Below are 60,948 nucleotides of genomic sequence, written 5' to 3'. Positions count from 1 at the left end.
AGTGCGTGTTTGTGTTATGTGCATGCATGTTTTATCCTTTTTAGTTTTTACTGTTTCTTTTTTGTTTCTCTGACAGCCTGCTTATAATCAATAATCAAGACTAGCAAGTACAACCCCCCCACCCCCAGCTTCACAAAACAACCCCCCAATATTCAAACCAAATCTACGCCCTTGGTTGGTGGTTGTGGGATGTAGAAAATTAATGTGTGTAAACAAGCAATAGATGTATGAGATGTATGCATATATTTTATATTATAATATAGTAATATTGCAACTTTAGTCGATAGAAGAATCTCCATCTGCTCCTGCAGAACAAAGATTTCCCCTCAGATAATTGAAGCAAAAGAAATTAATCAAAAGGCGCTGGTATATTTTCTGGATTTTATGTAATTTTTTCTAGAATAAGATATGATGCAAAGAAAAATATGCTATATTGATAACAGCATTTGAAGGTAAACCCTTAAACGCCTACCTCTGGTCTTAAGTGACCCGGGACCTCATTCCACCCCCTGTACCTCATCCATTTTTTGGAGATGTGCCCAAACCTCTTTAGTATTCCTCAATCTCTCTCTTATAAATAGTGTAACACAAAGAAATGCCAAAATTGCAAAAAGAAATATTTTTTTATATGGTTTAAGTACCAAAAGTGCATAGGGTCATTAGAGACCCGAGCTATGTAAGAGTGTCGTTTTTTTGTTTAGTTTTTTTGCACTTCCATAAATTATATTTTTATGATTATTTCATATCCATATAAATTTACTATCTATTTCTTTGTTTATTACAATAGAAATAAGTAGGATACTCAGACAGTACTCAAACACTATAACACATTGATTTTCTATGCAACAATGAATTCTCAACAATGGTGAATTATCATTACTCCATATGTGTGTACACATAAATAATATACATGCTATTTCTTAATCAAGGTGGTGCTGTTGTTTCAGTGATTGACTTGATTTACATTTGACATTGCTACTTGAAACAACATAGCAAGTACAACACATGGACAGTATGATATGACTAATTGTGCGACTATTTAGACTCAATAAGTGCCTGAGAAAATACTTATGTGTATCTTATGTGTTATGTGTAGCTCAATATATGTTTTACAGCCAGTTGCGCCTCATGAAATTTCAGTATGAAAATAATGAATCCTGTTCTGGATTTGTCCTGATTTGTTGCATTATCTCTTTGCTCTATAAAAAAAATAAAACATAAAAATATATTTTATTCTATTATTTGCTAATTGTCTTTTACACTATCTTTGCATTTTGTAGATCCATTTGTGATAGATATACGTGCCGGTGTCATGATGAAATGAGTCTGCCCATGAAATTGAATTACCAGGGGATAACCGTTTGTAATGCCTGACCAAAAACATCACAATCATGTTATTGCGACGGCTTTGAAACTTTGAAAAGCACTATACATATGGAAATAACTTGACTGGCTTCACATAAACAATAAACATATTTATAAAAAATAAAATAAAAATCGCATTTAAGACATGTTTTAGGAAAGTTGGTTTTAAATGTACACAAATCTGCTCAGCACATATTTATTTTTGGGGAGTATACTGTATATATATTGTATATATATATATATATATATATTCAGAGTGCACAGAAATGCTCCCTAATAATTGCTGGTGTGCATATAAGATTGTAAGGTGTGTAAATATGCAATATATTTTCAAATATTGTGGTTTAGTAATTCTGTAGCACAGGGGTCCTCAATTAAAATTCCAAGAGGTCCGGTCTCTACATTTGCTTCCCAGCAAAGGTCTGGATAGTATGTAGCTTACATGGTGTCAGTAGTTAAATGGCTAGGAAATTATGTATCTTTTTTTAAATAGTTTATATAACTTGCCATGTTGACAGCAATAGTACTTTGTAAAAAAAGAAGAAATAGCTGGCCCAGAGACAGCTAGTGGTGTCTGAGAGATCTTTCCTACCAAAATATCAAAATATTTCATCAAGACTTCATCAGTCGAGGGCACTTGGATGTGAATGTTAAAAGATTTGTTTTGAAGCTGAATGACAGCAGTCCAGTTTTGTTGAAATATTTTTACATTCAGAATCTATACCTATGTATGGGACATGGGAGGCCTTTTGACAGATAAAATACTGTGGGTTCAGGGGTGTCCCCTGAGAGAAAATGTATAAAAACGTAAAAGCCTGAATGGACCATTTTTATATTTTCCTTAAAGTGAGAATCTACTAACAACAAACAAACAATTTACATAACAGTGAAGCATTAAATATCTGTTTGATTAATTTAAGGATAAATAGGCTTTCCTTGCCATGATGACATCTCTGCTTAATTTTCACAAAATTAGAACAAAAATCTGTTTATTATGAAAGGCTCGTAACATCCTGATTAATGAAGCTAAATGTAGATGGAAAAAAACCTTATAGTCTTAAGGCGGCACGTTAACTTGTCCTGACACAAACCTGGCTTAGCTGAACCATCTGAATCACATAGATGAAGTTAGTTTCACTTAATTTTTGTTTTCTGCAGTGTGTTTAAGCGAAAGATGCCAGTATCTGTAGCGGTGTCTTCACTACTGTTGTTAAAATAACCGCAGCTGTAACTCGTACGTACAGTAAATTAGGCTTTATGCTGCGCCTCATGTCTATAGAGGGGAGAGAGGCAACGCACGCGGAACGTGAATAAATTGAGAAGGGCTGAACATGCTTTATTCCTGCTGTAGAGAGAAATATTTCTCTCTAGCGCTAAATGCTATTTATTTCCGCTCCACGGGCGAATACATGTATGCTTACATAATCACTTAGCCAGGTGTCAGATAACTAGCACAAAGCTACAGAGCTCGGTCCGGATTGAATTGTCCTTCGGTCCGGATCTGGACCGGAATCCGCCTATTGAGTACCCCTGCTGTAGCGGATATCTTGCAAAATGTAAGCTAACTGAAAAGCACACAGAATAAGAAATGTTTAATTTCATGATCTTTAGCTTTGGTTGTATGCTACTATTATTTGTAACATATGATTTAAAAGTCATGAAATGTCATATTTACAAAGATATATCGATATACATTGTGAAGGATTTCTACTCAGGCAGTGAATAAAGTACCCATTAAAAGTTCTATGAGCCAATGGAATCACTATGAGGTCAGATGGGGACTTGACGTAAGAGTGTTTGGTGAAATTTCCATGCATTTGAGTGTTAAAAACCTTTGTCAGTTCAAACATGAAACAGTTTAACCTAAATTACATTATTTTAAATCATTCTCTGAAAACATAATATTAGAGACGTGCACATGTCTGTTAGTACTACCTTGAATCTTTTCCATTTCTTTCCTGATTCTTTCTCAGGAAAATGGGCGGTAACGCGCCATGACCCGATTTTAACGAACAGAACTTCTATCCAATCAGAACGCGCGTTTTGCACACAGTCATGGCAGCACGCCACTAATGCGGAAGAGGATGCGCTTGAATCCTGCACGCCCAGACCGACTGATAGCGTGTAGCACCGCAGCTATCTAGCTCTATTTGTATCAAATACCGTGTGGAAGCTGTCATACATAAAAGTTACTCGCTGTAGACACTTCGGGACATTGCTACTGTTATCATGGAGACATTGCACGAGCTGCTATATTGGATAGGTGCTGTCACTGTCGCCTGGGTGTCGGTATGCACGCTGTTTTATCTGTTCAACGGGCTTCGTGTGTGGATTTTGGGGAATGGAAATTTGATCCAGGCATCCAAACTCGGGAAATGGGCAGGTAGGTAACACGGTACTGACAGATGCTTCACGGTACATACAAGCCACTCCAGCAACCAGCCATCGGTTACTGTGTAATGATTATGCTCGATTACTCCTATCAGTAGAAGTCACGTTGAAAGAGTAAACATTAAATACATGTTGAGCTAAGCTCAAACCCTCATCTCCAAACAGACAAACACATGGTATATAAACCATGACAGTTAACACAATTTATTTATTAAAACACTGTAGGGTTTTCTCTGATCAGTATAAACTGCTAAACTGCTCAGTTAGTTTAGAAGGTCATGTTTGACGTGTTCTGTTAGACTAAGGGATGAAATTAATGGTGATCTGGAGTTATCTTAACCAGTGGGCTCAGTTAGGATCAACCTTCACACCTTATGCTTTCGTTGTAGACCTGTGCAGACTTTTGACCATGGGCTTATCATACGTGGAGTTACAAAAGTCCATCATACTGTCACCTCTCAACAACGTGTGTTGCTCTGATTTTGATCTCAGCTGACATCTAATAAAGTGGCTTCATACATCCAAGCTGTAACATTTACACAAATGTTAAATGGCAGGATTAGATACCCTCCCTCGATATATATTGTAGATATACAGTGGCAGGAAAAAGTATGTGAATCCTTTGGAATTAGCTGCATTTATGTATATACACTGGTGGCCAAAAGTTTGGAATAATGTACAGATTTTTTGGAAGGAAATTGGTACTTTAATTCACCAAAGTGGCATTCAACTGATCACAAAGTATAGTCGGGACATTACTGATGTGAAAAACAGCACCATCACTATTTGAAAAAACTCATTTTTGATCAAATCTAGACAGGCCCCATTTCCAGCAGCCATCACTCCAACACCTTATCCTTGAGTAATCATGCTAAATTGATACTTTGGTACTAGAAAATCACTTGCCATTATATCAAACACAGTTGAAAGCTATTTGGTTTGTTAAATGAAGCTTAACATTATCTTTGTGTTTGTTTTTGAGTTGCCACAGTATGCAATAGACTGGCATGTCTTAAGGTCAATATTAGGTCAAAAATGGCAAAAAAGAAACAGCTTTCTCTAGAAACTCACCAGTCAATCATTGTTTTGAGGAATGAAGGCTATACAATGCTTGAAATTGCCAAAAAACTGAAGATTTCATACAAAGGTGTACACTACAGTCTTCAAAGACAAAGGACAACTGTCTCTAACAAGGACAGAAAGAGATGTAGAAGGCCAGATGTACAACTAAACAAGAGGATAAGTACATCAGAGTATCTAGTTTGAGAAATAGATGCCTCACATGTCCTCAGCTGACAGCTTCATTGAATTCTACCCGCTCAACACCAGTTTCATGTACAACAGTAAAGAGAGGACTCAGGGGTGCAGGTCTTATGGGAAGAATTGCAAAGAACAAGCCACTTTTGAAACAGAAAGAAAAGGTTAGAGTGGGCAAAGAAACACAGACACTGGACAACAGATAATTGGAAAAGAGTGTTATGGATCTTAACCCCAGTGAGCTTTTGTGGGATCAGCTAGACTGTAAGGTGCATGAGAAGTGCCCGACAAAGCTGTCATTGCTGCATGTGGAGGATTTTTTTGATGAGAACTCTAAGTAGTTTAAGAAGTTCTGGACATTTTTTTCACATTATTAATGTCCTGTCTATACATTGTGATCATCTGAATGCCACTTTGGTGAATAAAAGTACCAATTTCTTTCCATAAGAGTCAAATCTGTACATTATTCCAAATTTTTAGTCGCCAGTGTATTTGTCTGAAAATATGGTTTGATCTTCATCCAAGTTATAAAAATGAGCAAACACTATCTGGTTTAATCTCTAACACACAAATGATTGCATTGTTCCTGTACAAACTGAATACATCATTCAAACATTCACAGTGTATGTGTGTATGTATGTAAAACCCTTTACTTGTTCAGTAAAGACATAATAGGTTATAATTGTGTGTGTGTTGTTAGCTTAAGCACATTGTGTTTGTCTATACTTGTGACTTTGATGAAGATGAGATCATATTTTATGACCAATTAATGCAGAAAACCAGCTAATTCCAAAGGGTTCACATACTTTTTCTTGTCACTGTATGCAGTGCTGTACCGGTACTAACTAGGTATGTGGAAAAACTCTAAATTTTCATAATCAACTAGTCAGTCTGTTTTTGAAAGACTAGTCGACTAATCGGTGTTAAGGATGGTAATGTATAATTAGGCTCCGTTATGTTCAAGTGACCCCGATCAGACACCTTTTCGAGGGATATATGGACACCTAGTGCAGCCCTTCAATGTGGTAACTAACGGATATTCAACAAATAAATAGGCTAAATAACTACAATATCCTATTGCACAAAACGATCAAAGCAATAGGGATGGGTTCCCGAGTACTCAGAAGTGACAGCAGTGATCGATCATGAAAATGATGATCGTAATGAAAATGCTTGACATGACTTTTCACTGAATTCGAAATTCAGTGACATACCTGACAACTAGACACAAACATATCAAAGAGGGGCCTTTTTTAGTTTTTAGATTAATTACGTTGTCATTTTCAGCGGTACCTTGATTGTCAGCAGAGATGTCTCATAGCAACCAAACTGATAAACGATGCTGCAACGCTAGCGTTTGTTCTGCAGGTTTACGATAATAAAAAGAAAGTTTAATCCACCATGTTTTGAACATCTGTCTCTGCACAAGTTTGCTAAACAGGTTTTATTGTCATATAATGTAGAAACTTTGACTCATTAATGTGTAGTATTTAATAAAAGTTAAGGTTTATCATTGACTGTAAATCTCCCTGGGTACCGATATGTGTCACACACCTGCATTTCAGCGAAATTAGAGCTGAAGTATATTTGTTGACTTCCCAGATCCATGGTTTTGCCATTTCCCGATATTGTTGATCATCATCTGTTTGCAATCAGCATCAGGATCTTTGTAAGACATTGTTGATATCCGATTACATCGTCATATCGCCCAGCCCTAGACACTAATGCAATAAATATTAACTAAACAACATAAAATATAACACAGAACACCCCAATGTACATAATATTAAAAATAAGAAACAAAACAATTTCCATAAAATATAATGAAATGTGATTAGTCATGCAGGAACGTCTGGGAATGCCTGATTATACATTTGTTTCACCATAATTTAAGAATAGTTTACATGTATTGTCTTAAATGTTTTATGTTAAGAAAACGAACCGTTGTGGGGGCTTGGGTAGCTCAGTGAGTATTGACGCTAACTACCACCCCTGGAGTCACGAGTTCGAATCCAGGGTGTGCTGAGTGACTCCAGCCAGGTCTCCTAAGCAACCAAATTGGCCCGGTTGCTAGGGAGGGTAGAGTCACAAGATGTAACCTCCTCGTGGTCGTGATTAGTGGTTCTCGCTCTCAATGGGGCGCGTGGAAAGTTGTGCGTGGATTGTGGAGAGTAGCATGAGCCTCCACATGCTGTGAGTCTCCACGGTGTCATGCACAACGAGCCACGTGATAAGATGCGCGGATTGACGGTCTCAGAATTGGAGGCAACTGAGACTTGTCCTCCACCACCTGGATTGAGGCAAGTAACTGCGCCACCACGAGGACCTACTAAGTAGTGGGAATTGGGCACTCCAAATTGGTAGAAAAGGGGCTATATATATATATATATATATATAAGAAAACTAACCATTAACCAATTAACGTTTTTGTTACGGTACAATATTATTTTTATTTTAATCGACTGAGTACTAATAAAAATGCTTAAAAAAATTTAATATTCAGCTATGTTAACAGTTCATGAAAATGTTTAACCTTATTCCATCAAATCATTAATTGCACTGTACTGTACTTTAAAATACAGCATTACTTAAAACACGCATATTGACCACTTTAGAATTAGCTGGATAGATTGTGTAGTGAGTTTGTGGACCTAGTTTTGATTAAGTCTTTGTTCGGAACTGATTTTGCCTGAACCTTAAGAAGCTGTAAGGGATTTTTTTTTTTTTAAATTGAGTTAATTTTTAGCTACATTTCAGTACACCGTACCAGTGTAATGCTTCTCCAATGCTTGTAGAGTCTGCTGCCAAATGTTTCCTTTTAGCAGGTCTAAACTTTTTATTTATTTATTTATTTTTTTGTGTAACCAGTAGTGACATGTTAAAATGAGCCTAGATCTGGCAACATTTACATTTAAGTCATTAAAGCCCAAAGTATACTTCGGTTTTGACGTGAATGATTGCCGTCTGCGTACAGTCGAACGCGAGCATGTCGAAGTGTACTTACTGCGCTATTTCTCCTCAGGAGTTTAGACACAAAGATGTCTTTATAGTCCTTCAGACTCGAATTATACAAATGCAGGTCTCTCCTGACCTCCTTTAACACTACAAGATGCATCGGCAGTAAACAAAAGGAGATGATTGTGGAAATGACAACATTGGATGTGCACATCAAGAGCATGTGTGTGAAGAGGTGTGACTGTAAGCAGACGCTAAGTGGTCTCGCCAGATTCGAAGTATACTTTGGGCTTTGGCAGACACACTTATATAACTTAAGAACTAGTGTTTTTTTTTTTTAATGGCCGATATCCGGAGAGCAGGGTGGCCGATAGGCCGATATAATGCCGTTATATCACACAATTTAATATAGTAAATAACATAAACCTAAAAGTGTTAAAAAAAAACCCTCATTTAGCTCTATATTTTCTCAATTTCACACAAAACTTTAACTTTGTAAAAAAGAATCTAAAAAATATTGTTTTTTAAATGTAGAGATTTCTTTTTAGTCATCAAATTTTTGAAATTTATTTGCACATGAATGTCCACGTTAGCAATACATTTATTCAAAAAAATACTGAATCAAACCAATTGTACACACAGTGCATAGTGAATAAGACATTTACTTATAGCACATGTGAAGCGCATTTATCTTGAAGATGTACCAGAGATTATTTAGCAGAGACGGACCACTTCTGTTATAATTAATGGGAGAAATTAGAACGCCCAACTGCAGCCAACGATCAACAGATGTAGATAGGAAGTAGGGCTGGGAGATGTGTCTTAAATTATATCTCTATATTTTTCATCCTATTGACGATAGTTGATATATCTCGATAATTATGTATTTGCTCTAAAAAGGCTCAAAAGTTGTTTTTTTGTTTTGTTTTGTTTTTTGTGTTGGGTTTGAGTCCACCTTAGTAGAGTCCGAGTCTTTAAACAGTTGAGTCCGAGTTGAGACCAAGTCCAAAAAGGGCCGAGTCAGACTCAAGACCGAGTCCATAACAGGCCGAGTCCGAGTCAAGTCCGAATGAATCTGTTCATGAATCTGAATTAAAATTGTAACCGTAAACTCAGCATCAATATTTTAAGCTTATTTTAAACTTCACAACTAAGAAAAACAGTTTGTCAATATAAATGCAACAAAAACACCTCTGTTGACTTTCATATATATATAATATATTATGATTAGTATCCTGCTGAACAAACTTCAGAGTGGTTTCAGAATGAAAGCATATGCTTTAGGTGTATGAAGACAAAACTGTTCTTCAAAACACTTCTTCTTGTACTCTGTTGACATTTTCAATTATTTGTAGTTTTTTCCCCTCCACTCAGACATAGACTAAAGAAAGTGAAAGCTGCGTTAGTCATTACAACCAAGGTGTGATGAGGAGGGCGGGGCCGTGAGGACACACGGCTGGCCCTGAATCGGGCTGATCAGCCGGGAGGAGGGTAAAGACGAGCCGGAGGCGCCAGTTTGAGCGAGAGAGAGATGCATGCGGCTGCGTTATGTGTGTGTCCTTATCTTTTATGTTGGTTTATGTTTACTATTAAATTTATGTTGACTGTTCAGCCGGTACCCGCCGCCTCCTCGCCCATCCTTATACTGTTACAGTGGTGCCGTAACACGGGAGGGAGGAGGGATGTGCAATAGAGCAGCCGCGGCCGTCTGCCTGGGGACGGAGGGGGTCGCCGCCGAGAGCCGGAGGAACCACTGCCATCCGCCGAAGAAGGGGAGGAGCAGTTCCGTCCGCCAGGGGCCGGAGGTCTCGCTGCCTCCCGCGGTTGAGGACCGGGCGAGTTTTTCTCTCTCTCTCTGTCGCTCCTCCTCGCTCTTTCCCTCTCCCTTTTCCCTCCCCTCGTCTCTCCCAGGGCTCCAGAAAGGTGGGGAAGACCAGCCGGCAGGCATGGCTGGAAGGGCAACACCCCCCCTCCAGGGGTTTCCCTGGCCTGAGTCGGCGATGGAGGAGTGTGACGAGGAGGGCAAGGTGGGGCCAGGCCGTGAGGACACACGGCCGGCCCTGAATCAGGCTAGTCAGCCGGGAGGGGGATAAAGACAAACTGGAGGCGCCAGTTTGAGAGAGAGTCACATGCGGCCGCGCTGCATGCGTGTCTGTTCGTTTTTGTTTTATGTTGTTTAAGTTCATTTATATCATTACATTTTACATTGACTGTTCAGCCAGTTCCCGTCTCCTCCTTGCCCGTCCTTATACTGATACACAGGGTTATTTTGTTTCAAATTTTAATTTAGTTTTTATTTCAATTTGTCAATTTAATTTAGTTTTATTAAAAATTATCCCTATTTAAAGAAATAATAGTCTATACTGAGATTTCTTTCTGAAACTTTTTTTTCTTTATCTGCCGACTGATATGGGAAAATACAGTACATACAAATGAGCCAACACAGTAGTAATTAGCACTCGCTGAGAAGTTACGTCTCATGATTTGACTGCAAATGCTACATCCAAAAACACCGGAAAAGCCCACTGCTAATTTTAGGGCCATTTAACACAGACATGGTTTTCTAGTTAATTTGCGGGAAACCTGAATCCCTGATGCGTCCATGTGTGTCTCGTAGCAGCTGCCGCAGAAGTGCGAGTCCAAACTCGAGTACCCCAACTCTAATTTTTTTTTTTGTTTGCTTTATCAGAGAATCCATCATTTCATCCAAACAGCCATTGTAGCCAAGTAGATTAAATATTTTAAAGACATAAAATAAAAATCGAATAATTCGTTTTTCATTAAAGAAACACATTAAAAAGGGAGAATGAAATTCAATTATTTTCATCAATATGCACTTTATATTTATATTTCATACACAGTGATACATAGTAGCTTAATAAAAAGCATTATTTACCTTCAAATGTTTTTACTGTGCACAGCTACTTCACTGACTTATTTTTTTAAACCCCAGTTGATCATTGCATAATACAAAATTATTACTGGGACACATCAGGTTGATAGTGTAATATAATGCTGAATTATCATTATTATTCTGATTATTAGATTTGCGTTATACAAGAGTAATATATTTCTGTCCTGTTTACCTCATCTTCACCTGGGGGCTTTTATTTTGACACCGAAAGTGCAGCTTTTATTTCGACACAGGAACATTGTGTTTGACAGTTTACAATGTTCCGCAATTCCTGAAACGTTAAAATCTCTTCCTTTTCTGTTATTCTGTGCCACATTTGTAGATTTGTAAAATAACTTGTAACTGTTAATAATGTTTGGAATTGTGCGAATGCTTGAACCTGCATTACTTTGATTTCACAATGCACGTGAACTGATCTGAGAGCGCTGCCATGTGCGTGCACACAGATCAGCGCATCACTGGTTTGTTCTGAATTACACACAGACCATGTTTATCTGTCTTTAAATCACAGCCTTTTGTGGATTAATAATCACAAATGACCAACTTGCCATTTTGATGTTTTTTGTTTAATTGTGAAGCCCTGAAGGATCGTGAAATTATTCTGCTGATGTGCTCTTTATGAAACTTAATGGCCGAAAGAAAGCACATTAAAATCATTGTGATATTGACGATATTGGTGTATTTTACATCATCAGCTAAATTATCTCAATTATGTCGTTAATATTCGATATGTCGCCCAGCCCTAATAGGAAGTCCCACTTTACAGGTAAAAGAGCCAATCACCTTTTAAATACAGACATCGCCTGTCAATCAACTCGAGAACGTGCAGCTATAAAAGCTGGGAAATTTTTTTATTTTTTTTTTTTTTTTATGTGTGTGTAACCTGAGGTACAGAAGCACAATTTGTGATACCAGTGTTGTCAAATTTTACTGCTGATTTGAAATATGTTCTTTGATCATAATCTTGATCAACCATTTTGGAGATTCCGGTCTTTCCCCATTTAAGTAGATAAGGAGCTGCACTGTCATGACTGCAAATAGCCTCCTGAGAGCATTCCAAACATGGCTGACAGTGGACTGACTTGCTAGAAAGACTTTGGTTACACTCATGCGCTCGTGCGGATCCAGCACGAGCAGCAATCTCCTGACAGTTTAAACAGCCTGGATCGCCTGCTTGGATTGTCGTCATGATTTATGAATCAGAGGAACTTTTTAACCTGATCCTGAAGTTTTGATTCTAGCTGATATAATACGCGCTTCAGCGGAAGATATTAGATGAGCGTTCAACGGGAAGAAAATGCTGGATTTTCGTGAGGTTTGTGAATTACATCTGTTTAAACGGGATATCTGCATATTTGCCAACGGTATATAATACAAGTTTTATTGATTTTGTGCCTTTTTATCATTAGAAAGGTGTCAGGGAACTGTTAAGGACAGACCGTTAGAATATGTGCTTCAGAGGAAGATTTTTATGAGCGTTCCACAGGATGCAGTATCTGCTCAAGTTGTGAGGTTTGCGTATTACGTCTGTTATGTCTGTCAACGAGATATGAGCATATTAACAGACGGAAAATATGAAATTCGTTTTATTGATAATTGCCTTTTTATCATTAGACAAGACAGTTAAATGTTACAGGGAACTGTTGAGGAGAGAGATGGAGAATGAAACGGGCGAGCACTAACAATATGAGCTTAAATGCGTCTGCCACGGCTCTGATATGCAGACCGTTTAAATGAGACTGCGTTGCACACCGGTCTATTATTGTAGTAACACGATGGCACGTAACAACAAAATTAACTGTGACTGGTTGTTTACATGTCTCGGTCACTTCACATGCAAGCAGGCGATTCTCGGCGCCCTCAAGAAGCAAATCGGCCAAACAGGAAAATGTATCGGCTGATGCCGTTATATCGGCTAATGCCGATTTATCGGTCGACCATTAATAAGAACGAAAGTAATGTTGGAATATACGGACAGAATATTTTTTTGTTCTAGTGTAAAGTCATGTTCACATGGAACAATGTGCACAGTGCTTCCTCTTGTGTCCACTGTTTCTCATCCCCTGGTGTTTTTGAACTTCTTTATTCTTACAATTTGTTTATAATTAATTAATAAGCACAGACCTAGATTATGTCTATACTAGATACTTTATTTGTCAGTCAGTTGTTAATTATGCATGACCATGAAGTTTTATAGCATTATACAGCTTATGGCAGCTTTAGATTTCAGTGATCCATAATTACCATCCTTATTCCAAGGAATTCGCGTGATACGCTGGTTTGTCATTTACTCAGAAATTGAGTCAAAACTACTGGAACGTGCGCACGAAACATATACGCTTCATCACAAAGATGTAATATTATATATGCGGTATTTCAATGTGATTCGGGCATACATTCCTTTTGTACTCCCAAATATAAGACTTTCCCTTTTTGAAAAATTGTTATGAATCCTTCATTAATGAATATTTATGAATTGCTGTAACGTTACTGTACTGCACACTTGATCACAGAAGACATTCACATAGTTCTCTCCCCCTTTCTGAAAATATCTTGCCTCAGGGAAAAATAAATGCATCTAGCTCTATTTTTAGAGCAGCCAATTTTAAAACCGTCCTTTATAACAGTGCTGCTGATGTGAAGTGAATAAAGCCGTCGAGAGAGGCACGTGGCACCCCATGCTATTTAAAGAAGCATGTTTCTGGGAGTGGGGGCCCAGGAGACACTTTGAATCCTCTACTGCGGCATCCAATGAGGAGGGAGGATCCCGGTCTGCGGATGGAGATTGGTGTGCCATTGCATAACACTGCAAACATGGGAACATCCAAGGGCAGTAAGGGATGGCACTTTTGTTTTTCAGAGAGAGACTTGTGTTGGTGGAGACTGCCAGACAAGGGTATGCTTACCTGTTACACCCCTCTGAAAATAAAATGGACCTAGATCATTTATATATATATATATATATACGTATATATAGCAGGGTTATAACACCCTGTCTACACCAAGAGCAACCGATACGACGCACTAATAAGAACACTGATTACAATCAACAGAGATCTCTATGCAGTGAGCTGTGCGGACACTGTGTTACCCCCTATTGTCATATTTTCATCCTTGCAAGTTGTCCTTTATTCATTCACTAAACAGCTCAGCAGTGTGTGACATACAGCTGCAGTAAATGCTGCATCAGATGCATGGGGCTCTGTGTTGATGCGTGATTGCATGTACAGCCTGGCCTGTGAGCCCAGAGAGGAGGAGGAGGAGGAGGAGGAGGTGCAGTGCATGTGATGCCAGGGGAAGCTGAGGCTCGTTTGTATTCAAGTGCTGCAGCTGTTCCAGACGAGGCTGCAGTACCTGCCTGGTATTTTTAATCTGCTGTTCTTTTTTTAGCTCTCAGAATATTTAGCGGCAGCGCAAGCAGCGTCAGTGTGCGCTGTGAGGGGGCGTCTTCACTCTTATAAGCTCATTTCTCAGTTGACCAGACTCCAGCATTTAAAATGTTAATATGTATCTTGAGAAGGTAGAAGAAAAACGCCTTTTTTCATGCTTCTGATAGCCTCCTAGTTACTTACAAAAAATGTACAAAGGGTGTTTCCCAATTGTCACCAATTGTGCATACATTATTTGCAATAGTCGCATATGCTTCTCCAGATCATAAAACCTTTTGGTTTTAGTTAATACTTTTTTTTCTGCTTCACTCAGTTGGTTTTGTTGTATGAGAGAGAAGGTGCTAGTAAATTGAGGATGCTGAATATGGCTAGTGTACAGTTGGTGTGATAAATGATTGGGTGGTTCAATGTTTGGCAATATAATTTACAAATAACTTTGCTTCACGGCTCTTGAATTACACTGACCCAAATACTGTACCTCTTTGCCAGGAATTTAGGTGATGTTCAGGTTTACCATCAATCTATGAATGTTTCCACTCAGATAATTGAATGTAGATTAATTGTATGTTTCAGTTAAATGTTGTGCCAAAATTTTAGAAAGTAACCCACAACATGTTGGGAACTTTTATAAGATAAAGTCTTTTTTTGGCACCCTCAGTGAAATGCTGTAATGGGATTGGATGTTTTTTGCCACAGTGTCATTTATATACCTGGTTGTGATGCATTATGTATTGTGATTCTCGTTATGTATTAGTAGTGCGATACATTGTGATTTTTAAGTTGTTTTTTTTAAGGGATGCACTAGGGCTGGGCAGTATATCGACTTTTTAAGGTCTATCGATATATTGTCAAACGAGATATAAGATGAGACAATACCGTTTATACATAACCCTTTCTTCCGTAAAGCCGTGCCGTGTTTGCATCTCTCCTCTCTCACACTCTCCGCGCAACCCGTCCCCACTCGTTCACAAGTTCTCCTGCAAAATGGAGGGAGACACAGCGCTGGTTCACACTGCCGAAGAAGACCTGGTTAGTAAAAAGAAAAACAATGGTTCAATTATTTGGAGATGGTTTTGATTTAAAAGATCAGATGAGCAGCAAAAAAGCTGCACGCTGTTTGACTGACAGGCGGTTTGTGTGTGTGTGGCGCGCTTTACTTATTTGTGTGCTTCGAGAACGCTTGCGCCTAAACGGTCAAATACATTTTAAATTTCCACCAAAATGCCCGTCTTGGTGAGGTGTTCATGTAAAAACAGAGTTATGTTTAAAGTGAACATAAACATTGGGGGGAAAGCTGGTTTATATCAAAATGTACGACTTGCACGTTTAAATGTATCCTAATAGATCTGCCGCTGTCTAGTGTATCCTTAATATTAATCAAACTACTATAGCGGTTGTTATATAGATAACGATGGTGTTGATGTCAAAGTGTAATTGGCAGGCGAAGTCGATTTACAGGTTGCATACTTGCCAAAGGTTCATCATGGGTATTTTAAAGTGTTCAGGGGATGTCATAATAACTGGAAGTAGAGGGGGGAGATTTTAAAACGAGTGCTTCATTTATAAAAGATCCTGCCTTCACGCTGTGGATGTACTGATATGCCTCTGTATTATCTCTTGGAGTTTCATGAGCACAAAGTAATTAAAAATATCTCTGTACTTCACCTCTGGCCATCTTCTCGTGTCATTCACCCATCGCATTATAGTTTAGGTGAGTCTCAAACAGGGACAAGGTAGGGACATTGTCACTATATACATACATGCACATTGATATCAAGTATGTGAAAATGTATGCTTTATTTTGTATTTCATTTTCAACCACTTAAATCACATTTAAGCATTTAAAAAAAATTAGGGTGACAGATTAATTTTAAAATTACAAATGTATTTTTTTCCTTAATGTCATGAAATTGCATGCATAAATATTATGAGCTCACTTTTTGACATTTCATTTAAACTACACATTTTAAAATGATGAAATGGTGGAACCTAAAAATAAAACCAAATTCCCATATAACATGTAAGTGCTTGTATTGTGAAAAAAGTACAGTGTGTGTGATAGGGTTGCCACGGTGTTACCGGTTTTACTCAGTACAAGGGACAACACTGGTGTGAAATTTTTTACCGGGTAAAAGGGGGAAACATTATGAATGGAACTTCCAATATCAATACAATAGCCTAATGAATAGAATAGCCTTAAATAAAGAATAGTTGCCTAATGAAGAGTTTACGACCCATGATAAATGAACCTAAATAACGCATTAAAAAAGCCAGATGTTCTTTAACAACGTATCAAATTACACAGGCAGCAAAGTACGCGCACTGACGGAAGACGTTTAATTGCAGGTAGCGAATATAATGTGCATGGTGGGTAACTGAAAGACGTCTCCGATTCGGAATGACATAAGAAATGCTGTTAGACACTCTGACGTGCTTGAAGAAACACACTTTATTACATTTTTAAGAGCAGATGACAGAAAAGCCATCTATGCGCATGTTTGATGCGCTGTTTGTTTGGAGGCCTGCAGTCTCTTCGAACACGCGTATGTAAAGGGTTCTCACTCTTTCTGAATTTTTTTTTTGCAAGAATAGTATTGTCTATGAGAATCCTGCAAGTAGCTCAGGAGTTCAGTTCACTTTATTTCCACAGAGTAGTTCGTTGTGAGCGCAACTCTGCAGGGTCATTTATATATAGCCTATACATTTGTGAATAAAGCATAAGATAATATAAAAACATGTTCACCTCGAACCATGATTTATATTTCAGTGATTTATTATAATTAGTATGTTTACATTTATAATTGTTTTTAGATCTTAATTTGTATTAATAATTTTCCGCTTGTTGTCATAGACGGATACTTGCGTGACGGTAAATGGAAAGGTGGTTTTATATAATAATATATAATTTTTTTTTTTTGACCACTTCGTTATTTTAATTGCTTTTTCATTTCGTTTGAAAAGCAATTTGGATTTAGAAATGTCTTTTGGTTTAAGTTTTTCATATTTTAAATAAATGAATTTAATTTTCAATGCAAAATCACTAAAGCAAGAATATTCACTGTAATTGGATCTTGTGATTTAGTTGTATGTATGTATTTATTTATTTATTTATTTATTTTTTTTTATATAAAAATATCGTGAACATATTTCTTGCATATCGCCCAGCCCTAGGAGGGAACAAAACGAATTTATTCACACACATTCAAAGTTATTACCCTTCCGAAGCTGCTAAACTGGGTCCTGGGATGAAAGGTAATAAAACACCAACATTAAACCTGCAACAACCCACAATAATTAATGTATTTGCCCGGACAACGAAATACCTGACCGGTAGACCATAATGGAGAATGCACGGATGAAGTAGATTTGTTGCCAAAGAGATGTTGCCCTTCACAACTGTAAAAAGCCATTTGGCTGAATAAGGTCATTAGTCTGCATGTTCAGCGTGCTTCAGTGAATGAGCTTTGGCCTGTTGACACATACCGCACACGCAAGGCTCATGATGCACTGCTGTTTTTAGTGCTGCAGCTTGCAATATGTGCGCACTCCACATGAACTTCATCTCCCATGTAGATGGTTGAAAGTTCGGTTCTCTTTAAAAATTCATTGAGAATGGCACCGGAGGAGCATTTCGCCTGATGAGAAGCATATTAAAACTACTATTAAAATGAGATAAAGCAATATAATTTTCAGCAATACCAGGTAAATTACCATAGAAATATAGTATATATAACATTTCTGACAGTTATATCACCACCTGTTGTCCGATCTCCACAAAATTTTGCATGCTTCTTCGGAATCACGCTTTGCATATGTATTCTTTATTTAATGAAAATTTAGTTTAGTACTTAGACTTTTTGGTGAACGAGGCCACACCCATATTTATAAATTACCTTGTAATAGCCAGGCAAAATAAAATTTAAAAAAAAGTAACTTTTTTTTTTTTTTTTTTTTTTTTTTTTAGGAGTTATTGATCTAGACTGTCCACAGAATCTTCCTGTACAGGTTTTGTTGATGTCGGGTGAAAAACCTTGGACTAATTTGCAAAACTAGTTTTTTAAAATAATCTCAAATATTTAAAGAACAATTTATATGACCCCAACAATGGCTCTTGAGGCAAAGTTGTTCAGAATAAGGAGAAATATCATGTGATATGAATAACGTATGTCTGTGTAAAACATTGCAAAATACACAACCATTCACATGTATGTAAAACTTGATATCGCAAACATTCATAACTGTTACAGAGCCACCTTGTGTCCGATCTCCACCAAATTGTGCATGCCTCTTCAAAATGATATATCACCTATGCCTACTAAATTTAATGAAAATCTGACTATTTGTTTAGGATTAATAGGCTTTTGCGTAATCTAGGCCACACCTATATTTTGAAATTACCCTCTGATAGCCATGCCAAATAAAAAGTTCAACTTTTTTGATAATTATTGATAAAGGCTGTCCAAAGATTCATTCTGAACAGATTTTGTTGATGTCTCCTAAAACACCTAGGGCTAGTTCGCAAAAGTAGGTTTTTTTTAAATGATCTCAAATATTTATCAAACGATTAGATTCACACCAATGGTCCTTGAGGCAAATTTGTTCAGAAATGATATGTCTAACTTGTGAGTGTGTGACACACCGCATAATATTCAGCGATTTACCCATATGTGTAATAGCGCCTCCCTGTGGCCATTTTTTTTCTTCAAATTTTATGTATGACCCCATACATAAGTGTACCACATTTGGTGATAATATCTCATTCCGTTCAAGAGGTATAACTGTTTTCGTAAAATGGACACGCACGCTACGTACGTTTTGGCGTACCTTTGCTACGATGAATTGAATGTTCAAACCTTTTTTGATAATTATTAATATTGGGACTCCAGAGAATCTTTCTGCACAGGTTTGTTCCGATTGGATGAATCGCTTAGGACTAGTTTGACAATTTTATTTTGCAAACACTCCAAAATAGCGGGAAAATTAGTGGGCGGAGCTAAAATGTGAGTTTTAAGAATTTTCATATTCCAAGGAATTACAGGGAAAAATGTTGTTTCTAGCCTTTACGGTTAGAGCCCGACTGCTATGGGATTTGAGACCGATACCAATTTTAGATGGGGAAAATTCACAGATTACTGATATGGTGGCCGATATAGTTAATTATTGAGCTGGAATGAAAACAGACCTTTTCTATGTGGTCTGTGCACCGATATGACAATGCATAGGTACTCAGAAGGCTGCTTTCTTAAATATTTTTATCAAATAATATTTTATTATTATTATACATTGTCAACAAATTCTAGAAATGAACACTGAGAAAATAAAGAATAAATAAAAATACAATAAATAGCTAAATAAACATCAGTACTGTATGTTTAGTATCAGTCAGTTGCTGACCATTAAAATAAAGAATAAATAAAAATAAATAGCTAAATAAACATCAGTACTGTTTAGTATCAGTCAAATGCTGACCATTAAAATAAAGAATAAATAAAAATACAATAAATAGCTAAATAAACATCAGTACTGTTTAGTATCAGTCAAATGCTGACCATTAAAATAAAGAATAAATACAAATAAAATAAATAGCTTAATAAACATCAGTACTGTTTAGTATCAGTCAAATGCTGACTGTTTACATAAAGAATAAATAAAAATAAAAATAAATAGCTAAATAAACATCAGTACAGTTTGTTTAGAATCAGTCAAATGCTGACTATATTAATACTGCCGAGTCAAGATAAACAGCGGCAGTGGTGTTACACCGTATTCTGCTATACAAGTTCAGGGGAAACTTTCAACAGTGGAAAACCAGACTTTTAAATATTACATTTTAAAAATGCAGTGACTGGAATTGTTCAGGTGAAGGGGGTACCAAACTGTGAATCCTGAACAAAAGAGTTTTGTGAATACATGCTTCCACTCAGCTGACAAGCAATGAAAGTAGCTACGTGGTTAGATAGTTAGCTATAAGCTCATTGTCATGGAGAGTAAAGGATGGATTTTATTTACTTTCCAGCATTGCGTCTCACCACACACAATCCACCACCGCACCGTTGTCTGCTGAGCTGCAAAAAGATGCTCTGATGTTTGCCTTTCAATCTGCTACATTACTGACTGCACTGACAAACTATAGCTGGCTAACAGCAAACAGACATGAGTGACATGGTTGTCAGGGTCAAGGTTAATGTTATATTAGTTATATTGAAAAGGGAAAATGATGGGGTCATTGTTTATTAACTTTCCAATGTGTATTTCACAAACTAGTTAACAACTTACCGTGATGACACCGCTCAACTCCGCCCTGTCTGCAGAACCGCCATCAGTTCAGCTCTGCTGGACAAACTACATTATGACACCAATTCTAAAGCATTGTTTTCTGCATTATATGTTCTGAAAAAAGTTTTCATATCTGTGCATATCGGTAAACATATACGGCAATACGATATATCCGTGAAAGGCTAATATCGGCCAACTGATAAATCGGTCAGGCACTACTTAGTTCAAAAGTTATGACCCAAAATGTGTTGTTTTTTGTTTTGTTTTTTTTCTCTTTTTGTTTTGTTCACTATAGCGCCACCTACTGGCCAAACAGGTGGATTCCATGCATATGGCTAGTCCACCGGCAGTGTTGGGTGTAATGCATTAAGTAATTAATTACTGTAATTAAATTACTTTTTCATTGAAAAAAGGAAAGTAAGGGATTACTCTTAATTTTTCAGTAATTTAATTACAGTTACTTCTGATGTAATTGCGTTGAATACTGTATAGACTATAGAACAATTCTATATAAAACAACAGAGATTTTAAATTAGAAATTTAACGTCTAATGTAAAATGTATGTTTTCTAATTTAACGCTGCCCCCTTAAATTCTTTGGCCAGTTCATGAATAATTTATTTGATTTTATATGATTTATTTGAAAGAATTAAAAGAACAGTTTCATGTCTATCCTTGTATTTTTCATCTGGTTGAGGTTGAGTAATTAGTACCGTAATCTAATTACACTGTAGATGTAATTAGTAGTTAGTAATTAATTACTTTTTTTTTTTTAGAGTAACTTACCCAACACTGTCCACCGGGGTACTACTATTCCCCAAAGTTTCATGTCTTTAGGCCTTACGGTTTGGTCTGCACGATCAGTTTTAGGGTAGAAAAATAATAACAAAAATCAGCACTTCGTGCTTGAACCCCTAATGATATTGCTAATTTGTTGACTTTTGTGTAAAGGTCACAAGTGTGTATTTTGTTTAAATGTTTTTTTTTTTTTGACATTGCATTACTCCTAATTGTCAATGTGAAAAATAATATACTATAATCCGTCTTCCTGCAGACTGGACGTGAATGTTAATGGATGCTATTTCCTTGCTTTGGATGTCTGGAATGTAGTGATTTTGATGTGACATTGATATGAAGCAGAGCTTTCACCACTTTTCTGAATAGGAATCTCATTCATTCACATTTTCAGCATGTGTTGAGGACATTGCCCGGGGTGTGAGTTATGAGATGGAGGCAATAGCCGTACAGCAGCATTCATATAAAATTTCACTCTCTGTCCTCACCTAATAATACACGCTCGAAGCGTTACGTGTCCCCAGTGTTGTTTCCTCCGCTCATGTGGAGTAATGTATTGTAAATGTGCTTAAAAATAACTGGGAAAATGGTTCCCTTGCCTCTAACTGTGTGCCACCCCCTCCCAACTGTACTCTCTTTTAGCTACTTGCCTTTCACTCTTCCCTTTCTATTTTTAACTGCCCCCAGGATCAGTCCTCATTCGCCCCTCCCTTGCGCTGTCTTATTGTTCGTCATCCACCCCTCCCCTCCCTCTCAACACTCTTGTTACTCCAGTCAGTGTATCCAGGCTCCCCGTGTAAATCTTTAATCAGTGCTGGCATCTCTGACACCAAAGATGCCAGGTTCAAGGGTGGAGATGTGCCTCCCATGTCCTTGATGCTCAGTCGAGAGAGAGAGAGAGAGAACATGATTTCAAGCTTTTTCTATAAATGTGAAGCAGCTACTAACTGTTTAATTTTTGCTTCACTGAGTTATTTTTACAGAGAGGTAAACCGTGTGAACCGTGTGTTGTCTAGGTGAAGCCAGGACAACTGAGAGAGCGACATTGGAACATGCTGTCTGTCCAACAAACACAAGAGACAGCTATGTTTAAAAGGCTTAAGAGTTCCAGTCCTTGTTTATTCATTTGAATTTTGTTTTACAAGTTTACTTTTAATTAGTGAGGGATAGTGTAGTTGTGAATGAGAAATTTAAGGCTGCTGCAGTGTGCGTCATCTGTTTTCACACAAAGGTGATCTCTTGTGTTTTAGATTTAAGCACTTTCACAAAGTTTATTGCACATGCTGTCACTGTTAAAACACATTAAGGGGTGGTCACACTAGACTTCGCACACTAGATGCACGCACTTCGATTCATATGCATGCAAATGTGGTTGAGCAGAATGTAAGCAAATACTACGTTTCGTCTTCCAAGTTTGGTGAACTCTGACTACTTAATTTGTATGACAAAAAGACATTTGACCAATAGAGGACCTAAATACCAAAGTGGCTCAATGCAAAGAAAATTTGCAACCAGCTAAAAACAAATTGGAAAGTAGCATCTTTATAATGTTGCACTTTATATATAAAGAAACTCGCCACTAAAATTATATCCTTGTCCATTTTGAATATTCAGTGTAGCTGTGTACTAAACACCACCCACAATGAGGTCACTGCCAAACTAAGCAACTTCCTATTGGCCAACGTGGCGAATTCACCTCTTAAAGGTCACCAGACTTTCACCAACTCCACGTGAAAGTCGCGAGGGGAAATTCTTCGCCATCGGAATTCCATCGCGCGAAATTCACGATCGTGCAGATTCCCATTGTGATGTCTATATTTTGTTTGCGGAATTTCGCAGTGCAAAGGTAAAAGTATTTGAGGCCATGCTATATTGTGACAATAGTTATGGCTAAACGGGTTGCAGGATTTCATCTGAACATCATGCCTAACAATAACCTTTAAAGGTGCATTCAGTAACTTTTTTTTTTTTTTTTTTTTGTCATTTTGGACTTACAGTGACACCTAGTGCTGTGGATGCAGCTTCATTCAAAATCAATAGTTTTCAGTTACAGATGCCATTGTAAAAATTCAATATTCGCAGTCAGCCATAATTTAATATATGAGCGAAAGAGTCCAATAACAGGCCGGTTACTGAGATTAAGCGAGTAGTATCCTGCTGGTCATGTGATTCAATCATGGCAGCCCCCATGTGCGGACCCTCTCCATGTGGAATAAAACAGATTTTATAAGGTTACTGTTATGACTGGAGTCTTCATCTCATGTGAGTGTTCATGAATTTATATTTCAAAATTACTGTTCATTTCTTTAGGAGTAAAACTTTTTTAATGTGGAAAAAATTACTGAGTGCACCTTTAACTTTGACAGTATTGCACAGCTTCTTGTACCTTATTGCTTAATTATCGAGGTAATGTGTTTTTATGCACTCAGTGTGTTATAATTCACGTTCTCCCCTCCACCTGACTTGTTTTGTTTTTTTACCCTGTAGTTGTGACTGGGGCCACCGATGGAATCGGAAAAGCCTATGCGGAGGAGGTAAGATTCCTCAGGTTTTATGTTTTTTTTCCCCTCTCTTCACGGAAATCACAATGAGTCATCAAACTAGAGTTCTCGGTAAGAGTTCAGGGAGGACTCCGCTCTCAGAGGGTTGCCTCATACAAATGTCAAACTGGCAAGCATTTACCACCCTACAGTTTCTCATTTCTACTGTTTAATGGCCATTATTAATAGTGATGATTATTCACTATTTTGAGTTATTATGCTCAAAACAATAGATCTGATAATGAAATAATACTTTTGAATACACACAGATTCTGTCTTTTGCATAGTAATACTGATAGAAAGGATTCTTGGAGTGTAAAGGATAGTTTACTGTATGATCTGATCTTGTGAATTCAGTTTCAATGTTGTGTTTTTTTGTTTTTTTTTCTGATTCTGCGCAGCTTGCTCGACAAGGTTTTGCTATTGTTCTCATCAGCCGTACTCAAGAAAAGCTGGATGAAGTGTCTAAAGCTATCGGTAGGTGTCTGCTTCCACCTTCAATGCTCTCTATACTAGACAGACGGTTATGGGTTTTTCAGTGGCCGATATTATACCAACATATACATAACACAATTGAATTACAGCAAATGTGATGTTAAAAAAAAAAAAAGTGCTGAAATGAAACTGTTACAAAAAAAAAAAAATATATATATATATATGCAATCGAAATTTTTCAACCCCCCCAAGACAGTAAGGATTTACAAAGGTAAGCTTTTCTGATGACCCAGAATTTTTAAACTTCTATATCAGTTGAGTGACACATTCAAAGTCGTAGTGTGAATATATAACCTAATGTTTCTTTATAGCAGGATTTTTAAAAAATACAGCCATGTCATAATTATACAACCCCTATTGCATGTAGCTGTTTCTTAAATATGGAAGGCTACAAAATTATTTTAAAACAAAATTAAGTCATGAATCTGCAATGGCACTTATTTAAGTTTTAAAATTTAAGTTTAGCGTTGTAAGCAAAAAATGCATTTCTATGCAAAAAATGCAATTAAATATAAGCTGTCTCATTACACAAGAAAGGTCATGGCTAAAAGTACATTTCCAAGGCACTTCAATTTCCAATAGACAAAGCTGGCAGCACCATTCATAAATTTTTTTAATATGGTACAACAGCAACCTTCTTGGGGTGTGGAAGAAAGCAAAACTTCAAGGGAAATGTTGACTTGAATATTCAAGAGGTAATTAGGAAAGACCTGTGGAGTCCTGGAAGAAGGTTTTATAGATGTATGACACTAAACTGAAAATGAGTTTTAGACCCATGGGTCAGCAGTACGTCTGGAGTAAGATGACAAGAACAACACCATCCCCACAGTCAAGCATGGAGGTGGGTCAGTCCTGTTATGGGGGTGTTTTGCGGCTGCAGGAAACGGCTATCCTGACTATGTGACTGACACCATGGATTCTTTCAGGTATCAGGCCATTTTGGCATGAAAAATGTGATGCCTTCAGTGTGTAAATTGAAGTTCATGATCACTGGATTTTACAGCAAGACAGTAACACCAAGGATACATCCAAGTTGTCCAAAATCTGGTTCAGGGATAGGTCGTGGAATGTCCTTAAATGGCCCTTTCAGTCCATCATTAAAATCCCATTGCAAACATTTGTTGGGATTTCAAGGAAGCAGTAGCAGCACAGAAACTAAAGAATGTCAATGAGCTGGAAGCTTTTGCTCATGAGAAATGTGTAAAAATTCTAATAGAGAGGTGTCCGAAGCCTGAGAACACTTACCTGAAACATTTATTTGATGTTATTAAGGATAAAGGATGCTCCACAAATGATTGACTTTGGGGGTTGAATAAAGTAAAACACCAAATGTTTACAGTCCTATTTATTTATGAACTGTCATTTTTTTTTCTCCACTTTTATCAATTTTTACAATTATTTGCCAGTGCCAATAATGCCATCTCAAAATCGGCCTACTTGATATTTATCAGTCTTTCACTACTCTATGCTCACTTTACCCATTGTTTAAAAATGCAAAATTGTTAAATCAAGACTATTGCTTTTATGTATGTATTATTGCTGTAATAAGAGAGCTTACATTTCATCAGTCTCATTTTTAAATACCGCCCCTAAAGAATCTGTAATTGTACTGTGTTGTACCACTGGCACTACAAAAGCAAAGGCAGGATCTGCTGTTAAATCATAATTGAATGAATGGAGCAGCAGTGGCTGAATTGGATATGCAACCACCCTCCACCCCCCCATTCATTTTTTCTAGTCTTTTGGTTGGCTGACTCCTGATCTAAGGAGGATGGCATGTTTTAGAGCATGCATGCTCGTGTGTGCACCCATGTGCTGGCAAATATGCATTGTGTGCTTGTGTACAGAGGATCGTGAGGAAGCAAGTGTCTCCCTCTGCTAAATGAATGTGGATGTTAATGAGCTGGTGTATTTTTAGCCGTGTTGAAAGGCAGGCACTATGCCAATTGAGCTGCCTTGCTGCTGCAGCAGAGTGCGACTTCACAGATGGAAGTGGATCCTGGAGATGTCATGGCGAGAGAGTGAGAGAGCAGCGAATGGAGGGAATCAGCCCAGTGACCTCCACTGAACACTAGCCTTTTTCATTGGATATTATGGAGTCATTTGACAAATGTGTTTTATACATATGACTCTGCTTACATGTGTGGTGTAGTTCAAATAGGTGGTGTACTTGATATGAAAATATTAAGTTCCCTGACCTGCCAAACAACACTTACCGAGAGCAGGCAGCACAGAACATGGCCGAAAACATACTTCACGCAAGCACGCGTACGCAAATGTAGACTCGAATGGTTGGCCAACACATTGCGTTGGTCCCATTGAACATGCATAATGCACTCTCTGGTAGTAACAAACCTCAGTAGTCGAGGGGGGGGGTATAGTTAACTTCAAATGTCTGTCCCATTAAACTAGATGTGTTGTTATTCAGATAGCTACTGTAGCTTGCTATAAACATACGACTTGCAAGCTGTTACTCTGCCATGACAGTAGTTGACCTAAAAGAGAAAACTGGACCTTGAAGATGAAGCAAATGCATGCTGTAGCGCCCCTGAGAATGCAACAAGTACTTGTGTTGTATAATGAATTGCAGTCGGACCACATTTCGGAATGCAACAATGTACAGGATCGAGCTTGCGTAGCTAGAAGCACCTACTTTCACATTCTCACATACATTATGTTTGAATATGAACTCCAGTAAGTTTGGGCCTTAGTAGCCGTTCACACAGTTTGCGTTGTTGCGCTCAAAACAGCAAGCGGAAATGGAATGCAGGGGTTTTGAGGTATGTTTTTAAAAAATGCTCTGCTCTTGGTGCGAAATGCGGAACAACAGCTAAAGATGTCTGTCTGATGCATGGCAACATGGACCAACAATTAAAAAAAAAAACAATGCAAGATTGCTGATGGAATACAGGAAAGTGTGAACATTTCTTCTCAGGACAGACTGACAAACCTGATTGGAATGTGGGCTGAAGGCAACTTCTGTTCATCGTTTGTCATCTTCCACAATAATGTTGTTTCACAATTATTTGTCATTTAATTAATCAACGTATAATGTAATCAGTTAGATTAAATGTTTGAATCGATTGACAGCCCTATATTAAACATTACAGTCAAACTTTTATTTTATACAGTATTTACTCAGTGAACTTTAACAGTAGGCTTTTAAGAATCCTCATGATTTCCAATGTGCCAAGTTATATCATGTCTTTACCAGCACACCTGCTCTTGCTCATTTCTTTCAATGAAGCAGGAAAGTGTCTACTAGAGTGAGTGAGTGAATGGACTATCTCTCTCTCTCTCTGTCTGTGTCCCTGTTCATTCTTTTCCTATCTGCTCTTTCTGTCCATTTCTCACCAAGAAAGAGATCTTTCTTGCTGTTTTTTTTTCCCTCTCCCCTCCCTCATCCATATAATTTCTTGAGATGGTAGCATGTATTTTGAAGTCTGTTACAAACAGTATGTATGTATGTAACATTTGTGGTGTGTTCATTGTGTCCATCCATAAGTGCACAACATTGTGTCCACATTTCCACAATTTATTAAATGTTGGCTTTTCCTTTTCTTCCAGAGAGCAAGTATAATGTAGAGACCAAAACCATTTCTGCGGACTTTGGATCTTTGGACATCTACCCTAACATTGAGTCTGGATTGGCTGGCCTTGAAATAGGAGTTTTAGGTACTCTATATTAGCATTTGTAAGTGTTTAAGACAGTGTTTTGCAGCTGTGGGGAAGTGGAAGGAACTGCTAAAGTAATGCTCACAAGTTACCTGTGTTTTTCCTCATTCCTTTGTTTTGATGTTTTCAATGAACTTCCTTTTAAATATATTTTTTGTTGTTGTCTCTTTCACCTGCAGTTAACAATGTTGGTGTGTCCTATTCTTACCCAGAGTTCTTCCTCAACATTCCTAATGTTGATAGTGTGAGTTTGTGTAATGTTGTTTTTGTGATCTATGCACTATGCAGATCTCTCTATTTTAAAAATAGTAGTGTCATTTCACAATTGTCTTTTTTTCAAATCTCTTGGTTTTTAATCTCTTGACTTTCGTGATTGCAGTTCATCAACAACATGATCAACATCAACGTTACATCAGTCTGTCAGGTCAGTGGCATTTCTGCTCTTTACTCAAATCAAAACAAAGCCAGCCTCATCTTCTTTTTAGAGCAGAATGCAGTTGAGTGATTGTTTTTGTGTGTACTTAATATACAGTGTATGTATATAGAGATGAAACGGACTATATACTGTACATGTATATTTATATACAGATGTGTATATATACAGACTATGGGCACTTAACACACTCATCTTGAACCACCTTAGGCCAAAAATGTCTAAAAAATATATCCTTCGTACATGGAATTTTAGTTTAAGCATGAATATATTTGTAACCTTCGAATTAAATGGGCCTTTTTTGCCAGTGCCTTTATGAATTCTTTTTAAATGCCCTTTTATCATGTGAAATGATGTACATCACTTCACAAGATTTGTCTGCATTATTGGTTCCAGAATGGATTTTACAGTGGCAAGAAAAAGTATGTGAACCCTTTGGAATTAGCTGGGTTTCTGCATTAATTGGTCATAAAATGTGATCCCATCTTCATCAAAGTCACAAGTATAGGTAAACACAATGTGCTTAAGCTAACAACACACAAAAAAAATTATAATCTTATGTCTTTATTGAACATGTCCCGTTAAACATTCAGAGTGCTGTGGAAAAAGTAAGTGAACCTTTGTATTTAATAACTGGCAGCAATAACCTCAACCAACCTCTATTTTCATGTTGGTATGCGTTGCCCTTTTTTACAGCATACGTAGTGCTGTGTGTTCTTCCCAAACAATTCAACCTTGGTTTCATCAGTCCACGAAACATTTTCCCAGTAGCGTTGTGGAGTGTCAAGGTGGTCTTTGGTCTTCAGGTGCGCAGCAATGTTTTTGTTTGAAAGCAGCGGCTTCTTTCGTGGTGTCCTGCCATGTACACCATTCCTGTTTAAAGTTTTCTGTATAGTAGACTCATGAACAGAGATGTTAACCAGGTCCAGCGATTCCTTCAAGTCTTTAGCTGTCACTCTCGGGTTCTTTTTAACTCACTGAGCACTCTGCGGTGTGCCCTTTGAGTCATCTTGGCTGGACGTCCACTTCTAGGGAGACTAGCCACAGTACTAAATCATCTCCATTTATAGACAATTTGTCTAACTGTGGACAGATGAATATCTAAGCTCTTCAAGATAACTTTGTAAACCTTTCCAGCTTTATGCAAAGCAACAATTCTGAGATCTTTTTTTTTTTGCGAGGCATGGTCCACGCCAGCAGATGCTTCTTGTGAATAGCAAACTAAACATTTTTGTGAGTATTTAAGTCAGGTAGCTTTAACCCTCTAATCTGTTTATTAATTGGATGCCAGGTTTGCCAACTCCTGACTCTAATTGGCTTTTGTTGACGTCTTCAGCCTAGGAGTTCGCTTGCTTTTTCCACAGCACTCTGAATGTTTAATGGCACATGTTCAATAAAGACATGAAAGATTATAATTGTTTGCATGTTGTTAGCTTAAGCACATTGTGTTTGTCTATACTTGTGACTTTGATGAAGATGAGATCATATTTTATGACCAATTAATGCAGAAAACCAGCTTATTACAAAGGTTTCACTTACCACTTAAAGGTTTTCTTACCACTGTAAATGCCTAATCATTCAATAGTAGCTTTTTTGCAAAGCGTTGATGTATAAACTTGGGTGGTCATGTGTGGATGTGTTTGAATGTTCAGAACAAGCCGTTTTTGCACCTTGCTTCCAAAATATTTTGCATTTTTGAATTCTCATAATAACAGTAGGTTTTCAAAGTACAATGAACACACTCAATATATGACCCCTTTAACAAATTTGACTAATCTATGAAATACATTTGACAACTTGCCCCAAGTGTAAACACTTTCTGTGTACATAAGGAAGTTGTGTGTAGCTTACTGCCACTGCACTTCTATATTATACAGCCTGGAAGTTTAAGTCTATGCTGCCACCTTCTGGATCCTGTGCATATTATTCTGTTGCTGCAATAGAATGTGCTGTACAAAAATACAAGGTTTATAGATATAGACTAGGTTTTTAAATGTCTGCAGTGTACATAGTTTTGCATATGTAACATCATTGAAAAGATCTTTGGGATGTTACATTTCAAAATGCCATGTTCTTGATAAGTCTTTAATTCTTGAAAAGTATTTGAGTTGTGCCTTAGATCTGAATTATACACAAACGTTCTCACTCTTGCCAAATCACCTGTTTTTGTAGATGACACGACTGGTATTGCCCAGGATGGTAGATAGGTAAGTTTAGAATGTGATAGTTGTTGATTCAGTTCACACTTGAAATTTGTTTTAGTGATCATTAACAAATGTTCCACTTTTACATATTTTGTTCTTTTGATTCGTCATCCTAGCATAAATATCTTCATATTGATGATAAGTAATTAATTATTTCTTGCTGCAGAGGCTGACTGTGTCAAGCCAAAATACACAAGCACAATAGAAATGTAGTGATGTATGCGATTAGGGAAGATTTCACAATGAATGTTTTTCTCAGTTAATGTACACTGGCGGCCAAAGGTTTGGAATAATGTACAGATTTTGCTGTTTTGTAAGGAAATTGGTACTTTAGTTCACCAAAGTGTCATTGAACTGATCACAAAGTATAGTCAGGACATTACTGATGTAAAAAACAGCACCATCACTATTTGAAAAAAGTCATTTTTGGTCAAATCTAGACAGGCCCCATTTCCAGCAGCCATCACTCCAACACCTTATCTTTGAGTAATCATGCTAAATTGTTAATTTGGTACTAGAAAATCACTTGCCATTATATCAAACACAGCTGAAAGATATTTGGTTCATTAAATGAAGCTTAACATTGTCTTTGTGTTTGTTTGAGTTGTCACAGTATGCAATAGACTGGCATGTCTTAAGGTCAATATTAGGTCAAAAATGGAAAAAAGAAACAGCTTTCTCTAGAAACTCACCAGTCAATCATTGTTTTGAGGAATGAAGGCTACACAATGCTTGTTCAGCCAAAAAACTGAAGATTTCATACAAAGGTGTACACTACAGTCTTCAAAGACAAAGGACAACTGGCTCTAACAAGGACAGAAAGAGATGTGGAAGGCCAGATGTACAACTAAACAAGAGGATAAGTACATCAGAGTCTCTAGTTTGAGAAATAGACGCCTCACATGTCCTCAGCTGACAGCTTCATTGAATTCTACCTGCACAACACCAGTTTCATGTACAACAGTAAAGAGAAGACTCAGGGGTGCAGGCCTTATGGGAAGAATTGCAAAGAAAAAGCCACTTTTGAAACAGAAAAACAAAAAGAAAAGGTTAGAGTGGGCAAAGAAACACAGACATTGGACAACAGATAATTGGAAAAGAGTGTTATGGATCTTAACCCCAGTGAGCTTTTGTGGGATCAGCTAGACTGTAAGGTGCGTGAGAAGTGCCCGACAAGACACATCTATGGCAAGTGCTACAGGAAGCGTGGGGTGAAATGTCACCTGAGTATCTGGACAAACTGACACCTAGAATGTCAAGGATCTGCAAAGCTGTCATTGCTGCACATGGAGGATTTTTTGATGAGAACTCTTTGAAGTAGTTTAAGAAGTTCTGAACATTTTTCAAACTGTAATTTTTCACGTTATTAATGTCCTGACTATACATTGTGATCATCTGAATGCCACTTTGGTGAATAAAAGTACCAGTTTCTTTCCATAAGAGCAAAATCTGTACATTATTCCAAACTTTTGGCCACCAGTGTAAATGTTTTGAATTTGCTTAATTTGGTGAGAGAGAAAAAAAAGACATACTAAAAGTATCTGGAGTTCAGACAGTTTAGCTTCTCCCCTCTATGCCACTAGAGTCTGGTGCGCAGTAGTACAATGCAACAGTATGTACCCTGGCATGGGCATGGGTTGCCATAGCAACAGGGCCATGCAAGAATCCATTAATGGGTGCCCGTGAGTTAAAAGGGATAATTCTGTGATGTCAAATGAGTAAAGTGTAAATGGAACAAATACCTTGGGCATTTTGAGCAAAATCGTCTTTATTAGACATGATTACTTGTTGTTGTACAACAGTTTGAACATAAATGTTGACCAAAGAAAACTCTTTCCAGGTCTAAAGGAGTGATCTTGAATATTGCCTCGGCTAGTGGCATGTACCCAGTTCCTCTCCTTACCCTCTATTCTTCCACAAAGGCAAGTCACCTCTCTCTCCATCATGGTTCAGGTCTTGAATCTGTTCCTGAGAAAAGTTCATGTCTCCATAGATGTGGCATTTTGAACCAATTCATATTATTCGCTATGTAAAGTTTCCACAGGGAATCTCATAATTGAGTTTAGCAGTATCTTTGAGCTTTATTTGTTGTTGATATTAGTCAGCACTACTGTAATGGTTGTATTACTTTTCTAATGCTGATGTTTTGGATCATGTGAGTAGTTTTTTTTAATTTTTTTTACGGAAGGTAGTTACTTTCATGATGTTGAATTCCACATAATACATGATTACTTTCACTCCTCTAGGCCTTTGTGGACTTCTTTTCTCGTGGACTTGATGCAGAGTACAAAAGCAAAGGGATAATAATACAGGTATGTATAAATGATTGAAAGAGTTGTTTAAAATGGGAAGCTTGTAGAGGGTGAACACAAGATTTAGTGCTTACTGTATTATATTTTTGCTGTCTGAAGTGACATTAATTATACAAAAATTATTTCTATTTGATATTTATAGTGCTCTAGGTTAGGGCTATTCAACTTCCTCGACAAGTGGGCCAGATGGAAAAAATATTCGGTGCATGTGGGCCAAGCCAGAATATTCACTATTTATTAAAAAAAAAAAAATCTGTGTTTATAGCTTTAATGTTTTGATCATGAGAACTTAAAAAAATAAAAAATAAAAAAAATAAAAAAAAATGCTTTCAAAATTGGTCCATATAGAGAGTAATTCCGACTGATAGTAAACATTTAACAGTGAGGTTTGTTATAGATGCAATTATTTGAACTTTTTAAATTGAATGTTTTCTTGACCAAATTAATGAACGGAACTTTTCTGTTTCTCCAACCTCATGCTTGTCAGTTGTCCATGATTTTAGATCTTTAATCTTCCTATTTCGTTGAATTAACGGATAATGATTATTTGTTGAAAAACATGACACTCCTGCATGAGACACTGTGAAAACATCGAGACGTGGCGCGACATTCTTCTAGTACAAGTTTACATAGTAAAGCAATTGAAAAACAGTGCGATCAGACACAAAATGCATTCGATGTGAGCAGCCCCGAAGAAAACCTCACGCAGGCCACTGAAAATGTCAAACTGCCGGATTTGGCCCGGTGGCCGCAAGTTGAATAGGCCTGTTCTAGGTTTAGGCTGATGACTCAGATTTATACTAGTTAAAATGCTGTTGTAAAATGTCTTCTGTATTATTTTGTAGAGTGTGCTACCATTTTTTGTGACGACCAAACTGAGCAAGATCAAGAGAGCCTCTCTTGACATTCCCACTCCAGAACGCTATGTAAAAGCCCAGCTGAGCACTGTAGGTCTTCAGACTCAGACCAATGGTTACCTCCCTCATGCCATCATGGTGAGAACCTCTTAAAGTATACTACATTACTACATCTATTGCTAACAGGTGCATAAAATCAAGTATACAGCCATGCAGTCCCTTGGTTCGCACAATGCCTCGGTGCACAAAGCGAGGTCAATAAATAGGTCTTAATGTGGTGTGGAAGAACTTGCACAAAGCCCAGACTTGAACCCCATTGGGATGAATTGGAATGCTGCAGTGAGCCAGGCCTCATCACCCAACATCAGTAGCTAACTTCATTGATGCTTTTGTGTCTGAATAGGAGCAAATCCCAGCAGCCATGTTCCAACATCTAATGGAAAGTCTTCCCACAAGAGTGGAAGCTGTTTTGGCAGCAAAAAGAGGGCCAACTCCCTATCAACGCCCATGCTTTTGAAATTAAATGTTTAACAAGTACATACTGTACACAGGATGGGTTTTGTGGTCAGGTGTCCACACACTTTTGGCAATGTAGTGTTGCTTCACAATCTGTTAATTCAGTGTTTATGTCTATAGTGAATTGAATATACCACCCAATTAAGAAGCTTCTTTCTACCTATTTACAGTGCCTATAAAAAAAAAAATCATCATACACTTTTTTTTTTTTTTTTGTCTTACAGCCTGAGATCAAAACCCATCAAAAAATAAAAATTTTAGCTTTATTTAAAATTTTTGCCTTGCAACATTTAAGTAATGATAAAAAAAAAGATAAAAGGCAACAGTTCCAAAAATGTATAAAAGATGAAAAACTAGAATAACAGGGTTTGAAAAGTGATCATACCCCTGGATAATACTTTGTAGTGCTACCATTTGCTTTAATGACAGCCATCAGTATGTTTGGATGTGTCTTTACTAGCTTCGCGCACCTAGATTGGGGAATGTTTGCCCATTCTTCCTTGCAGAATTGTGAGTCCGGTCAAATTGCGGGGTGAGTGGCGATGGACTGCTTTCTTAAAGTCCATAAGTTTTCAATTGGATTTACAGTACTGTGCAAAAGTTTTAGGCACTTGTGAAAAATGTTGCATAGTGAGGATGTCTTCAAAAATAATGACATAAATAGTTTTCATTTATCACTTAATGTCATACAAAGTCCAGTAAACATAAAAAAGCTAAATCAGTATTCAGCACCAATTCTCCTAGGTACACCTGGACAGATAGGATGTTCCAAGCTTCTTGGAGAATTCACCACAGTTCTTCTATCTAGAAGGCTGTCTCGTTTGCTTCTGTCTCTTCATGTAATTTCAGACTGACATGATGTTCACGATGTGGGGGACATGCCATCTGTTGCAGGGCTCCCTGTTCTTCTATTCTAATCTTTTCTATTTGCAAAAGTAATGTTTGGGAGTCTAACATTTATATTTCCTTTTGACGCACTAAAGCTGAAAATATAAATAACCATCTTAAGACAAATGCTTTTGTGAAACATCTTAAAGACTTTTGCACAGTACTGTATGTCAGGACTCTGACTTGGCAACTCAAGGTCTTTGACCTTCCTATCCTTAACCTCTTCAACTCTGGGGCATTTTTGGGCTGCCACCTGCAATTTTTCACACTCAAATTTAAAAGCTTACCATTTAGAGGTCGACCGATAGTGGGTTTTGCCAATACAATAACTAAGGTGGGAAAACAGGCCGATAGCTGATTAATCGGCTGATAGTTTTTAAAATGTATAATATGAATGAAAACTTTCCACTCAATGTAAAATAGTGCTGAACTTTAAGTATTACTTTCAATGGCGATACTTTATACATTTCTCCCACACTGGTACCTTCTTCAATACCTTTGCCATCTGAAATTAATGAAAATATTAATGTTTGTTGTTCAGCAGTAACATAAAACTCTGCTTTACAAAGCCAAATAGCGACTGTGTGCTTCATCACCACTGACAATATTTATTATTTTATTTTATTGTCATATATTAAATACTGTATATGAATGATGTACAAGAAAGGGAGAGAGAAAAGGGGATAGCAATAAAATCAACTCAAGTCTTGTCTTTTTAAAGGTAATTTTAGAATGGCATTGTATATATTAAATGTGCCTTAACATGAATACAATGTATTATGTAACAATTTTTTTTTTTTTTTGTAAATAACTACGTCATAAAATTAGGAAGCTTGGACAGAAGTTCATTTTGTCAGATTGAAGAAAAGTTTGGGAAACTTTATAGTAAAACTATAAAACATAAAACTATAAAACTTTTCATTGCATTTTCAGTGCATTGACGCAATGTAATTTTATAGCGCATGGTCTTCTGAAGCAAGTGAAATGGCTGAGCAAAAGCAAAAACTCAGGCAGCATATTCATATAAGGTTGGCATTAATGATTGAATTACTAATAAATTTACTTAGAAACAAAACCTCATCGGAGCGCTCCTGTTTATAACCTTACCGTAACATATTGGACGCCCCTCAACCCCAAAAAAAAAAAAAAAAAACTCAGCGAATCTGCACAAATTCATAAGTGACTTTTTTAACTTAAAAAAAGCGTGTTAAGAGGAAACGTAAGCAGTTTCCATCCTTGACTTCGTAACATTGTTCTAACCATTCGAACAGCTAATGTTAGCGTCCTCTCCACCTTGTCCGCAATGCCATTCTCCAGTGCAGCGATTAGTTATAATCAAATTATAAAACCACCTTTGGATGTCTTAAATAACTGATTTATTGTACCATGACAATAATAATGTGTATTGTATACATACCTTGGCTTTTCTCCGTCGATGTTTCAAACCCGCTTTTGAAGCATCCATCTCTATAAATAGCCTAGTCATGTAGCACAACAAACTCCAGGAGTCAGTGATTGTTTTTATTGAACCTCTAGAGGGCACCGTTGTACTGTGGAACCAAGGAGTTCAGACTGAGAACCCTCCAGCGCTGGCCACTGAGAAATGAAACCAAAAATAACTATCGGTAAATCCAATATATCGGTTGACCTCTATTACCATTTACACATACTGTTGACTAATTGCCAAAAATTGGTCAGATTTTTTGAGACGACATAGTGCCCCCTTTTGGACCCGCTTGCGGGTCCGCATAGTTGATGAGTTAAGCCACTGCATTTTTGGTTGTGTGTTTATGGTCATTGTCGTGCTGAAAGGTGAACCACCTGCCCATTTTCAGTTGTCGATTTCAGTTGTTTGTTTGTTTTTTCATTACTTGAATGTTGTAAGGTAAAATTTGTAAATAAAGCTGGAATTAAAAAAAAAATAAAAATAGGTTTTGTTTTCAGGCTGTAAGACAAAAAAAGTGGCCATTCCAAAGTGGTATGATGATTTTCTTTAGGCTACTATAGTATTACACAATTTGTACTACAGTACTGCACATTGTGCTTAAAATATGGACCATGTGGATTAGTGTAAGCTTGTATAAGATGTAAATTTACTGACATGCTGGAGAACTATAGTACTAAAGCGATTGTTGGGCTGTTTTCATCTTCTGGATTCTGTGAGACTTAACAAATCTGTAATTATTGTTGCTGCAGGGTTGGGTGACTACTTCTCTGCTTCCTGCTAAACTGCTCAATAAGTATGTTATGAGCATGGGGTTGTCCCAGCGTGCACGCTATCTGAAGAAACAGAAGCAAGGTTAGAGGAAGACAAAAGGACAGACAGAGGGATGACGTGGTGTAAAGGGGAAACGGGACCAACAAAAAATCATGAATCGTCCCTTTTGCTGTCAGGGGCCAAAGAGCAGTCAAACCAATCTGCTCATTGTAGGTCTGTCTCCATTGAGATGGTTTGAATCAAGGGTTGCATTTTCCACGCATTAATTGGTGTATTGAGCTTTTGAGAGTCTTAGCTAACCAAAACATGATTTGCTTGAACAGCTTTTTCTGACTAGCTATGTTAACTAAAGACAACTGCACACTAGCTGAAGTCTCTGTAATGTTCTTTGTATCATCCTGTAAGTGTAGATAAGAACAGTTTGTTTGGTTATTTTTAAAATGTAGAGTGAATAAGTAGCTCTCTTTTTAAAAGTCACCAAATGAACATAATGAGAAACATATTCTCAAATTAGACAGCATTCCTACAAATCATTAAATATTGCAAATGGACTTCTCCAAAGTAGTACACTTGGTCCAAGTTTGTCCATTTCTTTCAAAGCGGTTGTTTAAACTAAATCTTATAACAGATGGCACTATATTCTAACTGTAAAGCATCTTCTTTAAAAGGGATGTGATTATATTGCACTAACTCTTGTGGCAAGTTATTAACTTTGTAATGCTGATACGGCTGGTGATGGAAAGCAAACTAGAATTTATTTGATTTACAAATTTAAAGCTAAGGCTGCATTTCCAGTATTAAGTTCAGTGTAAATGCACTAGTTTCTCCAAAACAACACCATATGATTCTTAGTGTTGCTAAATGAGGGTGTCATATATTCAAGTTTCACTGTGAATAACACTTACAAGATGGCAGTCTAAACCCAGCAACAGCAGGCTAAAGGCAACTACAGCAGCACTTGAGTATGTACAGTAATGTAGGATAATCGGCATGTCTGTTTCTGAATTAATCTTGCATTTCAAATAAAGCAATTATTTCTAATAACAGTCTCTGCTTTGTATGTTTGATGCATTTTTGACACATATTGAGCTTAATATATTGTGTGTGTTTTTGGTAAAATGATGGAAGAGGGAGCTTATAGAGCCACAGGTTGAGAGTTTTAGACCGTTTGCATGTCAGTTTTACCTAACCCTAACTCATGCCCTTTTTATATAATGCAAAGTCTTCTGTTAAACTTTAATGACCCAGATATTTATAGATGCAGTAATTCTAGAAATAAACTTTAAAGGACTCCCATTCTTTGACCAGTGATGTGGTATTATCTGCCAGGCTTTTGTCTTTTGGGCTATTTTATTTTAACATGGCACAATTCTGATAATTAAAGCTGTTACATTTTTGTTTGTTGCAAATAGTCTTCTCAGATAAATAAGCATAGAGATAATTAATGTCTGAATGTCATTTACATTAGATAAAAAAATATCAATCCATGTGTCATATGTTAACAAATTATGCTAGAGTAGATCAGAACTAACTGCACTTTTATTAGCCGTTTTTGCAATCGCTTTTCACCAACTGGCCCTATGGTCCTTTTTAGTGGATGCATGAAATCAGTTCACCTCAAGTTCACACTGGTGTCCTCGCAGATTTAACACCGGTCACATTAGCTTTTCATCAGTAACATTAACTCCACTACGTATGACAACCAAAGTGCTCAAATACTGTTTATATTCATTTTGAACAATACATCATCGTTTTATTATTTCACAGTAATGTTCATTGTCATTTATTCACATTGCAGAGCATTGGACAAAAGCAACATTTAAAGGGATAGTTCACCTAAAAATGAAAATTCTCTCATCATTTAGTCACACTCATGCCATCCCAGATGTGTATGACTTTTTTTTTGTTTTGCTGAACATAAGCAAAGATATTTAGAACAATATCTCATCTCTGTTGGTCCACACAATGCAAGTGAATGGTGACCAGACCTTTGAAGGTCCAAAAAGCATATAAAGGCAGCATAAAAGTAATCCATAAGACTCCAGTGGTTAAATATATATCTTCAGAAGCTATATTATAGGTGTGGATTCACTAGCATTGTATGGACCTACAGAGATGAGATATTCTTATAAAAATCTTTGTTTGTGTTTAGCAGAAGAAAGAAAGTCATACACATCTGGGATGGCATGAGAGTGAGAAAATGATGAGAGAATTTTCATTTTTGAGTGAACAGTCCCTTATATGTTTGAGCAGACAAATGACAGTGAGCCATCTGGATAGCAGTAGATTACAAACAATAAATACTCCACTCAATAAGACAGTACTTAAACAAGATGAGAGGTCATATAGATATATTAGATAAATGCCTAAGACTTGGTGAAGTGGTGAAAGTATACATAAACGCAGAGATGATGATAGGTGTATTTTCGACTGTTTCCCTCCCAAAATCCTGTTCCATACCCTTAAACTACCTTGGTTATGAGCTCACTAGTTTTAATTTTTACATTTTGGAGATTTAACAGAGACTTTGTATTTGAGGCATTTCACACCTGAATGAGAGGTGATCATTTCTGAAGGAAACACGAGTCTGATGCGGAGATAGTGGCTGGAGTTTATTCATATTTTTTCAAGCAGACATTTTTCTGAGGTATCATTTGATGCAGAGCATGAGTAAGTGTTCTTTATGTTTTATTTTTTTATTCAATCAAAACATTAAAATACTGTGATCTTTTACTCGTTTGATTCTTATTCATCTGCATTCATCTGTTCTGTATTAATGTTGTCAGTTAGAAGATCATTGTTAGGTTCTCAAGTGAGAGGAAAAGCGTGCCGGTACTGAGACCGGTTCTCAGTTTCCCCCATAACCGGCTCTGTGTAAACTGAAGCCTGCTGGCTTTTTTAAATGTATTTTATTTATTTGTTTTACAGAAGGGATGAGCCATTCGACGTGTCCCGCCCCCACCTCCTGTTTCAGTAGAAAATACATCAGAACATCAAATAAAACTGCACTCGTCAATGCATTTCACTGTGACTTTAAGGGAATAGTTAAGCCCGCAATTTAAATGGCATATTTCCATACAATAGCAATTGATAGTGACTCACAAAAAAGCACCCAAATCAAATCATTGATCAACTCATGTAGAGCCAAAACAAATATGGGGAAATGTCAATAACATCAAACAACATTTGATGTTATTGACATTTTGCCATATTTGATTTGGGCTTGATTTGATTTGAGAGCGAATAACAACTTCAATTTCAGTGTGTTTATCATACAAATTAGTCATATGCCTTCAGAAGACTTGGAATATGAAACAGAAGTCACATGGACTACTTTAATGACACTTTTGGGGACTTTTTAAGTTTAAAAGTGAGTTACTAACAACTGCTTTCGTATTAGCGATTGCGACATCCTTTTGTGTTCCACAGAAGAAAGTCATTTGGAATGTTAGTGAGTAAATAATGACAGAATAAGTACACATTTGAGTGTATAGATAGTTTTTGAGACCAATGTATATATTGGACCAAGTATATTTCTGTCAATTTTGGTTACTTGCATGCCTTTTTCAGGCCCTCTGATCCACAAAAAAAAAAATAAATAAAATAAATTTTAAGTGTGTCATTTTCATCTCTAATGCAGCTACGTGTATGGTCTTGAAATTATCAAATCTGCCCAGACACCTTATAAAGCAAGACAGCAATCCTGATTCATGTGCTCACTGGACCTTACACCAGAGTTTCCCAGTTAGGCTGCACATCAAAGACATCCATATCTTTTCATCAGCTTGCCCCTCTCTCTTGCCTCTATTTCTTCCCTGCAGCCAGAAACAATGTGTGCCCAACAAACACTTAACTGTAAAAACATATTTTTTGAGCATTGGTAGAAACAAATTCTTCCCATCTTTGTAGCTTTCGTCAGACAGATGCACATGATCACTCTCTATGTTGCCAAATCCTGAGCGCTATCCTTTTGCCACCTCCCTGCCGCTTAACGCATGCGCACTGCCTCCAGACAGTAGTAAGGAGTGATTCCGGAAGATACTAATGGAAGTCGGAAGTGTGACAGTGCTGTGTGGAAGGAGAAACTGTGTGGAAATCAGACACTGAGAGAGGAGTGAGTGGGATGAGAAGGCCTATATAAAGCCTCACAGCGGCTGTGGTTACAAACACTCACAACGGATACTGAACAAGAGCAGCAAACAGACTGAAGAGCATCTCTCCACTTTCTTCATACACATCGCTGACCAGCAGTCTGGACTTTCAAAGAGTGGATCTGGAAGACTGACTCACTTGGCATAAAACTTTTATATGTTTATATGAGGGCGAGCAACGTCTAAGATTTTCCCTTTTGAAAATCCCAACCGAATTTGAAAACTCTCTTTTCTCTCAACCAAACCTACAACCATTCTGGAATGACCACACGTGTAATTGAGATGAGTCACTTGAATGCTTTGCCCAATCATTGGATGGCTTTGGCTATGGAGGAATTCCCCCAGCTGATAGGGTCGCCCAGGGTCCTTGAATGTAAAAAGGCCCGATCTATCCTCCAGAAGAAGATCCAGTTCAGCTGCTGCAAAATTGCAGAGGAGGTGGACGAGGAAGGACCATTTACAGTGGAGGAGGACAAAGCACGCCGCTCTTTCTTGCAGTCGCTTGAGAGTCTGCGCAGATGCACACAGGCACGTCAATAAGTCCAGGCCAGCTTGGACCTCAGAACCTTGATGGATTGAGTGACTGAGATTCAGTACAGAATGGAGACTATTATAATGGAAATGTCAGGGTAGATGCCTCACAATGAAGCCAGACTGACTCACCCAACTATGGATTTTTTTTTTTTTTTACCAAAGATGGGTAAATTGCTGTTAAGTTATAATATATATTTTATGAATATTTTGTACTCTGTTATCCTCTACACTAGTAAATGGCTAATGTGTAGCATATTAATGTTAAAACTGAAAATGTGTTGCATGTTTGTTGCATGGCAAAGAAAATCTCTGATTACACTTTAGCATCATTTGAGTTTTGTCAAAGACAAAATCTCTCTTTAAGACTTATCTCACAGAGGCATATGAAAATAATTGTTTTCTATTTTGTCTTATTTGTTCTTGGTGTTGCTTCAACCATGGACACTTTTGGCCCTGTGAAATTTTAAATAAAACACTTTTCGCATTCTCACTAGTTTATTTGATTTGTCCACTAACAAAGTCCAAAAGTGGATAGAAGAATGTCATTTTTGTCATTTTTCAGAAAGCAAAAGATTTCGACCACATCTCAGAAAAATGAAATGTGTTTTATAGCATGCTTTGGTGGACATTATGGAAATGGAAATGACATTTTTATAATAAAATAAAATTTTTAATAAAATAAATTTATTTTGCCTTCTGCTACCCTGCGTACACATGCATGGACATTGTATTTTGACTTTATATGCAACGCATAATTTAAATGAATTTAAACCGAATTATCTCAGTTCAGGAGGCTGTCAGTAAAGGGTTAGACTTTCGACGCACTGAGTCATGTGGCAAAACAACATATCGCCAACCACAGCAGAGTTGTTCTTTTGGAGAAATGGCAACAAATCTACATCTGGTCAGAAACCTAATTACGTTTTTACATTGAAACCTGTTTGAGTCAAAAGATTAGAGTCTCTAGTTTCATCCGATGTGCCATTTTTAAAATTTGAGTGATCCATTGTGAAATCCCATGCTGCTAAACACAATGTACACTAATGTGTTCTTTAGCGCATTTTTTCCTTAAAAAATCCTATATTTACTGTACATTTTCACATTGAGTATAAATGGATTCATCCAAAAGCTGAAAATTTTTGCTTTCAGAGGCTTTACATGGAGTTAGGATGAAAATAAGGTACATTTCAAACTGTTCTGAGACCAGTGAAGACAGACAGCATACTGGAGGTTAAGTCATTCACTAAATAGGGAGCAAGGGAGCACCCTATAGCTTTCTATGCATCTAAGTGCATTCAATCCTAAATTCCAGTCAAAAGTTCAGTTTCAGGCTGCAGATGATGACTCAACATGTTTGGCAGATATGGGACAATAGTAATCAGTACATAGATTCAGAATTTATAATGTATCATTTTATTTTAACATGCACTCTAAATTTTGCTCAGTTGAGTCTGCTGGGTCATTTTGTTGGGTTATTTTCACAGTGTTTGGTAGTTTTTAACCCAACTTTTCTGGGTTAATGGCTGGGTCATTGTCACTGACAGTAAAATTCACCATAGCCAACCCAAGCTGCTGGGTCAGAATAAACCACTGCTGGTTTATCTGTGCCAAACTGGATAAAACCAGTTTTCAACTGTCATTTTTGCCTCCTGTCCTGAGAAAACAGCCTCCTGAGAGGAATTTTCCTCAATAAAATTAAGGTTTGTATTCACTTATATTCCTATCAGTCATTACTGTAGAGACACATGATCATTTTTGTTTTTGAAATGTACTTATTTGTATTATATCATCAACGTAATACCAAGTTAGTTTGGCAGCTAATTAATTTCATATAGGTTTTGGTCACTGGCTTTGCACAAATGCAGACGGAATCAATGTCTATACCCACAGAGTGACCATGTCAAGCGAGTAGCGCGACTACAGCAATATAATAAAATGTATTTATAAAGTGCTTCAAAGACTACAAAGTCATACCAAAGTGCTGTACAGTTAAAAACATAATCAAACATACTAAAAAACAATCCATCAATAAACACATAATAAAAATACAGTACAACAAACAATCAATTCACACCATACACATAGACAAGGCCTAATAACATTCTAACAACTCGCATATGCCACAGAAAATAAATATGTTTTCAAACGTGTCTTAAATACTCCTATCGTGTCCGATGATCTAACCAACAGTGGCAGAACATTCCACAATCTCTGTGCCGTCGCAGCAAATGCACGATCTCCCTTACCCTTAAAACGTGTCCGTAAAATATTAAGCATCAATTGCTTATTAGATCTAAGAGGTCTCATGTTAAGTGTTAATCATTTCCGATATATATTCTGGGGCCATATCATGTAATGCTTGTACACTTTCATCAGAACCTTTTCTACTCTCTGTTTAATGGGCAGCCAGTGAAGAGAGGCTAAGATCGGAGTAATATGATCTCTCTTTCTTGCTGCAGCGTTTTGTACCAACTGCAGTTGTGACAAAGAGGACTGACAGACCCCCAGATACAGTGCATTACAATAATTCAATCGCGAGGACACAAAAGCATGAATAACTTTTTCAAGGTCCTTAAAAGCTAGGACCGATTTCAGTTTGGCAATGTTCCTAAGCTGAAAAAAAGCTATTCTTCACCACAGAGTTGATTTGCCTATCAAATTTAAGATCAGAATCAACAATAAAACCCAGATTTCTCACTTGGTTCCTCACATAAGAAGATAAGGGTCCGAAACTATCTTTATATGTTTCAGCACAGCCACTACCGCCAAAAATGATCATTTCAGTTTTCTTATCATTAAGCTGGAGAAAATTGCTGCTCATCCAGCATTTAACATCATTTAGACATTCCATCAGAGATTGAATTGACATATTATCACCTGCCTTAAGCAGTAGATACATTTGCGTATCATCCGCATAAAAGTGATATGAAATGCCGTGTATTCTGAAGATTGCTCTGAGTGGTATCATGTACAAAGAAAACAATAGCGGTCCTAAGACCGAACCTATATATACACACACACAACAATAGTAATCAGTAGTATACATCTATTACATACAGTGTTCCAAAAAAGGAGACAAGATGAACCAGAGACAACACTCTGGTGTTTCATTTAGAAAATATGTCTTAAAATCTGTCTTTTTTTCTAATGCTTTTTAAGCTCAATAAATGATCAATGTTACATTTAAATAAGTTCGTTTGGTTGGTGTTTTAGGGGTGAAGCCAATTGTGTACCCATGCTTTTTAAAGTTTTGCTGAAAAAGTAGAAAACAACTGGAGACTAATTGGTGGATTTTGCATTCTTGATTATGATATAGTTTCTGTGTTCACAGAGTGTGCTTTTTAAAAATGTTTTACTTACTGCAAATTTTAAGGAGGTAGATAACGTGAACAGAGAGGAACGTACAGAGACAAGCTGCTCCATGGCCACACAGTCACCTGGAGCATCATCATCTGCATCATCGTCTGCAACACCAAACACTGTTCCTCACCAGTGTTCCTTACGCCATCACCACCTCCCATCTCCCGGGGGGGGCTGTACCATACATTCATTCATCAGTGTCTTCACAAATATACACAGTCAGTACACTACACTGATGGCGACAGAGAGCAATTAACCCCATTGAGTTGTCTCTATACATAAAGAGATATTTACATTGATGGGCGAACATAATCGCCTGATTTTGTAAATGTGAGCAATTACATTTGCAGGAAGCACCCACTTTGTGCTTATGTCTAAATTAATTGCTTACATGTGATTGCGTACAATGAGCCTACGGTACCAGAAATAAGCCTGTTTAATGAAAGTAAAGGTCCATGTTTAATAAGATGAAATGTTTCAAAAAATTAGAAAAATAGATTGTTGTTCAGTTTTATACATATGTTCTGTTTATATACTTTGTTCTAATGTGACAAGTAATCATCTCAAGGTTTACTGGGTTTTACATGATTCTTTGCTTTTTTTCGTAGTGTGGGTTTTGGTGAAGTGTACTGAAAACAAACATCGTCATGTGTGCCCTCTCTGCATGCATGTTCAACACCTCAAATATGACCTTGTTCCGGTAAACTACTTCTTCTCACAGCTACTTCCTGTTGGTTCAAGGACGATTACTCCCAGTCGCCCCCTTTCGTTTCAAAGCATAGTGCAACGGCGAGCGCGTCAAGTATAAACGCATCTATATATAGGCCTATATATATATATATATATATATATATGTATATATATATATATATGTATATATATATGTATGTATGTATGTATGTATGTATGTATGTATGTATGTATGTATGTATGTATGTATGTATTATTATTTGTTGTATGTTTTGATTTGTCCTTTTATTCACCTGATCCTACTGTTTATAATGCAAAGATGTATTGTTGTTGCCATGTTGTTTGTACATGACAAATTTTTCAATAATAATAATTTTTTTAAAAAGTATAAACGCCTCGTCCGTTTGGGGAGGTGCGCGCGCAGTCAGCGGCGGCAGGCGAAACTATAAACAAGAAGATCGCTCACATTATAATCCGTGAAGCTGCAAGCCACGTGCTTGCCGTTAACGTCTTCAGTGATGATGGGAGCGATCGAGTATGCGTCGCGTCACGGCTGTGGTCGCGTCACCCGTTTGACAGGATGTGAAACTTCAATGTCCAACAGAGACACAATGTAAAGCTCCTTTGTAAACGTGTGTATTGGCATATATTGAACTTGAATAGACAGTCATAAACTAATTGTCTTTCCACAGGTACCAGTGCAATGAGTCTGCTCCTTTTGCTACTGCCACCTCTTAAAACCTAATATAACTATTTTTCCTTAAATATTTTATGATTTATGTATGATTACTTAATGAATTTGTCATAACTTTTACATTCTGACTTCAATGTCCTCAAATAAAAAATAAGTTCATCTAAACTGTTCTTGTGTTTATTTCATTCTTATAAAATCGTACCATATATATGTAAAATATTCAAAATATTCATTTTATCTTACAGTAAAATCTCTATATACAGATTTTACTGTAAAAACAAACAATTAACCATTTTAAATCAATTAACAAAATTAAAACAATAACCATTTATGAGGTCAAATGAACCCATTGTCAGTTTGAGCTGACATGTTGGGTTAAAATGTGTGACCCAACTTATGTGTTCTGTCCAATATGTACCCAGCACTGGGTTGCCAATTGGGTTATTTTTAACCCAGGCAAATTTAGAGTGATAGGAATTAATTACATTTTTTACCAAAATAAGTAATATATCTAGTATTTAATGTATCCTAAATACACAAAATTTAATTTTAAACTACAAATCAGTTTTTGACAAAATAACTGTTTGATTGTAAATGAAGCAGAAAATGATATTTTCAGTGCATCTATTACTCCTTTATTTCTTCACACATCACATTTCATATTCCATATCAAGCATGCTCTTTACTGACACTGTCGTCTCTTTGGTAAACAAATGTTTCACTAATTTTTTTAGCTTTAATAACTTTATTAAAACAAAATTGTTGTGATAGAAATGATGCTTCAGGACAATTTTTAATTAAAAAACATTCTTTGAATTATATTCACACAACAAATAATGAAGTAGTTAATTTATGTTAGTATTAGTTTAGATCATCTTAGTATTAAACGTAATAATTTGTGTTTTTATAATGGATATCCATAGTATTAGACTGAAAGTATGGGTCTAGCATAAGCTTCAGTTTAGAAATTACAGACATCTCACTAGTTGCAAAAAATAAATTATGAAGGCTATACAAACCCCATTATTAAACCAATAGCAAAAACAATATAAACAATAGACTTACTCAGGCTAAATATGTACCAGCTTCACATGCTGTATAAGTGTGATCATGGCCTTGTTCTATATTGTTTAGATTAGTCAGATGATGCTAGTGCACTTACATTTTATTACTGGGCCACAGATTCTCAGATGATATCTGGGCTTTCACCATGCATGAGCCTTTTAATCCTTTGGTGACCCAAGGGTTGTCGGTCTAGACACGGCAACACATGAGCTACTACCAATGTGTCAAAATGTGCTTTAGGTCGCTTTGGCCTGCTAAATAATTAGAAACAGGCAGAATTGCATTAATGTTAGTTACTTATGTTTGCTGCTGTTGTACTGTTGTGATGTCTGTTTGCAGTCAAACGGGGCAGTTGTCTTTATCAACAACCAGGTATGCATACTTTTAATATTCTCACCGACGGCATATATTTGGTGTTGTGTCTATTTGTTTACAAGAAAGGCATAACACAAACTGGTCATGACGTTGCTAATCATTGTTTAGTTAGTGCCACTGAATGAGCATTCTGGCAGGTTTTCTGTCTCACAGAAGGATGAAGGTTTTATCTTCTCCATTAGGGGTCTCTGTTGCCACATCAGAATTCTCTTACACAATCTCAAGCCCTCAAATAGACAAAGATATTTTTGTAGACATTCAGCCTCAGCAGAGCTTGACTGTGTGCCTGAGATACAGTATATGACAGCAGCTTGCAGACCTTGTCTGCACACAGGGTCTATCACTGTGCACCTTTCACATTGCCCTTAGCCCTTGAAAATGGTAATACACTTAATATGGTGAACTGTTCTCCTGAACCCCAAACAATAACCATTGAATAGCTTCAGTATACAGCAATGGCTGTCTATACAAGGGCGCTATGATAGACTTTGATGATGGTGATACCAGTGCCAGCCTTTGACCTAAAAGTAAAGTCACATATGGCCTTCCGGTGCCTAATTTGTATGTAATTTTGATGGATGGCTCAGAGTTAATGCCTGCGTCTGTTGGGGTGTTTGGAGAGGTTAATTTCTTCATTATAATGGTTCAGTTTTTTCTTTTCCTCGAATGCCAGTCCCATCATTCATTTTCCCACCCACCAGAATTAATGATGAAACTTCTGTTCATTAATTGTGCTGATAAACAATACATTTAATGTTTTCCATTCACCATAGCATTTTTGGGTGGACAAATACATTTGACTGATGAGTGTGTGGAATGATGGGCTAAAGCAATTTAACAGTATCAGGACAGTTTGAGGCAAGTGGCTGGGGAGAAAAGATAAACCTGCTAGAAATTGGACAGTTTTGTACTTTGTAAAGTTATTCATGAATTTTACCCTTCACTTAATGAAAATAGAATGCAGGCATAGAAATAGCCTTTAAGAAAAAAATCCGAAGCGGAACTAAAAGACCTAATTATTCTAGCTGTTTTGTATTTATTGGTTTACTCCATTGGCTTCCATCCCTTTACTGACCACTTATGTCCTTGGGGTAGAAGAAACACTTTTCATAATAGACTCCCCACACACAGTCATGGTGTATGATTAAGTTTTTTCTTTCGTCCATTCTTTCTTTACTGTCTAATTCACCACCTCTAAATTAGAGGACCAAGCATATCGGCAGGGAAATTTTAGAATAAATTGAGTGTGAAGATTGAAAGGAATTAATGTCTACTTGATTGTGAGCAGAATGCTCCCTGCCACATGAAAAAGAAGGAAAATGGTGGCAAGGAAAGTATTTCTACGGTGATTTTTACATTAAAGGTTGACTTAGCAATGTCAATTAATGTTCCTTACTCTAATCTAGAGTCTCTTCTGTCTCCAAGCCACAACTCACTTTTCATTAAAGGATCAGTGGACAGTTTCCAATACAAATAGTATCAAAGACTCTATAGAGCAAGCAGAGGTAATATACTCTTACTGATGACTTCAGGTCTCTTTTCATATCAACCAAATTAACAAATGGTGTCAATGATAAAAAAACAAAAAAACAAAACATTGGGCCTCATTCACTAACAAAAATTTTGTATGTGGAATCCACGTGTGAATGTTTTCACACAGAAAACATTATTCATCAATATGTTTGCACTAAAATGTATTCTAAATTTACGATAAAAATTTTGAACCAAATGAAACCATTCGCAAAATCACATACTCCGGGTGTCCTTATAAACATGGAATAAACACGAAATTAATTAAATTATACACAGTCTTATACAGTGCCAGTTCTGACTTTTGGGGGGCCAAATTTGTGTGGGGGCCCCCATCAGTTTGCTTGCAACACTACTTATAATGTCTTTGACAGTGTGGGTGCCCCCTGGTGGATCAGGGGCCCTAAGCAACTTGATTAGTTCGCCTATAGGAAGGACCGGGCCGGCACTGGTCTTATTATATATAGTCTTTTTCAAAGTAAAAAAATATGTATAATAATAATATATTATAGCTCGAGCTGGGATAGTGCGTGCTTGGTGAAAGAGGACACAAACGGCATACTCAAAGCCATTGAATATGCTTAGATTCATTTAGGTGAAGGCCGGAATCTGTTTGTTTTGTCAGATAGTTTTAGTATGTGTGTACTGCACAACATTGCAATGGCACAGGGAGTTTCTTTACATTGTGGCAGTGCTCAAAGTGCATAATTTGTGTCACAGTATCGGTAGCTCTTTTATAAGGTGCCAGTATGGTGTCCTGTTCCAGGGCCGGCCCTAAGCAGATTTTAAAAATGGGGCCCCTCTACCTACAATGGCAAGAAAAAGTATGTGAACACTTTGGAATTAGTTGTTTGGAAGTAGAGGTAATTTCATCATCAAAGTAACAAGTATACACAAACACAAAAATGCTTCAGTTAACAACACACAAACAATTATAACCTATTATGTCTTTACTGAACAAGTCCCATTAAACATTCACAGTGCTGTGGAAAAATTATGTGAACCCTTGGTTTCAAAAACTGGTTGATCCTCCTTTGAAAACAATAATCTCAACCAAGCGTTTCCAGTAGCTGTGGATTAGACCTGCACAACGTTCAGAAGGATTTTTGGACCATTCTTCCTTACAGAACTGCTTTAGCTCTGCACATATTCGTATGATGTCTAGTGTGAACTGCTCTCCTGATGTCCTTCCAAAGCACCTCTATTGGCTTAAGGTCTGGGCTCTGACTGGATCACTCCAAAAGGTGAATTTTCTTTTTTTTAAACCATTCTGTAGTGGATTTACTTCGATGTTTAGGGTTATTGTTCTGCTGCATCACCCAACGTCTACTGAGCCTCAGCTGGCACACAGCCACCCTGACATTATTTGGGAGGATATTTTGATAAACTTGAGAATTCATTTTTCCTTCGATGATGGCAGGCGGTCCAGGCCCAAGCAGCAAAGCAGCCCCAAATCATGATGCTCCCTCCACCTTACTTCACCGTTGGGATGATGTTTTTCATGTTGGTATGTGGGACGCTTTTTACACCATATGTAGTGCTGTGTGCTCTTCCCAGACAATTCAACCTTAGTTTCATCAGTCCACAAATTTGTTTTCCCAATAGCATTGTGAGTGTCAAAGTGGTCTTTGGCAAACTTTAGGTGTGCAGCAATGTATTTGTTGGAAAGCAGCGGCTTCATTTGTGGTGTCCTGTCATGGATACCATTCCTGTTTAATGTTTTCCATATAGTAGACTCATGAAAGAGATGTTAATCAGATCCAATGATTCCTGCAAGTCTTTATCTGTCACTCTAGGGTTCTTTTATACCTCATTGAGCATTCTACTGTGTGCGTTTCATTAATTAGATACCAGGTTTGCCAGCTTTTTGCATTATCTTGAACATTGTCTAGCATTCATTTCATGTGTTATTGTAGTTTACCTTGCTGAATAATTACAGATTAACATTATGTCAGTTACTGTGAATCAGCATACCTGACTTTTAGTATAAAGAGAAGATCATTGAAATTATTTGAAAGTTACAAAGCAAGGTAGCTTGCAATTCATCAGCGTTAACAGGCAAGATCAAGTTAGATAAAATTACACAGATCGGTCCTTATGGCACTATATTTCACATGCTTTGCAGTTATGTAAGTTTACCTGTCCAATAAGAAGAATGGCAATTCAGGGTCGGTTTTGATTCCCAAAACCAAACGAAGGTCCCTCCAGGAATCAAATGCCCTGCCGATGTTCACTCTAGTTTTCGCTCGACCACAATCACATTCCACGATCACATACCATGATCACGCCAGACGGAATTCAGTAGATAAATGTTTGTTTGTTTTTTTGTTTTGTTTTTTGGCTTACTCTGAGTTTGTGTAGGAGTCGGTGTTGTGCTGGGAGCCGGACATTTGCTGGATTCCATCTCTAAGATAACGTTACCTAGTGTTGCAGTTTTTTGTCGCTGTTGAATAGCAGAAGAGAAGCATTGAGGCAAGGCTCTCGGGAGCGCGCATAAACATCACATCCTTTGGATTTTCCCGGCAAAAGCGACCCATTCCCTTTGAATGAAAATCAGTCTACAGGCTTTAATAGGCAACCTAGGAAGTCCGGGAAGGGCTCATTTTTTAAGTTGCATTACAAGCCGTTCACACATTGGCAAAAAAAAAAAAAGGGCGAATATTACATAAAAATTGTTACATATTGCACCTTTAATGATAAAATAATTTAAAAAAAATCTTAGATTTGACAGGTTTCATCAGACTATTGATGTGCATATAGCTGGGCTGTGTGGCCAGTGCTATTTACAATAGCATTAATTATGCATAATAATTATTATGCTATACTGAAATAATGCAGCTGCTTATGTTGCTTATTAGGTAGGGTTGGCACTGTCCTGTTTGTGAAAAGATTAGCTGAAGCAACGAAGGGAGGAGAACTGCCACTCCACTCCCATGCAATTATAAGTAAACGTGACCCAGTACGTGTGGTTTTAGTGACCTTCAGGGGAGTTACATGAGGTAGGTTACAGTGCAGGTTAGTTTTATGAAGCTAACCTCTTACATGAATACGTGATAAAACATTTTAGCCATTAACACAATCAACTATAGAAATTCATACCTTGAAATAAGGAGAGCTGTAAATTTCATTGTGTTTTGTGTGCGAATTGAATGTGTGAATCCTTAAGTCATGCTATTAGACTGAAAATAAATCTCATGTTTTTTTTTTTTAGATAATAAGGAAAATGCATTTTGGGCTAGAGTATTTTTATTTTACAGCAGTAGACAAAGGGCTCTATGATAATGTTGGTACAGGGAGACACTGATAAGAGGCAATTCAATAAGAGGCATCAGAACCAAGCAGGAAATTGAGAATAGGGCTGTTCAGATCTCTGTTACTAGCTCTTCAAATTATAGCCCACTACAATGGCTTCATATTAACAATCTCAAAAGTTTAATGAAATTGTCTCTAAGAGATGTGTTCTTCCTCACAATCATTAGTAGTAATGTTTTCAATTTATTGGCTCTGGTGTGATTGTATTGGAGAGAATGAGGCAAATCCATACTTTTAAATGTATTTCAGGTTATGAGAAAGAGTGACACTGAAACCATAATTAATAGTATCTAGACACACAATATAGGCTATTATAGTATATGTATTGTATAGTATGACTCACATACATAAGCACCACGCTTTCAGGCAGCTGTTTATTGTATATAAGACTGTCTGAGTGAGACAGATCCAGTGTTTCTTCGATTCCTCTTTTGTTTTCTTTGGGGCTAAACAATTGGAGAAAAGCATTACCCCAACCACTTCGCTAATGTGAAATGTAAATGTGACATTCTCTTTTATGTCAGCACCTTGCAGAGCCATTTTCCCTTTTCTGTCTTTCATTTCCCTGCAGATTCTCCTCTCCATGTCAATGGCTCAACGCAACAGGGCAAACTCGTCTTTTTCATCAAGTTTTCATTGATTATCTAGTGGGTTCCAGCCGGCACATTATACTGTGCAAAATGAAATCACAACCCCTCTGTGTGATTAGTTTTCTTGCACACCTGAGGAAAGATCTACAGAGGAAAAACATTCATCTACATACATAAACATTGTGATTGGGCCTCTACTCAAATCACATGAAGTATTAAGCTAAAGTAATCTGGACGTCAACCAACTGAATCACGGTTGAATGGCTTGTACATTACTTGTAGGATACATTTTGCCAATATACATATACTGTATGAAAAGTGTGGCAATTTCTCAGAGTTCAGTTTCCATCATTCGACATACCTTTATTGCACAAGCTGAGTGCATTAGATTGTTATTATTTCCTTATATCTTGCACTATTCTGGCTTCAGTATGTTTTCTATAAAATGGGAGAACATTATAAATATATATTATTCATATACTATATAGACAGTATTAGACCACAAGACTATAATGGAAGTGATTGACGGAAAGAGGGACTCTGCAAAGGGTAATCCATCTTCAAATGACTGGCATTAATTTCACATTGTGAAAGATAATGTCATTTTACGGCTAATCAGCTAATGGAGCCCAAATCCATTTTCACCTAAATAGGAAATTCACACACACACACACACACACACACACACACACACACACACACACACACACACACACACACACACACACACACACACACACACACACACACACACACATATATACACAAACTCATATTAACTTAATGGCAAAGCAGGGACAAGAGATGAAACTAATGAATGCAAATGCAATTTACAGCCACCTCTCACTCAAACCCACCTGAAACACAAGATTAAATTAAAGAGTGGTATGAAGTGTTCTCTCAGACTAGCCTTAAAAAAAACACACAGTAAGAAAATCTAATTTCCTAGAAGACAATGCCAGCTTTTCCATTTTTCTTTGATTTTTTTTGATTCTCTAATTAAAAGAGACCCAACTTCCGCCCTTCAGGACATCCGAAGAAAGCATTTTTGTTCCAGTCTGAACACCCCATAAAGGGTTGGTTCACCCAAAAATTTAAATTCTCTCATCATTTACTCACACTCATGCCATCCCAGATGTGTATAACTTTCTTTCTTCTGCAGAACACAAAGATTTTTAGAAGAATATCTCATCTCTGTAGGTCCATACAATGCAAATGAATGGTGGCCAGAACTTTGAAGGCCCAAAATGCATATTAAGCAGTATAAAAGTAATCCATAAGACTCCAGTGGTTAAATCCATATCTTCAGAAGCGATATGATAGGTGTGGGTGAGAAACAGATCAATATTTAAGTCCTGTTTTCCTGTAAATTCTCCTCCCTGCCCAGTAGGTGGCGATAAGCATGAAGAATGCAAATAGGCAAACACAAAAGAAGAATGTGAAAGTGGAGATTGATAGTAAAAACTGACTTAAAGATTGATCTGTTTCTCACCTACATCTATCATATCACTTCTTAAGATATAGATTTAACCACTGAATGCTGCCTTTATTTGCTTTTGGAGCTTCAAAATTTTGGTCACTTGCATTGTGAGGACCAACAGAGCTGAGATATTCTTCTAAATATCTTCATTTGTGTTCAGCAGAAGAAAGAAAGGCATACACATCTGGGATGACATGAGGGTGAGTAAATGATGAGAGAATCTTCATTTTTGGGTGAACAATTAATTTAAGCACCTGGCCAGTGAATTAGATTTGCTCTTGAGCTGGTAGTAATACTTTTACCTTTAGGACCAAGAGTTTGGGATTGTTGTCTCCACAGGAATAAACGAAACCTAAATCAATAAATAACACAAAGACCTTTGACATTTAATGTGGAGAGAATTTGGTTAGGGATATCTTGAAACATATATAATGATTTAATTAATAAACTGTCAGAAAATATGTGCAATGTCAGTAAGAATGTATTTGTACCTTATCTATGCTGAAATGGTACATTTTATTACCTTAAGTGTCTTATCTGTCTCTACCAGATTAGAGTTGTTTGGGTTGTGGCTATAGCAGAACCCTTTTTGGTTCTAAACAGAACTCTTTTTTTTAAAAGGTTTGAAGGACATTTTTGATGTAAGGAGGATATTTTTTTGTGTGTTAATAATACAGTATGTTTCTCCTCACAACCCTAATAAAGACTATAATGTTTAAAAGAGCAGTTATATAGAGTGGTCAATAAAACCACATTTATACACCTGCTCTTATAAAATGTTAAATTATAAAACATTTACATAAAAAAATAACAGCATGGCATGAGTGTGAATTAAGTACTTTCAATTTCTATTGAAACAAAAAATAGTTGTAAAATTGACAGTGCTCTCATAGAAATTAATACCTTAACTGAATACATTACAGCATTCCCAAACTTGTCCTGGAGGCTCCCCCAAAAAACACATCTTGCATGTCTCCCTAAATGTGTACTGTTGGGGGCCTCCAGGATAGGTTTAAAAAAACACATCAAGAAATACATGTAGAATAAATCAAAAAGTCATCTGAATTCAATTAAAAATGTTCAGTTGCTCCATAATTTAACTGGTTGTTAAAGGTGATTTTTGCTTTTTTTATGTTAAAGCTGATTTCTTTCTCACATCCCAGTTTAACGTACAGGATCAACTAAAAGTAAGCCATTTGTAGGTTGAGTTTACCCAAAAGTGTAACATTGTGGCACTATCAATACATTTCTTTGTTTGTTTGAACTGCTTATCCAGCCCAACGCAGGAACATTAGTTTGAGTAATGGTGTCACTTTGTAGTGGGACTATCTGTTTGTACAACCAATGAAAGACAGGAGAAGCTTTCTGGAAACTGTTTGAAAACCGTGATTTTCGCAACTCCGTTTAATGATGCCAGTAGTGCCGAAATTACACACCCATTATTCTTCACCCATAAACCAGTTTGAATAAATTATCAACAGACTATGTGTTTTTGATGCAAGAGTGTTGACAAACTGATCATATCCTTAGAGAATCTGTCCTTGAAGAAGAATAGAACAGTCCTGGCACAAGAATGTGATTAATGTGATCAGTTTCATCACACTTGAGGATTCCAGAATAGGCTGCGACTAAACTGCTTGATAATAGCGCTAACTAAGAATGGTGAAGCAATGGCAATGAACAGCCACTTCTTTATCTTAAAACCACAAGAAGGATTTTGATATAATATTGAAAGGCCTGGGTTCTACACATAATTTGGAGTGATGTAAAATAGATGCAGAGATATTAACACGTTTTATCTGATGAGCACCTTTGGGGTCTGTTTTCTCCATAGTAACTCCAGTAACGTGTGATCAGCTAAAACTGTGTGAGTGAGGAGCTAATTAAGCCACAACAGGGCAACATTTGCATGTCTGACATAAGGAGAAATATGACAGCGTGGTAATAAACAACATAAAAGTCATTTTTGCCATCAAATTATTCATGATTAGTCTGCTCTATGCAGATAGCTCTAATCTTGCCCTTTAGGTGAGGATAACTCTTGCCAAACATTCATGCAATTTGGCTGATTTGAATTGTAAATTGACAGTCCCAGCCTTTGTGCCCTAAATGTGCAGGAAGGGCATCTCAAGTTTTGCTTTGTGATCTAGACTTTTAGACTGACTGGAATTGCGTATTTTACTGCAGGGCCTCCATTCTGGTGCTCATGTCTTATGAAATGACCTCCACTTGTTGACAAATAAGATATTTAGTCTGCTATACTCACCTATAACTTGTTTTTAAAAATAGCAGATGTGAAGTACAATATCAGCAGACTTATCTATCATCATGGCCATCCAGTTTATAACACAGGTAATTTGTTCATGTAGATTGTAATAATACTTTTTTGGCAAAGAAGTGTGTTTAGAATGTTTCCTGTCTGCTGCTGCCATTCCCTCTCATTAGTCTTGTTAGGAGAAAATTCATAGCAGTAGCAAAAGTATTCATTTATAAAGTGCCTTAATGCCCACTGGATTTTAGTCATGCATATTTCATTATCATCTATTTTAAAAGACTGGTTACAAGAAGAAAAATATGTCTGTATACATTTACACCGATCAACCACAACTTTAAAACCACTTGCCTAATATTGTGTAGGTCCCCCTTGTGCCGCCAAAACAGGGCCAACCCGCATCTCAGAATAGCATTCTGAGATGATATTCTTCTCACGACAATTGTACAGAGTGGTTATCTGAGTTACCATAGACTTTGTCAGTTCAAACCAGTCTGGCCATTCTCTGTTGACCTCTCTCATTAACAAGGCGTTCCCTATCTGTCACTCACTCGACGTTGTGTCGATGTAGTGACACTAGGGGTCACTCTTGGGAGCCCGAAACACCTCTGATCTTTTGAAAAAAGGCCAATGAGAATTGGCGAGTGGAATTTGCATGCCACTTCCACGGACATACGGGTATAAAAGGAGCTGGTATGCAACCACTCATTCAGATTTACTGACCTCGCTAAAGACTGCTGGATTTGACGGCACATTTCAGCAGCTTCTCCCCCTCTGTGCCTGTGCAGTGCAGAGAAGGCCCCTGGGCGCTTCGGCAGAGCAAAAAAAGAGTATATTCTGAAAAGAGTATATTTTCCATTCATAAAAGAGTGGCACACACGGAACATCTTTTTAAAGATGTCTTTCCGTTTGTGTGTTATTCCTGGTTGCGGTCGCTATCTCTCCGCTTCCGATGGCCACGATTGCTGTCTTACGTGTCTGGGCACTGCCCACGTGGAGACATCGTTCTTGGATGGATTATGTCCTCATTGCGAGAACATGACCATGGCAAAGTTGCGGTCATGTGGTTTCCCGCCTCGGTCCTTCTACCTACAGGTATGAGGCCGTGCCGGTTAGCGCTGGGGGCGATTTGGGGACCTCAATGGGACCACCTCCGCCGGTTATCCCCCCACTGACCTCCCATTCCCCAGCACGCTTGCTTGCCCCGATCGCGTGCTCGGATGAGATTGCCGGCTCGTCTCAGGGCGGGTTCGACATCTCGTCTGGCGCCCCGGAAGATGATAAGTTATCGAGAGCAGCATCGGAGAGCGGGCTCATCCGGTCTGACGCTGAGGCTTCGGCTGAGCTTCCTCCTTCGGGAACGGTCGCCCAGTCTCAGGCCGACGCGGAAATGACGGACATGCTTTCCCGGGCGCCGCGAGCATCGGGCTAGAGTGGAACCCTCCGCTCTCCCCTGAACCCTTGCGGCTCGACGTTTGGTTCCTGGGCTCGGGGCGCTGCTGTAAGCCCCCGTTCCTTTCTTACCGCAAGTGCATGAGGAGCTGACAAGGTTGTGGGAGGCACTTTTACTGCCCGGTCCTGATCTTTCAGCTCCCCCACTCTCGCTACCCTTGATGGTGGAGCGGCCAGGGGGTATTCGGTGATCCCCCAGGTGGACAAGGCGCTCGCGGTACACTTGTGTCCCCCTCTGGAATCTCCAAGCCTGGCCCTTGTACGGGACGTGGAGGACTTAAGTGGCCTACCGCCCGTGATGGTAGACACGATCACTTAGGCTAGGGCTCCCTCTATGAGGCGCCTGTATGCCTTGAAGTGGCGTCTGTTCGCTAAGTGGTGTTCTTCCCCAGAGATGCGCAGTCGGATCGGTGCTTTCCTTCCTGCAGGAGAGGTTGGAGGAGCGGCTGTCCCCCTCCACCTTGAAGGTGTATGTAGCCACTATTTTAGCTCATCACGATGCAGTAGATGGTAAGTATTTGGGGAAGCACGACTTGATCATCAGGTTCCTGAGAGGCACTAGGAGGTTGAACCCCTCTAGACCGTGCCTCGTTCCCCCATGGGACCTCCCTGTAGTTCTTAAGGGTCTATGGGGAGCTCCCTTTGAGCCCTTGGAGTCAGCTGAGCTTAAGGCACTCTCTTTCAAGACTGCCCTCCTGACTGCGCTCACTTCCATCAAGAGGGTAGGGGAACTGCAAACGTTCTCTGTCAGTGAATCGTGCCTGGAGTTCGGTCCGGGTTACTCTCACGTGATCCTGAGACCCTGACCGGGCTATGTCCCCAAGGTTCCCATGACCCCTTTTAGGGATCAGGTGATGAACCTGCAAGTGCTGCCCCAGGAGGAGGCAGACCCAGCCTTGGCATTGCTGTGTCCGGTGCGAGTTTTACGCATCTATTTGGATCACATGCAGAGCTTTAGAAACTCAGAGCAGCTCTTTGTCTGCTTTGGTGGACAGCGGACAGGAAGTGCTGTCTCCAAACAGAGGATCGCCCACTGGGTCATTGACACCATCGCTATGGCATATCAAGCTCAGGACAAGCCACCCCCTGTGGGGTTACGAGTCCACTCTACCAGGAGTGTGGCGGCCTCCTGGGCCCTGGCCAGTGGCGCCTCTTTGGCAGACATCTGCAGAGCAGCGGGCTGGGCAACACCCAACACCTTTGTGAGGTTCTACAATCTCCAGTTTGAGTCGATTTCATCCCATGTAGTGGCAGGCACAAGCAGGTAAGTTCCGGGACAGCTGGCCGGGTGTACCGCTTGAGCAAATTGCCTTTCCCCTCCCTTCAGGGGAAGACGTGCACTCTTGACTCCCAGTAGTGTTCACAGACTGTGATCCCTGGATGACTTCCTCCTTAGCCCTGTGGCAGTCGAGTTTTGACTGTTGTGTGTGAAAATCCCAGGAGATTAGCAGCTACAGAAATACTCAAACCAGACCGTCTGGCACCAACAATCATGCCACGGTTGAAATCACATTGCTGCCACATGACTGATAAGTATATGTACAGGTGTACCTAATAAAGTGGCTGGTGAATGTATATACTGTATATATATATATGAAAACTAATGCACACTGTGACCGCATTACCACCTCAGGTGCATTCTTTTTCAATAATTCAATGGTCTGTCATCAATTATTCCGCTTATACCATGGTTACCACACCTTAAGACATCGTTCAGGGTTTTATATCAAGACTTTTTCTGCTTTTTGTCAGTAAAACGCTCTTGTGAGTGGATCTAATTTCTTCCGCCATGGATTCAGCATCTTATTTTGATACAGCCCAAGCCTCCGTTGCTAGTTCTAAGACGTCATTATAGAGCTAGCAACGGAGGATTGCGATGCTTGCACTGCTTTACTGGAGCACTTACTGGAGTAAAAAGGTAGTGCGTTTGTGTGTTTGTATGCATGAGCGAAAGCAAGAGAAAG

The 60,948-nt window shown here is 37.8% G+C and overlaps 1 protein-coding gene across 1 annotated transcript; it reads left to right on the top strand.

Moving 5' to 3' along the window:
- The first annotated feature begins 3,445 nt into the window (after nucleotides 1–3,445).
- Nucleotides 3,446–38,525, top strand: LOC127452234 (very-long-chain 3-oxoacyl-CoA reductase-B). The gene is made up of 11 exons (XM_051717586.1): nucleotides 3,446–3,748; nucleotides 23,829–23,875; nucleotides 24,283–24,358; nucleotides 27,944–28,051; nucleotides 28,231–28,295; nucleotides 28,431–28,475; nucleotides 30,657–30,691; nucleotides 32,529–32,610; nucleotides 32,935–33,000; nucleotides 33,846–33,995; nucleotides 37,458–38,525. The coding sequence occupies exons 1-11, from the start codon at nucleotides 3,595–3,597 to the stop codon at nucleotides 37,563–37,565; spliced, it is 936 nt and encodes a 311-aa protein (XP_051573546.1). The 5' UTR covers nucleotides 3,446–3,594; the 3' UTR covers nucleotides 37,566–38,525.
- Nucleotides 38,526–60,948: the final 22,423 nt, after the last annotated feature.

This window comes from Myxocyprinus asiaticus, chromosome 2 (genome assembly GCF_019703515.2).
Source record: "Myxocyprinus asiaticus isolate MX2 ecotype Aquarium Trade chromosome 2, UBuf_Myxa_2, whole genome shotgun sequence".
NCBI lineage: Eukaryota > Metazoa > Chordata > Actinopteri > Cypriniformes > Catostomidae > Myxocyprinus > Myxocyprinus asiaticus.
This window is presented reverse-complemented; position numbering and strand designations above follow the sequence as displayed.

Excerpts from the sequence above, each read along its gene's own strand:
- LOC127452234 (XM_051717586.1), top strand. The coding sequence starts at position 3,595 with ATGGAGACATTGCACGAGCTGCTATATTGGATAGGTGCTGTCACTGTC. Across the intron at positions 23,876-24,282 it reads GAAAAGCCTATGCGGAGGAG|CTTGCTCGACAAGGTTTTGC; the intron begins GTAAGATTCCTC and ends GATTCTGCGCAG. Across the intron at positions 33,001-33,845 it reads GCAAAGGGATAATAATACAG|AGTGTGCTACCATTTTTTGT; the intron begins GTATGTATAAAT and ends ATTATTTTGTAG.